We start from the raw sequence: 72,089 nt of genomic DNA, 5'->3' as shown, positions 1-72,089 counted from the left end.
GTATTTTGGCAGTAGGTGACTTACGAAGCCCTACAAATGGAACTTGCCATCTGTGTGATAGCTGAGGATTTCGGGCTTGATTTGTCAAAAAGATATTTAATCTGTATTGATAAGTATAGGTTTATATAGTCATTTTTAACTTTTATGAGTTTAGAGGATATCTCTGTACATGACTTTGCTCTTCATCTTGGTTTTTTGAATTTAGATTACTCCTGGCTCTTAACACAAGTCCAATTGGTGTGGTCTACTCCATCTTGTCTATCTACCTTGTTTGAGACACTTCGATTTGAACTGCTCCATTTCCACTTTAGATTTTCTCATTAGTGTTAAAGTTACCTTTCAGATAACTGAACTTCTTTTGTTTATTTTATCCTTCAGTCTTTCATTCAATAGAAATGTGGGCAGAGATGTTCCATTCACAGTGTTAGGGGATTTAGCTTCATCTTATGCATTCCTTTTCACAATGAGGTGTTTTAAATATTTTATTCCCATTTTAGATATGAGAACACTGAAGCTTAACCTACTGATGGCATTTTCGTGGGATACATGTTGTTGCAAACTTCCTGGACTTTATTCCAATGTTGTATCTTCTGTATTGGATACACAGTGACATGATGTGCTATCAGAAGGCAGAGGGTAAATGCCACATTACCTGGGTCATCAATTAAAAAAAATTTTTTTTTAACATTTGTTCATTTTTGAGAGACAGAGTGTGAGTGGTGGAGGGGCAGAGAGAGAGGGAGGCATAGAATCCGAAGCAGATGCCAGGCTTTGAGATGTCAACGCAGAGCCTGACATGGGGCTCAAACTTGAGGACCACAAGATCATGACCTGAGCTGAAGTCGGATGCTTAACTGACTGAGCCACCCAGGCGCCCCCCCCACCCAGGTCATCAATTTTACTTTAGGTATATTATGGAATAAAAAATAAAATGTTTGAGTTTGTCAAAATAAAATAAGAAACTGAAGAAATTTAAAGTTTGCTGTTAATTATGTAAATTGCTCATATTTTTTTTTTTGCTATAGGGTGTACGTACCAGATAAGAACTTAGGTCAGCCACATTAAAGAGAAATCTGAAATATCAGTGGCTTGTATGAGATAGAGGTGTTATTTATTGGGTAATGAGAAGTCAAGAGTGAGTTAGGGAGTCCAGTGTTGGTGCAGGCTGTCGGGAAGCACCTTCTGCCATGGTGCTCAGCCAGCCTACATGGGTCACAAGATGATTCCTACTCTGTATCATCATTGAATCTATATTCCAGAAATAAAGCAGTGTGGAAAAGACGAAAGGATAACAGACAAGCCAGCCAAGTTTGTCCCATTTTAAATGTCTCATTGGAAGCACCCAACAAAATTTTCTTTCAAATTCGTTGGTGAGAACTGTTTCACATGGGAAATGTTAGCTACAAGGAAGGTTGGGAAAAGTAAGGTTTTTTAGCTGGACAATTGCCACACCCAATAAAATTGGTATTGTGTTAGTAAGGAAGTAAATGAGAAATGGATATTGAGTAGGTAACAGTTGCCCACCCAAGTAATTGAATGTGATGGTTAGAGAAGTTTCCATTATGCCTTGGAGACATGTCTGTTGGTCACCACAGAGGGCCCACCCTAAGAATTGGGCCTCATAGAAATGAAATGAGTTTTAGTTTCAAGTTTTGGGAAGGACTGATTTACAATATATACCATCTGGGTGGCCCTTCGCCTTGCAAAATCTATTGACTGCTACTTCAACTCGCAAGCAAATGATCGATTTAACCCCCTATAAATTAAGCTTAGACTACTCATGTCTGAAATCGCTAGAGATGTTCAAGCTACGAATTCTCCATTTTCTGCTGACCTTGTGAGTGGTCTGTGTCTGCTTCTTGTTGGAGCATTTACACTAAAATTGTTCTAATTTCTGAGAATTTGAATGAAAGAATTCAACTGTTGAGTGGCTTTACCTGGACCATGAAAATACCAAATGCATTTTAGTTAGGAGAACTCTACTGTGGACAAATGGACTCAGAAGAGCCCAAATTGGCTCAGTTATGGTGCTCTGAGGTCAGAGCAGCAGTGCCTCGGAAAGTATTTGTGTTTCCCTTAGAAAATTAAAATCTCCAAACCAAGAGTCCCCAGGTGCTTTTGAATATTCTTATTATTTAATTGCATTGTGGTTGGTGAACCCAGGCCCTGCTGATGAGAGAGAGGATAGCATCTTGTTTTTCAAAAATCTATTATGTTTATGTCAGAATAGAAGGAATCCTTTTCATTATACAAGTCCCAAGATTTGGATGTTCAGCACCAAACTCTGTGATGTGCTTAGACCTGGCGACTTTAGGGGAAAACAAATGTCACTTTTCTTTTTTCTTTTAATTTTTTTTAATGTTTATTTTTGAGAACGAGAAAGAGAGAGAGAAACAGAGCATGAGCAGGGGAGGGGCAGAGAGAGAGGGAGGCACAGAATCTGAAGCAGGCTCCAGTCTCTGAGCTGTCAGCACAGAACCCAACGCGGGGCTCGAACCCAGCAACCGTGAGAACATAACCTGAGCTGAAGTTGGACGCTTAACCTACTGAGCCACTCAGGGACCCCTGAATGTCACTCTTCACAGTGGAGGCGGGATTCGGTTACATTTCCCAGATGAAGCCCCCACTAAAATCTAGTGTTTTCAATTTACCCAAATCCCACCAGAAAACATAGAATTTGAAGGGCACAGGAAATACGTGGAGTCAAAGTAGTTAGACAAAAACCATTATGAGGCTGAAAACTCCATAATTAACAGTGTAATACTTCATGTCTCACAGAAACACAGATAATTAAAATGGACCAACCACTAACAACTCAAAGGAACAAACAAGGCGAAGATGGCCTCACAGTGCCCCCTAGCAAACATTGCAAAATTCCTCTTTGTTATCATAAATCTGGGATAAGCTATTTTGAAGGCACAGTCCAGACGTGTTGTTCCTAATCACTATTGAAAGTTTGAAAATTATGAAGATATATGTTGATGGGCACTTAATACTAAACAAACAAAACATAATAATATTCTTTGATTGTAATCTGCAACTACATACTTATATGACTGCTGTCTTTCTTCCTTCCATCTGTCCTTTCCATTCTTCCTTCCTTTCTTCAGTTTAAAAAAAAAAATTTTCCTTAGCCTGTATTCTTGAATGTGAAGCACAATAAAAGTAAAAGCAAAGCTAATAAGATTTCAAAGCTGTTTTTCTCTCTTCCAGAAATTCACATGTGTTAACTTGGATCATCATTCAATTCTGCTAAGCCAACTCTTTTTATATGGGACTAGCTGAATTTTACAGCCTATTCATCTTACACCTTTTAATTAAATGGCCTCTACCCGGTGCCCGGTCCTTAGTCCACTGTCTTACATAATGTATCTGCTTGCATTTTTCCCTCTGATTAAGAATAAGAAATGGTTATAGGGAGTGGAGTAGAAATATGTGAGGATTGCAACAAGGCAAAGCAATTTCATTTTTCACCTGGATGTGTCCTGAGCTTTTCATTCAGGTCAGCTGAGCTTCTAAATGCCGTGAGTGATTACTAATTCTGCTTGGTTTTCCCAGCAAAGCTGAAGGTAATGAGAGGAAGAGATTTTGTGACAACCACAAGGCGGATAGAAGCATAAAACAATAGTGTTCAATTTTGAGAAAGTCAACAGAAATGTTAAAAATTAGCTAACTCTTCTGGGTGTTCTGGAAAATTGGAGAGTAGAAATAATAGGTAGATGACATGTGATTAAATATTTAATTAAGCTAAATACATATACACCTCTTAATTCTGAATGTGTTCTGTAGAATCGTATTCCACCAAAGTGAAGTAGAGAAACATTTTTAAACAACTCTCTCTTCTGATTATATTTAATTGCTGACTTGATCAGGCTATAACACATCATCCAACATTACTCTCAAATCAAGTCACGTTTCATATCACTATTCCACTTATCAGACCCAGTTTTGCAGATGGGATGATGCTCAGGGTACGAATTTCCCCTGCTTAGTCACCATATTGACTTATTAACATTTCGCCTTCTTGATTAATTTAAATGGCTTTGCAGAGGTTTACCCTTTGGCACTCAGGGACCAACATAATTGCATCATAGGCCACTCTTGTCAATGCTGATGTTCAAGAAGATAGAAACGCGATGATGCTTTTCTGGACAAGGACAACTCTGGAAGAATGGAGGAACATCCCGGATTAGATTTTGAAGCTCAGTGCTTTTTAGTTAAAGGAAACTCCTGAGTGGAGATCTAGCACCTTGTCCCATCAAGTTTTACTCCAGAAGATATTCACACAAATGCACCAATACTCCTGTTTCCAGCAGACTATTCAAAATCACCGGAGGAATTCAAAATCACTAGAAAGTGGTTAAAGAGAGATGCATGAGCAGAAAAGGGATTTAAAAATGTTTCAAAATTAAGAAGTGCTTTAAACTTTTGCATATACATTTGTGAGCGTATTAACTCCAGATATAGAAAGTTACAGCTATGGTCGTCGTGGTGTTTTCTTTCCTACTGGTATGCTTAATTAATCATATGTTTATTTCTCCTACTAGACTGTGACTCTTGCAGGACAGGAACTGAGTCGTAGGCAAATTGTATTGCAAGTAGTGTACTTGCACAATGTAATTGGTACACGATTACTGATTGAATTGGATGGAATTGAATTAACTTAATACTGGTAAATGTCACTATCCAATCAGTCAGCAAGCACTGGAAGCTTGTACTAGGGAAACAAAACACTGCCTGGCCCTGGGACTAGGTATTCTCTAAAAAGAAGGTTGGTTATATGATTTTGATTAAAGCTAATATTGGATTTTTCTAAGCATAGTAATGAGTAGTTAACTGATTCCGCATTTCCCCTCGATCCCAAAGGAAACTGGGTACCTATTATGCAATCTTCAACATTCTAGTGCCTTCCCTTTTCCATAGCATAAAATAAGCTATCCCTACAGAGACCATTTATGAGTGTAGTTTGTTTTAAAAGCACATCTGTCTTGCAAATCAGTATTACAGGTGCTGTATTTTAGAGGGCCATTGACCTCGAAATAGTTCCAGAACACTTGACACTCAGCAACCATTTTCTTCGTGCCATAGCATGTGGTGCACTAAAAAAAAAAATCATAATTGCAAGGTTACAGCATAATCAAACAAACAGGAATGCTAACACAATCAAAATAACTAAATAAAGGCACTTAACGAAAGAATTAAGAAGAAATCTTGCGAGGCAGATGAAGTGGTCCGTGTTGTGATTAAGAGGTGGGTTCAAAGCTGAACTCTGAATCATGAGAGAGGATTTAAATTAGGCTCTTTGTCTACTGATGTGGGGGGGGGCTCACCCCTGTGGCTGCTGCTCTGAGCAATATGCAGAGAAATAGGCTGGAGGGGAACTGAGCAAACCATGTACCACTGAGGGTGAGAACAAAGGGAAAGAAACTAGAAACAATGCAGAAATGCTGTCAGCGTAACTGGTAAAACCTCAAAAGACAGAGCCACTGGACCGATTTAATGGCACAAAGAGAGAGTTTCCTCTGATAACGCATTACCCAAAAGTAAAGAATGCTGTGGAGTGGAACACAGTTCATCCGTAAGCCCTCGGGATCAGAAGCATCAATAGTAATCCTTGGGGTACAGGAAAGTTATGTGAGTCTTGTCATCGTGTCTGCCCCTCTTCATTCCTCCACCGCGCGCGCGCGCGCACACACACACACACACACACACACACACACACACACGCACAGAGTTTATCTCAGGGCTGGTTTGATATTATGAATTACAATACATCAATGTTTGGATTTTAATCACCTTAGTTAGGATTATTCACCAATTTAATTAATATCTCTCAAAAATTCATCAAAATCTGAATAATATGCAACCCCCTGGGCAGATGTCATACATTCAAATCCTGTAAATCCTTTACCCAATTCCTTGTGATAGAACAAACTTCTTCCTTGTTTTTTTTTTTTTTTAAGTCATTTACAGGAAATCAAGGTGTAAATCAGGATCATTTTCTTTTTTTTCTTTTTTTAAATGTTATTTTTAATTTTTGAGAGAGAGAGAGAGAGAAAGAGAGAGCAAGTTGAGGAGGGGCAGAGAGAGAGAGGGACAGAGGATCCAAAGCGGGCTCTGTGCTGCCCAATTCGGGGCTCAAACTCATGAACAGTGAGATCATGACCTGAGCTGAAGTTGAATGCTTAACCAACTGAGCCACCCAAGTGCCCCGTAGGATGATTTTCTTAAGCCCATGCAGCATATTTTGTCTCACAATCTTGAGTGGTATTGATAGCATAAAAAAAAACCCCTACATTCATACTAGTAGATTAAAACATTACAATTGGTAGTAGTTTGTTTATTTCTTTTTAAAATTATTTTTATTTTAAAGTAATGAATGAAATTATTTCAAATCACATATTTTCTTTTTAAAAAATTTAAAAAATGTTTTTATTTATTTTTGAGAGAGAGAGACATAGCACAGTGGCAAAGGGGGAGAGAGAGGGAGACACTGAATCCGAAGCAGGCTCCAGGCTCTGAGCTGCGAGCACAGAGCCCAATGCAAGGCTCGAACCCATGACTATGAGATCGTGAGCCGAAGTCAAACGCTTAACTGGAGCCATCCAGGAACCCCTCATGTCACATATTTTCTACAAGTTTTTTAATATAAATTGCAGTCCCCTCCACTTTTTCTATGTCCCCACCTTGTCCCCTAAAGGTTTTTATTCTTCTGGCTGTTTCTTCTTCTATTTATCTCAATATTCTAAAATAATTGACTTGCATTACCATTTCTTCAATCATCAATTTCAGATATTATCACTTTATTTTTGTTATGGCAATTAAGTCCACCCTGCCTCAGTCACAGACAAGCATGTAGACACACACACACACACACACACACACACACACACACATTCTTCCCTTTCCCTCATTCTCCCAATGTAGTTTAATATTATGTTTTTAGGGGTGCCTGGGTGGCTCAGTTGGTTAAGCATCCGACTGCGGCTCAGGTCATGATCTAACGGTTCATGAGTTCAAGCCCTGCATTAGGCTTCATGCTGACAGTGGGAAGCCTGCTTGGGATTCTCTCTCTCCCTCTCTTTCTGCCCCTCCCCCGCTCACTCTCTCTGTCTCTCTCTCTCAAAAAAAAAAAAAAAAAATTAACGAGGAAGTCAAGGTTTACATTACTTGGTAGGCCTTGATAGTATATACATGATAGCATTTTTTTCTCTTACATTTTGCCTGTGGAATTAATTAATCATTGTCTTTCCTCCCCCTATTTTCCCAGTTTCATTTGGATTCATTACTACATTTTCCAAATATTCCAACAGATCTTTCAAATGCCTATTGGTAAATTTTTCAGTCAACTGAGCAGAATTCCTTTTTTTATTTGGCCTTGATTGTTTTCTGGAAGACCTTCACTCTACAGGTCTCTGTCCCCTGCTCTGGCTTCCTTGGGTCTCCTGTGCTGTTCAGATTCTCCCTTAGCTAGAGTTCATGTCCTTCTCATTTTTCATTTTCTCTCTTGTTTTCATTTGGATTCATTACTACATTTTCCAAATATTCCAACAGATCTTTCAAATGCCTATTGGTAAATTTTTCAGTCAACTGAGCAGAATTCCTTTTTTTATTTGGCCTTGATTGTTTTCTGGAAGACCTTCACTCTACAGGTCTCTGTCCCCTGCTCTGGCTTCCTTGGGTCTCCTGTGCTGTTCAGATTCTCCCTTAGCTAGAGTTCATGTCCTTCTCATTTTTCATTTTTCTCTCTCTCTGATACACATCCCATAGTAGCTTCCTAAGAGGAGGATCTAAAGAGATAAATTTTAAGAACTTGTATACCTGAAAATTAATTTATTTTCACTTCCCATTTTATTGATAATTTGCCTGAGTATAGAATTCTGGATTGAAAATACTTTCCTTCAGAAGTTACTTCCCTATTTTATAACATCCCACATTTTTATTAAGAAATCTGATGGCAGGTGAATTCTATTTTGTTATGTTTGATAATAATTGTTTTTCTCACACCAAAAGCTTCTAGGACTTCCTCTTTTTCTTTACCGTTTTTAGATTTTCTGATAGGTTTAAGTATTTTTTAGTTTTATTTTATTCATTTGCTTGATATCCCGTGGGCTTTTCTAATCTGACGATGTGTGCCTTTTGGTTCTGGAAATTTTCTTGTCGAATTTATTTGCAATTGTTTTCCCTTTTATATATTCTGTTGGCCTTTCTCTAAGCACTAATGGTGAAACTCCTGGGATCATCCTTTTTCTTTTCTCATGTATTCTATTCTTTTCATGTCTTTTTTTTTTTTTTTTTTTTTCAATTTTCTGGGCGATTCCTCTGGCTTCATTTTTTAAGAAATTAATATACATACATTAGTTTGTCTGCCTTGTGTCTATTTATTGTAAGCCCTTTTATTTCTGTTTGTTTGTTCCCTCATTGATATAGCTTCTCCTCTCAGAGGACCTGCACCATGGCACATTTATATTTAGATATAAATATACATTTGGTACTCTTCTCACCTTCGTGTTTGAATGACATCAATGTCAGAGCTGATAGAAGGAGGGGAAAAATAAAACACAAATGTGAAGTGCTAAAAAAGAGCAAGTTAGAGCAGTGTACGTGTTGCTGAGTTATGGGTGTTCAAACTTCCCTCTTTTATGTAGTTATCACTTCTTCACATTCGTAAAAATGGATTTTACTGACAGTTTAAAAGTCAAAACATAGGAATTCATACATAATTCAAAATACATAGGAGTTTGTTACAGAATTCAGTTGCTGAAATAAGAAAAATAAAAAGAACCTAGCTGTCCCACTAATTCTATGACTAGACCATACTAAAACAAATAAAAACAAAAACATCTCCCAATGGCGGGGAAGGCTATTTTCCACGATCTTCTTGGGGACTTGAAAACACTTACGCCTTTGCCATTTCATTCCAATTCTGAGTCTTTTTTTTTTTTCCATTCCCCCCAGAACACTAACCAACAAGCAGACACGAAACACTGAAACAAGGAGGATGAGGTATGATACCGGAACATCAAGCTTAGACTGGAAATCGAAGTGATGGCCGTGTCTTTCTACATGTGTTGGTTTCAAGGTTCGTAGCAAAAGGGTTGCCCCTGAGGGAAAGCCCAGCCATTGACTCCACCTGGTACTCGAGGACCCACCTAGCCATAAATGCGGAGACTCCAAATGCCACACATTTATTTCCTGCAGAGTGAGACCCGTGTTGCAAACCCTGTTTGGAAGTCAGCCAAACCCTGTTGTGAAATTGCCCCGGCACCAGACGTACAGATCCGAGAACTCTGCCATTTCTGATGGCCACCGCAGGGACTCCGCTCGGAGTAAGGTCTCACACATGCTCCTGGTGAAGAGCAGTGAAGGAAGTGGGTTCAGTAATCACTTTTCCAAAGACAGAGGTAGTATTTTAAACTACTCTAAAGTGCATAACCAGATTGAAATTGAGGGGAGGCAAAACAAAACAAACCAATACAAAAAAAAAAAAATCCATTACTCTAATAATTCAGAACCAACTAGGCCACTTCCATTGTTCCCCTTCTCATTTTGGGATGAACATTCTAGCTCTCATCTCTTGTTCTATTATTTTATACCCCCATCTTTTCTTCTTCTCTCCTTTTTTATACTTTTTTTTTCCTTTAAGCTTCTCCTCCTCTTGTTTTCTGTTTATGTCTCCCCCTCCGCTCTGCCTCTCTCTCCTTGATTGATTTCCTTTATGTTTCATTCCATAGCTGCCATAACATTGATATAAGGATCTGAAATGTGTGTTTGTGTTTGTGTGTTACATCTAACTGGGCATTATACTCATGGAATACAAGCTAATATTTTTTTCTTTTTAAAGTGAAAAATTTTGTAATTTAAATTGCTTCTTCCCTCATCCCTTTAAAAACTAAATCCTAATTCACTTAATTACTTTAAAACATCTACATGATGCTCAATTGATTTGCTTAATATATTAGTGGTTAACACAAAGTAACTGTTTTTTACTTCTAAGAGGATTCACAAGATCCTAAGAAAGATGACCAGTTCTTTTTGCTATGAATATCATATAGCACACTTTATTTAATAGGTATAAAAAGGGATTGCTATCCATATATGAAAATTATTGCCCATATTCATCCAGATCTGCCCACTATTTATAAGATGATCTACTGTAACTTCATGGAGAGAAATTTTCTATAGACTTTCCTAATAGATGGACATTTCCCCCCTTAACTTCTTCCTATCAGTGCCATGGAAAACCAGAAGTTGTTTTTTTTTAAGTATTTATTTTTGAGAGAGAGAGAAAGACAGACAGAGACAGAGCATGATCAGGCAGAGAGAGAGGGAGAGAGAATCCCAAGCAGGCTCAGTGCTGTCAGCACAGAGACCGACACGAGGCTTGATCCCATGAACCATGAGATCATGACCTGAGCCAAAATCAAGAGTCAGACGCTTAACTGACTGAGCCATCCAGGCGCCCCAGAAATTTTACTTCATAAACTAGATCAGGGACTTTGCATTTGCTGTTCCCTGTGCATAGGATAGTCTTTGTACTCCTTCACTTCATTGTTCTTTCTCTTCCTTTAGAATTCTGCCTACGAGTCATATCAGGGAAGCTTTCTCCATGCACCTAAATAATAGCAGTCACTATTCCCTCCCTCCCCACTTATGGGACTTCATTGGATTTTCAATTCCAACTTAATTACAGAAGAGATCACTATCTCCTATTATTCTTTACGTCTATTTCACAGTTTTCTTCCAGCAATTTTTTTTCACTCTTGCCAGAATAGTATAGACCAGTACTTCTTAAACCTAGGGATCTTGTTAAAATGAAGATTTTTTTTAAAGTAGGCTCCACGCCCAACATGGGGCTTGAACTCACCACCCTGAGATTATGAGTCACATACTCTACCCACTGAGCCAACCAGGCACTCCTACAATGAAGATTCTAATGTAGTAAGTCTGAGATGGGACTGGGATTTTACATTTTTAATGAATTCCCAGGGAAAGTCAATACTACTAGCCCAGGGGCCACACTTTGAGTAACACGTGTGTAGAAACAGTAACAGGTACATATAAGCCAGTGCCCAATTCTTAGGAATCTGGACAGTGGTAGTAAAAAATTGACACAGAATGTCTGCAAATCATCTTGGGTCTTTCCTACAGAGGGCTTGGTCTCTAGCTAGAAGATGCAGATGCTCAGAGTCTCTGTCCTGGTTTAAGTAAGAGGATCAGAGAAACAGGCTGTATAGAGTATATCCAATACCAGTGTAAATATTCTTGATGTAATGGCAGGAAAAGCCAGAATCATTTATTATTCATCTACGTGTCTACTGTCTCTGGAACAGAAACTTTCACTAAGTAAAAGTTCAATAAATGTTTGTTAAATTAGATAGAATATCAATAAAATTTTTCTGCTCTAGTATTTCTAGTTGCCACCTTGGTTAAATGTAGTAAGAATCCTAGTGACATATGGGCTGATTCTCCAAGAGTACAATTGCTGGAATCAGGCTTCTGCATTCTTTCTGTTCATACAGACAAGAAATGCCTCAACATTTTTGTCAAGTTGAACTTAGCAGCACTTAAATTAAACACTTACTAGTTTTCTTATGTCAGATAGAGCTAAGTTTACTAACATCCTAAATAATAACATGGGTAAATCACAAAAGCTTATCCTATTTTGTGTCTCTCATCATCACAAATTCCTGGTTGTAAAGAACTACTTATTAAAAATCCCACAGCAATCTGTGACTATATTAGCGCTTCTCAATAAAAGGATTCATTAAACAATACATTAACAATGTCACTATTTCCTTAGAATTTTGTAATGATGAAGTGCCCTGAGTTTATTGTGATAGTCTAGATTAAAAGCCCAGCTCTGCCATGTTTTTGCAGTGTTGACCCACTGTAAAATGGCAAGAAATATGTACACTGGTTTCCTGCCCCCCTGCCTGGTACAAAGCTCCTAAAATCTTTGTAATAAGCATGCTAGTAGGATATTTTGTTCTAATATTTAGTCTCTGACCCTGGGTCCTGATACAGAGCTCCTAAATCCCTTGGAGTTTCCTAGGTGATAAGGATGTCTTCTGTTCTAATGAGAGGACTCTTGGTGAGCTCCTGGATGGAAGCTGGTCACCAGAAAGACCAAGCCATGATTAGAAGATTGGAACTTTTAGCCCACCCCCTACTCTCCAGAGATGGGAGAAGAACTAGAAGTCAAGTTAATAATCAATCATGCCTACAGGATGAAAACTCCATAAAAACTCCAAAAGTACAGGGTTCTGAGAGCTTTCAGGCTGGTAAACCAATCTATGTGCCTGGAGGGTGGTGCATCCCAACCTCACAAGGAAGATCTCATGTACTTGGGATCCTTTCAGAGCTCACACTATGTATATCTTCATTGGATTTCATTTGTATCCTTTAACACTATCTTTTAATTATAAATTGGCAGTAATAAATAAACTGTTTTCCTGGGTTCCATGAGCCACTCTAGCAAATTTTTGAAACTGAAGCAGGGGAGGGTTGTAGGAACCTTCAGTTTGTAACCAAGTTGGACAGAGGTTGTGGGTAATCTAGGGACCTACTAGTCATGATTGGCACCTGAAGGGAGGGAGTCTTGTGGGACTGAGCCCTTAACCTGTGGGGTCTACACTAACTCTGGGTAGAGTCACAATTGAATTGAATTATAGAACACCCAGCCAGTGCTGGGGAATTGGTCAGTGTGGGAAAAATCCCGCACATTTGGTGTCAGAAATGTTGGGAGTATGAGTAATGGGAAAACACAGTGAGTTTTCCCTTAGACACCCACCTGTCAAGTGACAATCATCACCGGCCACATTTAGACCCTCATGTCAAGCAAAAATAATCGCACAAAGTCTTTCTAAGAATTAACGGATTCATAAATGTAAAAAATATACCAACTCAGTGCTTGGCACAAGAGTCAGGGTTTTGGTTTTTCCAAAGCACTTGCACATTCCTCATCCTGTTTGAACTTCCCTAAGAGCATTTTGTAGTGTCAGAGTAAAGGAAGGGGCATTATGAGCATCCTATGTTATATAGGAATATACATATATACAAATATACTAAAGCCCTAAAAGGTTAAGTCTAAGAGTGGGAGAACTCTTCTTTGGGAATTATTAGTGTATCATATTGGTGTTTTTTGAAAGAGGTGAGCAATGTTTTGTCATTTTTTTCACAATCTGATTATTTTATTTTTAAATGCCTTTCTAATATGCTCAAATACCTAAGGTCAATAAATAAACTAGCATGCTCCAAAAAGAAATTCCCATTGAGGCAAACATTGCTTGCCAATTTGCTTTCTATCATTATCTATTAACATGTGCTATACCAATGACCTATTGATACATAATATGACAATGGTTAATAAATATTAGTGATTTGATGTCGTTACAAACCTCTGTTTCTCTACTCTCACACACCCATATAAGTAGACTTTATATTCAAATAAATAGAATCTGTTTAATTGTTTTCAAAATTGAAATAATAGTACTTATAATAGTGAGAAAGCTATAATTTATTCCAAACTATTTTGAGAAAATCCAATTTTTGAAATGTTAGTGTGACAGTGATATAAATTAGCTACCCCTCAGTTTTGGAATTTTGGCCCAGAGTTTTTAATCCTGAAACAAATTACAACCACATTCCATAGAACTCTTTGTATATATGGCATTAGAGTATATCAAATAAAAAGAAAAAAAACTATTCTAAAGCAAGAAGCAATAGTCTTATGACTCAAGATATACTTATTGGTAATTTCTGATCAACTATGGCATATTTAATAGTTTGGTCACATGAATGGTGTAGGACTATTTCTGCCTCTGTCTTACAATGGAAAATAAACCAAGTTATTATGCATGCCTCTTTCCTGTTCCTGTATAATGCATCTTCCACATGTATTATGGAGCCCAAACCTGACATGAAAGTTTATGACAGAGCGAGATTGTAAAAATGTATTTTTTTATTTGAGACAATTTTGCTATAAAAGCACATTTCAGTCCTTTAAAATAACAGCCGACAAGATTTACTGTATCAAATGTAAGTTTCACACCTCAGTCAGTGGTAGATTTCAAACAAACCCCAGCAGCTGAGCTGAAATTGGCTTTTAAAATCTTTAAGTTAGTTTGTTCCCAGATGAACATCACTTTTTTTTTTTAACTTGAAAAATCACACTTATCATGCAGTCCACAAATTCTTTGGTTTGCATTTACCCATTTTATTATCCTTTTCTTATTGACAGAGACAGGAGCCAAGTTCGTGTGCTACGTTAATCCAGAAACTAAAAATAAGTAGGCAATATTGTGAATATTAATGCAAGGTGGAAGCTCTCATTGTGTCCCTCCCCAGCCTAGTTTTCATTTGGACCGATTTGTACAAATGTATTTAAAAATCAGAAACCTAAAAACAACCAATTTTCAACTCATTGACCTATAAATGTGCCTTTGATTACAGTGCACTTTTGCTGTAGCAGGAAGAAGAGGAGGGGATGCTGAGACTGTGCATTCCCTGGGGAGGGTGTAGTCACATGCTGACAACGCACGGGGGCCCTTTAATGTCCAGGGTGGAAATTGGAGGACATCTAGCCAGTTTATGAGTCCCGAGAGAGGGGAGAAATGGCTGTCAATAACCATAACACCTCACTCTATGGGGAGCTTGTCTAGTTCTTGGCAAGAATCTCAAGCTTAATGTTTCCTGGATAGCTTTCTCTTCTTCTCTTTGTCTCTTTCACTCTCTTGTTGTCTAAGTAAATAAAAGTAGACTTAAAGTACACTCACCGAGAAAGAGAGAGAGAGAGAGAGACAGAGAGAGAATTAAAGGCAGAAAGTCCCCACAGAGTTGAGTTTAGGTTTGTTTTAGCTATTACGAATATTTGGCCTTAACGTTCACTTGCTTTGTAAGTTTGTCCCTGATAATGACCAGCATTTGTGTAATGCTTTTAGAATTCCCAAAAGCTTTCACATTATATGATATTTGCACAATAAAACATTTTTGAGGCAGAACTGTAACTCCATCATACAGATTGCAAAATGGAGCCTTGAAGAAGTTATTTAAACTAAGTCCCTGAGATAGGAATTAAAATTCACTTTTTCTGACTTCAAGGCCCAATGCTCTTTGTCTATACTAAATTGATATTTTCATCTTTAAAATATGTATTGGGGCACGTGGGTGGCTCAGTCAGTTGAGTGTCCGACTTCTGTTCAGGTTATGATCACACAATTCGTGGGTTTGAGCCCCGCGTCGGGCTCTGTGCTGACACCTCAGAGCCTGGAGCCTGCTTTGGATTCTGTGTCTTCCTTTCCCTCTCTCTGCCCTTCCCCAGCTCACACTCTGTCAATCTCTCTCTCTCAAAAAAATAAACATTAAAAAAATTTTTTTAAATGAATTATCTATTAATTTCTGTATGTTTTCTGTAAAAAAGTTAAAATTTTTTTAATGTTTATTTATTTGCAAGAGAGAGAGAGACAGAGCATGAGTGGGGGAAGGAAAAGAGAGAGGGAGACACAGAATCCGAAGCAGGCTCTAGGTTCTGAGTTGTCAGCACACAGCCAGACGCGGGGCTTGAACTCACAAACTGCAAGATTACGACCTGAGCCGAAGTCAGACATTTAACCAACTGAGCCACCCAGGCGCCCCTGCAAAAAAAGAAGCTTAAAATTGTTTCCTTTGTTTAGCATATTTAAAAAGGTAGATCTATCTATATAGAGGATCCGAGTAATAAAGATACTTGTTATCTCTATTTGTAAAAGCAGACAGGGATGCCTGGGTGGCTCAGTCAGTGAAACGTCTGACTCTTGGTTTCAGCTCAGGTCATGATCTCATGGTTCATAAGTTTGAGCCCTGCGTCAGGCTTTGTGCTGACAGTGCAGAGCCTGCTTGGGTTTCTCTTTCTCCCTCTCTCTCTGTCCCTTCCCTACTCTTTCTCTAAATAAATAAATAGATAGATAAATAAATAAATAAATAAATAAATAACAAATAAATAACTTTAAAAAGGGCAGATAGAATACTAGTGCCAAATGCCCTCTGATCCCCTCTGTTCCTGTGGGAATAGCTCTACGGAAGTGTGAAGGATTGAGATATAGAGGAAGATGTTGACCGTGAGATACTTTCTCATAGGCCTTATCTTCCGTGTGCTTTGGTTTTCATTTTCAGCAAAATGTGGGATTCAAACTGCTGCCGATTATTCCTGAGGACCCAGAGTGAAAACTACCCAAGTGCCCATCAGCAGCAGAATGTATTAATACACTGTGATTTGTACCAGCAAGAAGATAACATAAAGCCATGAAAAAGAACAATCTTCAGCTACATACAACGGTATGAATGAATTTCTTAAACACGACAATAAGCAGAAAAAGACACGAAAGAACGTAGTGTATTATTAAATTTATGTAGAGTACAACACGGTGAAACTAGTCTATAGTCTATAGCTTAAAAGTTGGAGGTTAGAAGCGGTTAACTGTGGAGGGGAATTTGTAACTGATGGGAGAGTAGGTCTTTATCGGGGCGGGGGGAGGCTGGTTACACAGTGGTGCTTAATGAAAATCTTTGAAGCCAAACATGCGTAATATGTGTACTTCCCTGTGCATATAATCTATTTCAAGAAAACCTTTGAAGAAAAAATGCAACTGAATCTTAGGATTGCCCTTGTAGCCATCATGGATATATTGGAGCTATTAACTCTAGGCTTTATCAGGCAGAAGAGCAGTGGAAAAGCATGGGCGTTACATTCAGATGCTTGAGCTGGACGTCTTCATTCGACTATGACACTTATTAGCAGTGTGTCCTAAGGGAAGTTTACTAAGTCTCTGTTGCCCCATTAACATTCCTATGGATTTGCCCCTCTCCCTACTTCATCGTGTTATGTAAGTTCCAAAGGGAAACACTGTAAACTGGGAGACCACAAATAAATGTATGGCATTCTTCTTTTTTTTTTTTTTTTTTTTAGAGTTTATTTTTGAGAGAGAGAGAGAGAGAGAGAGAGAATGCAGGGGAGGGGCAGAGACAGAGAATCCCAAGCAGGCTCGGAGCTGTCATCACACAGTCCAAAGTGGGCTTGACCCCATGAACCGTGAAGTCATGACCCGAGTCAAGATCAAGAGTCGGATGCTTAACTGCCTGAGCCACCCAGGTGCCCCAAATTTATGGCATTATTCTTCAATAGCCCTTAAATATCTGGAGCTTGTGCTATGTCAGCAAAGAAAGTTGGATTCCGCATTAGAAAGATTAAGTGGTATTTTAGTAGAGCCACCAACCCTCCATAGATCAGTGGCTTCACACAATAGATACTATTTCTGACTCACGGGGGGTCCACTTGGTGTTTTCTGGCTTCATGGTCTTCAGGCATCCCATCCTCATCTAGGTCTTTGGGCTCCTCTCCACTTATTTCTGTATTAAAAAAAGACACCATAGAGAAGGTACACCTACTTAACTGCTTTGTTCCCGAAGAGGTATGCATCATTTCCACTCACATTCTTTCAGGGGGAAGTGGCCATATGGCCCCATCAAGTTGCAAACGAGCTAAGGAAAAGTATGAATCTTTATTGGTCCATTAGCCGTGTCAGCCACGTTGCCCTTTCGTCCTCCTCCACAAACCACAAATCAATTTTTGAGGCTCTGTCAGCTGAGCATTTTACACCAAAATTCATAGAAACACAGAGATCATTTGATCTACAAACACATGTAACTCTCTGGAACCTATCTTCCCAGTAGTTGACTTTAAACTCAATCTGAATACCGGGGATTTGCTCACCACTTCTGTAAGATAGCTTACATTCATGAACAAACATTAGTTATGCCTAACTCTCAATACCTGGGTGTCAGCTCATACCAATCTGAATTGAACACACTCTACTCTTTTGATTTTTAAGGTGAGAGACATCTTGGTACAGTAGAAAGCGCCCAGTGTGGATAACTGGGGTCATGACCTACCTTCTAAATTTATAATCAAATGTAAATACTTGAGATGAGAGAAAATTCTGATTTAGGACTTTTTTAACCTTCATAAATTTAATTTACCAAAACTTATTGTTAAATATTGTCCTTTAAAACTTCAGAAATGAAAGCTTTGCTTTTATAATAGAAGGCACACATAAGATATGTGACTTAGCCCAAATCACAAAATGTGAACCAAAATTTAGGGCTCAATATTACCATTCTGCTACTTAGTTCTCATTAAAGTAGGGAAAATGTCATAAAATAAAACTATAATTATATCTGAGTGTAGGCTACTCTAAAGATCAAGTTTAAGAAAAGATTTAATAAATCTAGTGAACTGTTTTACTGCTTAAACTGGTTATCTGCTCTCTGATAGTTGACCCCAGTGGTACCAGGAACTGTAATTCTACCAATAATCAGTGTAAATTGTATTTGTTCCTCATTTTTTCAATCTCTGTTTTGTACTTGCAGACTTAAGATTGCACAACATAATGTGAAAGGTATCACTTTGGGGAGTTTTCATCATATGTAGTCTTTTGCTCCCAGGAAATGGTTATTTCATTTTAATAGTCCTGTTTCTCCCCCCACCCCTCCTTTCTCTCTCTCTCTCATATATATATATATATATATATATATATATATATATATATATATTTAGGTCTTTCATGCCTGAAATGAATTTTCAAGACTCAATGTCTTTATGCTAAGTATTCAGCACTCCAAAAAGTACTGCTTCTGAAAGTGTGTGTGGGCCAGGAATGAAGTGTTCTATTTTTACAATGAGATGCAGATTTCCTATTAAAAAGTAAAGCTTTCATTTCCAATGTTATAAAGGACAGTATTTGAGTTTTGGTGAATTAATTTAGGAAGTTAAAGTAGTCTCATATAAGAATTTTCTCTAGTCTATGTATTTATATTTGATTATAAATTTGAACATTATTTGAACATTGACTCTGGGTATTTGAGTCAAATAAATATTGGTAGCTGATATTTAAGTGATCAATTTTTGTAGCATTGTTTCCAATTAAATTTGGTCTCATACCATCTCAGGTACTGATTTTCAAAATATATTGATATTCTGTTTTCATTTGTCTCTATGTCTTGATAATGCTTTTTTTTTTTAAATCCTTTCTTCCTTAAAGCAAAAAAATAGGATGGACACATAGTAAGAGTGAGGAGATATTTATTTCAGGATAGAAGGAGGAAGAAAGAAGAATTGTTCCTATCTTTCATCCAGCTTTAAATAGCATTTCAAACTATACTTACTGAGTGTGCCATGTGGGGCACTGTGGGCTCGAGGTCTCTACTATTTCCCTGGTACATTGTAGGCTCCATGGTCACAAGTAAAAATAAGTAGGTGGTAAGCTGCATTCCCATCTTCATTAACAACTGTGTAGCTATCAATGAGCACAATGCCTAGCACATAATAGGTGATTAAAAATCAATCAAGTATGAATGGTAGGAATTTTTCTACCTCTTGGCCACTTATGACCTGTAACATTAAGGACCCTTCTCCCAATATTGCAGGCAGGCCAAGTAGGCAATCTCCCTAAGCTCCTTAAATGCCCGACAAAACCACTAATATCCCAAACTATAATTTTGCATCTGAAATTCTTTTATGCTTCATTCACTTAGCTAAAAATATCATTCTTATTAAAGTGCAAAACAAAAAAATATATAAATCCAGGGTCAATAACATTTGAAGTCATTTTTAATTATTTACACATAATGACAAATGAGTATCAGATTTTTTTTTTTTTTTCCAATGGCGTTAGGTTGCAAGAGGGAATCTTTCTGTGGTCTTTGGACATCTGAAGTAGGTTGAGAAAAACAGAAGTCAGTAAGATGAGATTAGATGAGTGAGAAACACCAAGAAAACCTCTGCTTTTCTCACACTGTTGTTGCCTATGGGTGACATAATACTAAAAGCGTAGAGATGAGCGGGTTAGCACCAGCACTTGTGTGTAAAAAATAAGAGCCACCGACGTAAACTACATTTTATTATTGTCTGTGCTCTCGAGGTTATTTACCTGTATTGAACGTGTATGGTGGAAATACCATATAAAATATGCTATCGCACATCTCTTCCCAAGTTGGCCTTTAGTGATGTCACATTGATAACTTGAAATTGGCCATGGTGGGGCATTCATTCCACAGATATTGACAAACACCACAATTGTGACTTCGTTTTCACAGCAAACCAGTTGCTAAACATTTGCCAGCACATCAGTGAGTTGATGCTTTGTCAAGGTCCGGTGAGGGTGATCTGATCCCAAGGTAATGTCAGTTACTGAGGCAGAAGAAGAGGAAAATAGTTACAACTTGAATACAGTACCTGTGGAATAGTAGGAATTAAAAATATGTTGTGTCTATGGAGAGTGGACCATGATATTCTGGAATCACTCCCACCTTTGAAGGGATCATCCCAGTCTGATCAAACAGCATTGGCAGGAATGATCTTTGCAATTGAAGACCAAGTCTCTCCCACTTTTCCTGGTACAGTAGAAAAGCTTCAGATTTTTCTACAAACTAAGGAGAGTTTCCCCGCTATTGGATGATACTGAACATCTCCCAAACTTGGTGATTTGTATCTGGATCCAAAATAAATTTTATAAATTATAGAAAACTCTCAAAATTTATGACATTATTTGAACCCCTTAGTTTTGTGTAATGATTCATACTTGTTATATTATGGGGGAAAATGCCTTATAAGAAAAAACTGGATGTGGTAGTTTCATATCTCAAAGGATGTTGATTACAAAATATATTTGTTTCTAAGTGTCATACAGACCAAATACCTGAAATATTTATATCGTCAGAGAACACGTAGAAGTATGGCTGACACTTTGAGTGGGTATAGCTGATTCTAGAACCTATGTTTCATCCTCTCAATCCCTCTTCCATATTTTAGATATTACTAGGTTAAAAGATGATTTTTAAATGTCACTTTGGGAGGGAACTTTGTGAAGACGGTGGAGTGGGCACACGACCCCTCTCAAGATCTTTCAAATCATGCTGCCTCGGGGCACCTGGGTGCCTCAGTCAAGTAAGTGTCCAACTTAAGCTCAGGTCATGATCTTGCAGTTCGTGGGTTCGAGCCCCGTGTTGGGCTCTGTGCTGAAAGCTCAGAGCCTGGACCCTGATTCAGATCTTCTGTCTCCCTCTCTCTCTGCCCCTCCGCTGCTCATGCTCTGTCTCTGTCAAAATAAATAAATGTTAAAAAAAAAATTTAAAAAATCATGCTAACTCAGAGACATTCTAAAGATGGCTGGGATATTACAGTTGGTCGATGTAGCTATAAACTAGTAAATTCAGGATATTAAAGTTTGGGAATTGGTTGGTACCCACTGATTAGTGAGTGAGTCATGAGAGAAATGTCCTATCCATTGTATCCCAGAATCTAGTCAGGGAAACACAACCATTGCACATGCTAAAATAAAGGGAGTTTAGTGCAGAAAATTGGTTACACAGGTCATGAAAGAACTTTAAGACCAAACAAGGGATGTCGAGGCAATCCAGAGGTTATGAAGAACAGGAAGCTCCTACCGTCTTATGCTGGAGGGCCAGAGGGAGCATGTGATGTTGCAAAAACCCAGGGTTCAGGGTCACCTGGCGGACAGGCTTTTCAGGATCAGGAGCCCCAGAGGTGATAACACCGCTGCTAGAGATGCCACCAGGACAGAGACAAAGGGAGACAGAAAAACACTATGACATCTCTCTTCTTCAGCTCTTGGTCTTACACCAGGGATTCTCGTTACACTTAACCTTGAGCCGGTTAACAGTAGACCCTTGTATATGTAGCTTCCAAGGGTCAGCAGAACAAGAAAAGGAGAAGGAATAGTTCTTAGGGAGAGCAGGCACAGGATGAACAAATCCACAAAATCCAAAATATCTACACCTGTACCTGTATGGATGGATGCATGCACGCATAGGTAGGTAGATTTCATGGATTTCCTCCAAAGTCCACTACTGTTACGTCAGGGAAAAAAGGGAAATTTTCCTTGCCCAGGTATATTATCTGAACAAGCATTTAATTACTTACTGAACTAGAAGTTTACACACTTCTGATTATTGTCACTATTCAATTGTTGTTTAGTTTCCGAAATGAGCACAAGATTGCCCAAATATAGAGAGCATATTACTGATCCAAGAGACTCTTATCTTCCATTATTCTAAAGCTCTCTGTCTATAGTCATACTGTGAGAGGCACTCCAAAGTGGAAAACTGGATTGGTCGGATGGCTAGCCCGCTATTTTCACCATTGCCTTCTTTCAGATGTGCTGAGAAACATGAAATGCCCAGAAGGCAAGAAGGAAGCAAAAGAGTAAGAACGCTCTACAACCGGAATGAATTATGCCAAATAATTGAGAGCCAGATCTCTTTGCAAAATGCTTTTATTAACCCACATTTTATCTTTGCATCTCCTCCTCCCCCCAAAAAAACAGCTTGCTGTAACATGTCAATATTATTATTGCTACCTTCTCCATATTCTTATCTTACCAGCACAAAAATCAGAAAATTCCTAATATTAGCCAGTACTTGGTTTTATCCTTCTGAAAGTTACTTCTGCTTTATGCAGACCCTTTTCTTTTAAGTTTATTTATCTATTTTGAGAGAGAGAGAGAGCACATGCGAGGGCAGGGGAGAGGCAGAGAGAGGGAGAGAGAGAGAATCCCAAACAGGAGCTGGATGCTGGGCTTGAACTCACCAACAGTGCCATCATGGCCCGAGCTGAAATCAAGAGTCATATGATTAAACAACCGAGCCACCCAGGCGTCCCTATGCAGACTCTTTTTATAAAGCTATTCAGAGGGTCCTCTTTGGTGTCATAAACTTAAACTAAGGAAACCACCTTTCCTTCCTTCCTGACACATTATTTCATGAGGAATGCATCCTGTTGCTTACATAGACAAGCAGAATTCTTTCCAAGCAGAAAAACCATCAATTCTGCTTGCTTTTGTGTGCTGTCTATATACTACAAATTTGTCTTCAACTACACAAATTTGTTGTAGAAAACTGGCAACTCAAAAACATAAGCAAACCTTATCGTATTCAAATAACCCGTAAACTATTTAAAAAATATATTGCTTTAATAAGTTAGAGTATAAAAAGAAATACACATTAAAAAGAAAGAAAGAAAGAAAGAAAGAAAAGGGGTGCCTGGGTGGCTCAGTTGGTTAAATGTCGGACTTTGGCTCAGGTCATGATCTCACCGTTCGTGGGTTTAAGCCCCACGTCCGGTTCTGTGCTGACAGCTCAGAGCCTGGAGCCTATTTCAGATTCCATGTCTCCCTCTCTCTCTCTCTGCCCCTCCCCTGCTCATGCTTTGTCTCTCTCTGTCTCAAAAATAAATAAACATTAAAAAAAAAAGAAGTTAGAGTATTAAAAACAAAACAAAACAAAAGATTCAGCACCCTCCCCCACCAGATTCCCTAACTTTTAGCCACACAGACAGAATTCACAGTGAACTCTGGTTTTCGAGTAAAAGACAAGTCAACTTTACAGGTGATCATAGACGACAGTGTTTCTTCTCCATGTGCCTGCTTTGGAGCTGTATTGCTGCTGAGCACGCAAAACTCTCCTCGTGAGTATTTTATGATATATTGGAGCCAGAAATAAGAGACGTTAGTGCTGAAAGGGACGGCCGGTGGGCTCTGATTCAATTCACATACCCTTGCTGCACCAGGCTCTTTAAGATCATCATTGAGTTAGTCTAAGAATTTTGAAGCTGTACAATTCAGAGCAGTACATTACAATATGCCAATATTACTGTTCTCCTGCTCTGACATTCTCCATTGATTGACAGATGAAGGAGAAGGAAGGGCAGTCACCATTAACTGAGAGTAAATGAAACTGGAATATTAAAATTCAGGATTATTTGAGTGACTGAATCGGCTGGCAGAGTGTTCGCCAGTTAAGGGTGGGGAAAGATTAATTCTGCACATGACACCACTCCGTATTTATACAAGTCTACTGGGACAATTGTTTGCCTTGAATTGTTTTCTTCATTCATTTCATTCAGACGGTTGTGTTGACTGATTTTTCTTTTTGATGTATGGAATGACTGTTTGACTGAATTTACCATTTAATTTCCACTAATGCACTGTAAAAACAATACATTAGTCAAATTAGATTGGCAGGTATGAAAAGCTTACCCCAGAACTAGAGAGAAATACAATATTGCTTTCTATAGATTTGTAAGACATATGTTCTGGGTTCAGGGGAATTGTTCCAGCTTTAGCTATTTTGCCACATGCCTTGGTTTTAGTTTCCAAAATGTAGGGCCACTGATCCCATAGGAAACATAAGAACTGGGGTGCCTGGGTGGCTCAGTCGGTTAAGAGTCTGACTCTTGATTTTGACTCAAGTCATGATTTCATCGTCGTGAGATCAAGCCCTCCATCAAGCTCCTCTCTGGGCACGGAACCTGCTTAAGAGTCTCTCCTGTTCTCTCTGCCTCTCACCCACATGCGTGTGCCCTCCTGCCTCTCTCTCTCTCACACACACAAAAGAACTGTGAAGTCCAGATAAAAATAATTTTGTATGAATATGAGAATCACATAACAGAATCAGAAAAAAATGATTATGAGATAAATTTTATAGAGTTTCTTACTTACCAGGACATGTTGCTATGTTAAACTGTTGGGTATTATTCTAGAAGTTTGTCAGGAACAAATACTTCAAGTATATTATAGGAAATTTTATTTTTTAAATATTTATTTATTTATTTTGAGAGAGAGATTGAGCATGAGCATGAGCAGAAGAGGAACAGAGAGAGAGGGAGAGAAAAAAATCCCAAGCAAGCTCTGTACTATCAGCACGGAGCCCAATTCAGGAATTGATCCCACGAACTGGGAGATTATGACCCGAGCTGAAATCAGGAGGTGGGTGCTCAACCGACTGAGGTACCCAGGCACATCCTAGAACATTTTCTTTATTTACAATTTAATTCTTCTAATATTTAGAGTTACTATGACAGGCCATCTCTTCATGTCCCATCCTATAACTTGCTGCTTTTATTGAACATTGGGGAATTGGTGACAAAGGTAGGAAAGAGAGACGATTTTCTAGTACTTGATTGTTCTTCAATAATGCTGAGTTTATAAAGTGTTTTCCTCCATAGTTGACTAATTTATCATGGCAGAGATGGTTAGATACTACTCTTGGACATGAAAAAGATCTTTAGAAGTTTTCTCTATTCCGTTCACCACTCTCTATTCTTGTTCGAAGCAAAATTAATACCTTGCAAAATTAACACAGCAGCTTAATTATAATTTTTAATCTTAAAATTTTTAATCTGTGAAAATGGGAAATTTTTGGTAGGAAAAAGCTATGGAAGATGAGAGAAAACAATCGTAGAATTCAGAAGACAACAAAACAGATTTTTTAAAATGATGGGTAAGGACTTTTGTTTCCAATTATATCAGCTTACCCTGGAAAATAACCAACAAGAAAAGCTAGAATAATTATAAACCACATTTGACTGTGGGCATTAGAAAGCTACTGCGGTAGCCAAGACCTAGAAAAGTAAACTAGAGAAAGAAACTAAAGTAAGAATAATGTTCTGTACATGCTTTTCTAGTCCAGGCATTTTGAAAGTATTGATGAAGAACAAGAATCTGAATATAATATTGTATGTCAACTATACTTCAATTAAAAATAAATAGATTTTAAAAATAACCAAACACCAGAAGAGTCTTAAAAGCCTAACTGAATGTAGCTCTTAAGAAGCAGAAAGCCACTAGATCTCAGGGCAATATCATCAGACTAGGAGACCAAAGTAGGAATTTGGGGTTAACAAGGCAGCAAGAATTTTAAGCACCAAGATCCCAGAGAAAAAAGAGGTTCAGAAAATCGGGCTCCATGTTCAGTAACAGTTTTTCCTTTAGGTATTTTTTGACTTAGGTAGACAAGACAAGACACTGAGAAGGTAAACAAAAGCTAACTGAAGTCAAAGCAAAGATTTATCAGGTTCATCACACTGGAGAGATAAAATTGAGGTACAGAACCCACCAAGAAACAGTGGACCAGTGGAAAACTAACGATATGAGTTGGGACCATTGAAAGTTTGTGAGTGTGTGTGTGTGTGTGTGTGTGTGTGTGTGTGTGTCTTAGTACAGTTGATGAAACAGATCTAAACTGAAGTTTATAAAAAAAGAAAATGAGTTTATTGAGTGATTAAGGTGATCTGCCCCTCAGCTTCCCACCTGAAAACAGGAAATTCTCTCCAGAGGAAAATAACATCATCCAGATTTTCTACAATATTTCATATCCCAGGTCTGGTATTCATTGGAAAGTCACCAAGACCACCAAGGAAAGAATAAGAATTAAAAATAACAACAATATCTATTATAGCCAAATTATGGAAACAGCCCAAATTTCCATCGACTGATGAATGGAAAAAGAAGATGTGGTGTGTGTGTATACACACACACACACACACACACACACACACACACACAAAGACACAGCAATATCACCCATTTGGAACGGTATGAATGGAACTAGAGTATGTTATGCTAAGTGAAATAAGTCAATCAGAGAAAGATAAATATTATATGATTCCTCTCGTGTGGAATTTAAAAAACAAAATAAATGATCATAAGGGGGAAAAAAAAAGAGAGAGGCAAACCAAGAAACAGACCCTTAACTATAGAGAACCAACTAATGGTTACCAGAGAGGTGGTGGGTGAAGGGATGTGTTAAACAGGAAGTTCAAGAAAATAGATGGCAAGGTGGTGCATTTACAAGACGAGAAACTATGATATGTGTGAAGTTAAAATGAAAAAATTAAAAAATGTATTTACTAAAGTTAAAACTCAGTAACAGTGTGGACACGGATGAAGAGAAACTAGTGAAATGAAGATACAGTAGTAAAAATAGTAAGACTGAAGCAGGAAAACTAAAAAAAACAAAAAGTACAGAAGACAGCATTTGAGACATATGGGGCCTAGTCAACATTTTTTATCATATGTTTAATTGGAGTCAAATAAAAAAGAAGAGAGAGATTGGGGAGAAAGTAATATTTTAGAAATAACAGCTGAAAGTTTTCTAAAACAAAAAAAGAATATTTCAAGCCAGAAATTCAACAAGCACTGAAAAATGGAATCGAGAGTAAATACGAAGAAAATCATTCCTAGGACCATCACGGTATAATTCATAAATAGCAAAGAGAAATAGAAAAAAAGTAGCCAGAGGGAAAAAAGAGATAATACTTTCAAAGGAACAACAGTAACATTAAGGTTACAGCCTATTTCTAAACAAAAATGATGGATACTAGGAAATAATGGAATAATATTTTTAAGTACCAAAGGAAAGTAACTACCAGTCTAGAATTCTAGAGACAGAGAAATGTTGTTTGGAAGAAAAGACGAAATAAAGAAATTTTCTGACGAGCAAAACCTAAATACCCAAAGGACAAAGTTTATTGAAACAAAGACAATTGCCAATTCCATGTCACTTACAAAAGACAAGAATCGTTATAAGGAAAGCGAAAGATTGAAAGCTGACAGATGGAAACATTATGTCATGAAAATAAAAAATAAAATTGAAGAAGGTATTTTGATGTCAAAGTAGACTTGAAAGCAAAGAGTATCACTAGGGATAAGGCAGGATGATGAAATCAACTATTAATTTACAAGGAGCATATTATAAATCTAAACTTCAGTACAATATATGAAGTAGGAAACTCTAAATTACTGTAGTAGTAACATAGAACAAAATAAATCAGTAAATGACAGAGAATGTGAATATCATTATTAAAAGACTTGGCCTAAAATTTACATAAAGCAACACATAAACACAGGAAACACATATTAAATTAATATACAATTTTTTGGGGGGTACAACATGGCACATTTATAAAATTGGCCTTATGCTGGTTATAAAGCAAGCTTCAATGCATGTCAAAGGTTGAATGTATTAAAAGCATTTTTTCAAAGAAAGAACCCAATGAGTAATTAAAAAATACATTAACTAATATTTTTTAAATATTTGGATGTTAAAAACACATCTAATCAGTACACAAGTGGAGGATAAAGTCACAATGGAATTAGAATTTTATTAAATGAATGATAATAAAAATATTTCATATCAAAACCTGTGGGTTGTAAATAAAGCTGTGGTTACAGAAAAATTTAAGTATTAAAATTTATATTAGGAGAAAAGAAGAGCTGTAAATTAGCAAATATACATCAAAGTATTTTCAAAAATAGTAACAAATTAAATCCAAAATTTTAGAAAAAGGAAATACATACAGACCAAAACTTAACAGAAAGGAGGATAAACATGTAATAGAGAATATTAAAAAGCTAATGATTTTTTTAAAAGATAAATACGGTTGAAAAATCTCTAACAATACAAATTTTAAAAAATGAGAACATTATTACAGTTCCTATAGAAATTAAAAATATAAAAAGGATATTACACAGTTTCAAATTAATCAATTTGATAATTAAAAATTTTCAAATCACTGGAGGAGCTCCTAGATGGTTGTCAGTTAAGCATCTGACTTTGGCTTGGTTATGATCTCACGGTTGTTGAGTTTGAGCCCTGCATTGGGCTCTATGCTGACAGCTCAGAGCCTGGAGCCTGCCTCAGATTCTGTGTCTCCCTCTCTCTCTGCCTCTCCCCTGCTTGTGCTCTTTCTCTCTCAAGTTAAATATTAAAAAAATTTAAAACTTTCAAATCACTTGAATAAAATTATACACCTAAAAGATGTGAAATATATAAGGGATAATTTTAAGTCTATTCATGAATTTGGATTTGTAATTTAAAATGTCTTTAGGGGCGCCTGGGTGGCTCAGTCAGTTAAGCATCTGACTTTGGCTCAGGGCACGATCTCCTGATTTGTGAGTTCCAGTCCCACATCAGGCTCTGTGCTGACAGCTCAGAGCCTGGAGCCTGTTTCAGATTCTGTGTCTTCCTCTCTCTCTCTGTCCCTCCCTTGCTCATGCTCTCTCTCTCTCAAAAATAAATAGACATTAAAAAATTAATAAAATAAAATAAAATAAAATAAAATAAAATAAAATAAAATGTTTTTAAAAAATGAGGTGGCTGGGTGGTTCAGTCCATTAAGCGTCCCACTTCAGCTCAGGTCATGATCTCACTGTCCCTGAATTTGAGCCACTCATCAGGGTCCATGCTGACAGCTCAGAGCCTGCTTCGGATTCTGTGTCTCCTTTGTCTCTGCACCTCCCCTGCTTGCACTAGGTCTCTCTCTCTTTCAAAAATAAATAAACATTAAAAAATAAAATAAAATTAAATTAAATTAAAATAAAATAAAATATCTTAAAAAAATAACCTTTCCAGAACCATTTGTATTCACCAATAAATTCTTCCAAATATTTAAAAAAGAAAAAAAAAACAATCTTAGAAAAGTTCTTCCAGAGAAGTGAAGAGGGGATATTTTTCCAACTCTTCTTATTAAGCTAGCATAAACTTGATATCATAAATTGACAATAAAATTAAGTGAAAGAAAACACATAAAAACAATAAAATGTCTAAGCAAAATAAGATTTGTTTCTGAAATAAATAAGAATGATTTAACATTAAAAATTCTATCAATAAAATTCAACACACTGACAAATAAAATTATCTCAATAAATGCAGAGAATGTTTGATAATTGGATAAAATTCAACATTAGAATATTATCTAAAAATCTCAGAGAAAACTAGAAAAGTAAGAAAACTTTCTTAAGCTAATAAAGAGCATCTACATACAAATCTTATAGCAAAACTTTTAAGCCTTTAAAATAATAAAGGCTTCACTCCAAGATAAGAAATAATAAAATGATGACCACTCTCCCACCTTCTATTATGTGGGAGAAATAGATGGGCAGTACAATAAAAAAAAGGGGGGAAAAGGCATAATAATTGGGGGAGAACTTTTTTTTTAATATGAAAGTTATTGTCAAATTGGTTTCCATACAACACCCAGTGCTCATCCCCACAGGTGCCCTCCTCAATACCCATCACCCGCCCTCCCCTCCCTCCCACCCCCCATCAACCCTCAGTTTGTTCTCAGTTTTTTAAGAGTCTCTTATGCTTTGGCTCTCTCCCTCTCTAACCTCTTTTTTTTTCTTCTTCTTCTTCTTCTGGGGGAGAACTTTTTATTACTTATCAATGTCAAAAAATACATAGAAAATTCTCCCAAATTTACAGATGAACTGATAGATTATATAAGATAATTTTGCAAGTATACAGGATAAAAGGCCAATATAGAAAATTAATTGTAGGGCTCTATACCAGAAACAAGCAATTAGAAAATAAAAATATGTAAAGATATTAGTTTAATAGAATCCCAAATTATCTAATACTTATAAACAAATCTCTAAGTATCATGAACAATACTCAAAGAAGTATCGACTGTTGCTGAAGGAAGTTAAAGAAAATCTAAATAAATGGAACTGATATTGAGAGAAGTTAAAGAAAATCTAAGTAAGTGGAAGTATGCATTCTTGTTCTGGGATGGGAATGCTACATAGTTTGAAGATGTCAATTCTCTACAAATTGTTCATAGATTCAATGTAATCCCAGACAGAATTCTAACCAGGTTTTACTGTGGGTAGTGGTAATTAACTAACGGTGGTAAAGATGCCAAAATGTTTATGGAAATGTAAAGGGTCAAAAATACACATGGCAATCTTGAAGAAGGTTTTCAAAGTTAAAGGACTTGTAGTTCTAGGTAGTAACACTATCAAACTACTGTGATTAAGGCCGTGAAGTTTGGGTATACCAACAGACAAGTAAATCAGTGAAACAATACAGACAGCTGGGTAACACGTTAAATGCATGTTGTTATTTGACTCATGACAGGTGGCACTCAGTGCGGTGTGGAGAAGGCTATGTTTGCAATGTGGGACGCTAGGGGAGATCGTATGTCCACATGGAAAAATAGTGAATCTTGATGCTTGATACATAAAAATCAGTCTAGAAAGCTATGGATCTAAATGTGAGCTGTACGGTAATAAAGCCTCTAGAAGATAACTTATGACCTTAGGTTAGCATCTATTGCACTGTACCTAGTGGTGGGGGCCGGACAGACCTAAGAGCCGCAGGAGGCCAGCAACAGGCAAAGACAGAGTTTGGGTTTCCAAGTGAGGTCCGCAGAGACCACAGTGAACATGAAGACCAGGAGCAGTCTCCAAGGAAGAGCTTTTAGTATGTACAGAAATGGAAAAATTAAAGTGTATTTGAGAGCTGGCACTGTAATTCCTCTTACGGCTGACTTAGGTTGCTGGGCAAAGATAAGACGTGCTTGGTGTACAAGGTGAACATCTTCATTAAATCCCAGCGGCGTCTTGGTACCGAGACCACGTAATGAAGTAGAACCTGGAATCCATGTGGGTAATCCAGGGAAGAGGAGGATGAGAAACAGAGACAGGAGGGAAGGGAAATAGTGCAGATGGGTGCTGCTGCAGCCCAAAGGCTGCATTGGCCCCCTACCTCCAAATCTTAAATAAAAGCCACTGCATTCCTAAGTCTTCTAGGTGTGTGGAATTGCCCTTTAGAGCCTGAAAATGGGGTCATGTCTCCTGTCGGGATTACTACAGCGCAGAATAGAAGCAGAATGTTTGCAAGTGCTTCCCCACCTGACCTGGGAGTGGCGGGGAGCAGGAGGAGGCCTTGAGTCTGCCAGCCCCTCAATGGGCAGAGGCAGGACAGGAAGGCTGGATTCTTGAGCAGGCTGAAGTTCTGGGAGGCCTTTCAGGAGTTAAGTCCCATTGTGAATATTATACTTTCAATGATCCCTTTTTCCTCACTGCCCAGCCTTCCCCCCACTGCCCCTGGGACTCCAAGGGGTTAAATGAGCACTCTGTGACTTGTATTTGGTACTCCAAAAACTTGACTTGTCCTTCAGGACTTTGGGGAAAAGTCTGCCATACATCTACCAGTTTCTGGTTTGTTTTGTTTTGTTTTTAATTTTATTATTATTATTATTTTTGTGGAGGGAAGGGCAGAGAGAGAGAGGGGCAGAGAGAATCTTAAGCAGGCTCCAAGCCCAGTGTGGAGCCAGACCTGGGCTTATTTCACGATGGAGAGATTATAACCTGAGCCAAAAAATCAAGTCAGATGCTTAACAGACTGAGGTCACCCAGGCACCCTGGCTTCTGTTTTTTGATCTGTTGGCTCCAGGCTAGTCTACTCAAACTGCCTTTTCCATTTCTGCCAAGAATCCACTCGCAACCCCTTCCCAGGACCATCCAAATCCTTTTCTGGGACAGTAAGAGGAGAAGGAGAATTAATGAAGGTCATTTTTATGTCTAGAAGGAAAGTTGATCACATGACCCCACAGTATTCATCTCCTCCAGTGTTCAGGGTTTTTTCCTAGCTTAATCATGGGTACTAGTGCAGCCTCAGTCCCGACTCAAAGAGGTTCTAGAACATGGTCCTTACCTCGGCATGAAGTCTCTCTCGATTCTCCACTTTCTCTCCTTGCCTATTATCTTGAGCCCCTGACTCACAGGCTTTCTGGACCTGTAAGGAAAATACACACTTCACAGAACCAAACATATTGAAATGACGTCTTACGAAGATATTGAAACAACCAAAAAAGCATACATGAGGATTGTTTCTCCTGAGGACTCAATTATCTGGAGGGCCTATAGCAAACTTTGATTGATAAATCTAACTTTGCTTTCCTTGGCAATAGTTGATCACACCGTGATGAAAACAAGTCAGAGAATGGAAAAATAATATTCGGATTTCAACAAAATAGTGAAAATTCAGAGACTGTCTTTGACTTTCGCAAGGGGAGAAAAGATTTCACATTTTGATTGTGTATGGCAGGAATCCCTTTTCAAACCAGGGCAGTCTGTATGATGCACTTAAAAATCAACCTTTTCAAATACAGCTGCAACCCCCACAAGATTTCTTGATTTCTCTGGAGTCAGATAAAGCACCACATATCAGAGTGGTGCCCTGTATGTGAAAGTGATAAAGATAATTTGGAAGCACAGCAGTGGCTCAAAATATGGATCTGGCAGATGTTCATGGAAATGTTTTCTACTATTAAATTCATTGCGTAAAATTTAAATGTCCAAATTCAGGCACGTAGTTCCCACCAGCCATCAGGAGCTTTGACCCTATTAACAGCTGAGTGTGTATTGTTAAATCCTACTTTGGCATTTCCAGAAGCTATTGGGTTTCTTTAATGCCTGTTACTATTTCCTTTGTGTCTTTCGGCTTTTCTTTACAAACATAGTTACATGACCTTGGGGAACTTATATTATGTCCTCGGGTCTCGGGCGCCTTCTTTGTGAAGTGTCTAGGTATATCTTTAGTATTGCCCAATAGGATTTCCTGTGATAATGAAAATGCACTCTATATGTACTGTCTAATGCAGCATCCATGAGCCACAGGTGGCTAATAAACACGTTTGAGATACAGCTAATGCCACTGAGGAGGTGAATTTTTAATTTTATTTTAAAATCCATTTAACTATAAGTAACCCTATGTGGCTAGCATCCACTTCATTTGACAGTGCAGATCTAGTCATTTTGGGGGCTACTGTCCCCTCTAAAACTCTCCCATTCATTAACTCAAATATTTTTGCCCTTTGACAAGCAGAAAGTAATTTAATGCTTTGCTTGAAATTATTTTTCAAGAACTTTCTCAGTTTGGGAACATTATATTCTTAACATTTTCTTTGCTTTATGAAACTTTAATAATATTGGAGTTTCTTGCCCTTGGTACCACCTCTGTGATTATAGGAAGTACCGTGGATGAACAAGGATCATTGAAGAGATCATCAAGAGAAGCCTCCCTCTGGATTTCATTTCATTAGGAGGGTGTTCAGAATGCCCAAATGCTAAATTGCTTAGAATAAAACCCACACCTTTCTGGTGCTATGTTGTTTTCTACATGTAGCTAGAAAAATGTTGGTAGTTATGTCTTAAAAAATAATCTTTAAAATCGGCACATCTATTTTTGAAGCTGATTTGGCTGTTCAAGGCTTGCATAGCACTTCACCATCTCACTAATATTTCACTTAGTAAACAAATGCAGTTGCCATGATTGCTCTAGGTTACATGTTCTTTGAAGTTAGGAAATATTTATATCACAGACTCTATACATAGCACAATCTCCATTGCTAATTCAGATCATACTTTAAGATATAAGAGAAAATTTAACAGTTATTATGGTGGCCATAAACATCTAGCAAACCAACCGGAAAACAAACGCACGTCTTTTTTCTTTCTCTTTCCTTTTTGGAAGCCAAGAAAAAAAGAGAAATACCTAGTGCAAAACCATCTTTCTAATAATTACTGTTGTATTTAAAATATACATTTGCTAAATTTATTTTAAAATATCTTCTTATAGTAGAATTTCAGGTTGTACCTGAAGGATTATATTGGAGGTGAAAATAATCATGTGGTCTGACTAGCCTGAATCACGTATTCAAAGTGATTGGAAAGAGTGATAGAGTTTTAGAAATTCACCTCTGATGTTGTCCACTGGACCAACTGAGTCACAGTAGAAACTACTGCTTTATTGGAGGCAGTCAGCAGCCTGGACCATTACTCTAGTACAATTATACATGCAGAAATATACACAGACCAGCATGCATTCACCAACATATAGGAATTCTTCATTTAGCTGCGTTTTTAGGCAATGAGGTATTGTACATTAGAAGATGTTTTTAAAACTACAAATTTAAGAAAAGGTATTTTAAACATCACTTTCAGGAATTTTTTTTTCTAAAATTAAGAAATGCGTACATTGGCATATTGAATGTTTCCTTGATAACTCAGGGTCATCGTGCAATCAATGTTTGTGTTGATGATGCAGATGGAAACTAGACAGGTGTGCTTATTAAAACTGCAGATGGCATAACGCTGGCAGGTGTAACTGATGGAAGAGTAAAGAGAAATCCAAAAATGAAAACAAAAAATGATAAAAAGCAATCAGTAGGGGCGACCGAGTGGCTCAGTTGGTTAAGCGTCCAACTTTGGCTCAGGTTGTGGGGTCACAGTTGGTGAGTTTGAGCCCCGCATGGGGCTGTCTGCTGTCAGCCCCGGAGCCCGCTTCAGATCCTCTGTCCCTCCCCCCTCTTCCCCTGCCCCCCCCCCCAGGGGGAGGGGAAATAAATGAACATTAGAAAAGCAATCAGTAAATGTAAAATTCTGAAATTTCTGTATTTAGTTTCAGAGACTCCACGGATACAAGTGAGGGATCCCAGAATCACTGGCTGCCTTTCTGGCTTGCTTGCTCTTTTTCCCCTTTTTTCTTCTACGTCAGATTGTTCCAGAAGTTCACAGGTGCTTGCAAGACCAACTCTACTACCTGCTTAGTCTCACACAAATTTTACAATATGTCCATGAGATAGTGTGGAGGTAAAATACAATGCATCACTCTGAGATCTGTTGTTAAAATAAAATTAGAAACCAACCTGTAAACATATAGAAAGTAGGCGTCAGACACTAATTTCCTAGGAATGTCTCTGCATGTCTACTGGGTAAATCTTATTTCCCAAGATCACTTTTTCTTTTTTTTTTTAAACATTTAGTTTTGAGAGAGAGAGAGAGCACAAGCAGAGGGGAGCAGAGAGAAAGGGGGTCAGAGGATCCAAAGCGAAGTCTGTGCTGACAGCTGCAGGACTCAAACTTACAAACTGTGAGATCATGACCTGAGCTGAAGTTGGACACTCAACCGACTGAGCTGCCCAGGTGCCCCTCCCAAGATCACTTTTTATTGGTACCTGATTCCAAGTTATTTCACTCCCACCTCAACCACTAACATATATTCGTACTTTTTGTGATCCTAGTTATTCATTTATTAAATAATTAACCATCAGACTGTTAGGATTAAGTAAAGAGTAAAACAAAAATATTGGAATCCCTTAGGGGAGTTAAGCAGCTTTGCCAATAAACAGAGGGCATGGATTTAAAGAAACTGCACCCACTGAACTTGCCCTTGTCCTCACTCTTTCCCAAGAAGTATCTGAGATAAACCTAAATTCAGAATTAGTCAGACCGGCTTCCTCAGGCTGACTGGAATTCATTGCTCATGCCCCTGGGGTCAGTGGCACTTTCCAAAGACGGGGTGGTCTTCTCTGCCCACTGCAGAGACCCGGGGCCCCACTGGACCCACTGTCTGCCTGCAATCCCACACTAAAGGCCAGATGCCAGACTTCCTAGAACATTAGTGGCCTACATTTCAGTTTCTGAACTGCTCAGATTGAGTCTTTGAGGACTCTCTCAGCTTGAACCCTGACCCTCAACCCCTTTCCCTGACCTGGACAGTCCTCCTTCCTACTTTAGGCGTTGGTTGCATGGGCAGTAAAATAATATATTTGTCCTTAGTTCTAAATCATTTCTAAAGCTCTAAAGTGCAATGGCTCCTGGAAAGTATTGCTTTTTGCTTGTTTCAATTTTAGAGAGGATTAAACCACAGTTACTCTAAAAGATAGTAAGTTACATTGATGAGTAAAGTATGCTTTTAGAGTTAGATTTACAGAGAAGGAAGATGGCTTAGTACGTTTTAAAACACTAATAATCCATTCTCATGGGATGGGAGGAAGGGGAAGAGAGTTAATAAAATACTAAATGATTCTGACAAATTCAATTAGCTGAGCAGTAGCTGATTAGTCAATATTTGAATAAGCCACACACACATGCACTCTACATTTTACTTTAGTTTTCTAAGCGATCCCAGTGAACTGAGTCCTAGTAACTCTCCGTTCAACAATTCAGTTTTCAAAAACAGTTACTGTTTCTGGAAGAAGAAATATTGCCTGTCAGTCCTAATTGATGTTTAGCTATCAAGTACATTTGAAACAAATTTATTACTTTGCCTGATCTCAGTTTAATACATTCCAAAGGGCGGGGGGGGGGGATGCACAAGAATTTATAGAGTCTCAGTTCTCCACACTAAAGTGTGCGATAAATTACAACATTATTTGGCCATGAAATTAACAAGCCATAGAAACCGCACCATTAGCAAGGTATACAGTGGTAAACAGCAGGCGATGATCATGATATAAAACAAAACAGACCGTGTGTGTGGGTGTAGCTGCCAATAAAGCCATAATTAAATACATTCATATGCATCTTTAGCAGGGAAGCTCTTTGAGGGCAATTGCTTTGAATTCTACATGCCTGTCAGGATATTATGGCCCAGTGCTATGGCCTTTATTCAAAGATGCTGAGAAAGTGTTACCATGGGTAAACTCAGACCTTTTCTCAACAGAGAAGTTGATCGACATGCATTCTGGACAGCAAAATTCCATGGACCTCTCACACTGCTTCCAGTCATCCTACAGTTAAGTGCCATTTCAACAAATCAGGGTGAAATATGGCAGGTTAAGAGGAATTAGAAAGGAAAGGAAGGAAGCAAAAGGAGGGAGGAGAGGAAGGAGGAAGCAAAAAGTGTGTATGCAGTACTTCAACGTTTACGTAAAGAATGGACCCCAAACTAACCTGAATACCCTAAACTATCAGCACATGCCATAGAAACTTAAATGCACACAGTAAGCTAAACTTACAGTCTTTGTTTTTTTTTCACTTTATTGCATACACACATCCATCTTAAATAATCTCTATATTTTTATCCAATAAGGTAGCGTTGTTTTGCAAGGCTGTCTGTATTCTATCAGAGGGCGTGTAAAGGGGAGATGACTCAACTTGAACAGAAGAATTAGTTCTCAGGTGAATAACTGCTTCTTATAGGTGGTGACCCTTTGCATTTTCCAGAAATATTTGCAAAAAACTCAAAACTGGAGAGGTACTTAGACGGCTGCCCTCAGAAGTTTTATATTAACAAAGTTTCTGTAGGAAGAATATCCTCCTGGATTATCCACACAATAATGACGAACAGGCCAATTTATGCTGAGAAAATTATACAAAAACCATGTCACCTCCATTATATTGATAGTCCTCTGGCTTCAATCTTGGACTTCTTGGAAAAGGTAAATACTGAGCCAAGAATAGACACAGGCAATGCCAGAGGCTCTGATAGACCGATAGATGCCCTCAGACAGAACCATCCAGCCAGGCTACGGTTCTGCTTAAAAACATCCCCAAATGAGTGGATCTCAAAAACCATACACCGAGCAAATGAAATCCAGATACAAGAGAGCACCTACTGTATTATTCAATTACTATGAAATTTGAGACTAGGCAAAATTAATCTATAATGACAGAAAAGAAATCAGTGATTGCCTGGCGTGGGAGGTAGGGAGATGTTTGCAAAAGGCTAGGAGGAGAACTTCTAGGCTATTAGAATTGTTCTCTGTCTTACAGGGGGTAGTGGTTATATACATGTGTCCATAGGTTAAAACTCACTGAACTTTTGATTAAAATATATGTATTTTATTGTATGTAAATGACAACTCAGTAAGTTTGATTAAAACCAAAACCAAAACCAAAACAACACAAAACAAAAATCTCTCAAGACCTCAAAGAAAAAATGCTATTTTCTCCAAGGTATGAGACTGGAAATGAGACACTGGTCCTTTCTGTTTTCAGATATCCCTAGGATTATTTAGAGTATTTTATTTTATTTTATTTTATTTTGCTTATTATTTTTTTTTTCTTAGAGAGAGAGTGAGAGCAGGGGAGGAACAGAGAGAGAGGAGAGAGAGAATCTCAAGCAGGCTCTGAATTCAGCACAGAGCCCCACGCAGGGCTGGATCTCACCACCATGAGACCATGACCTGAGCCAAAATCAAGAGTTGGACACTTAACCAGCTGAGCCACCCAGGCGCCCCTCTAGAATATTTTAAAGAGCTAGAATTCCCTAACAAAAGACTTACCACCATTTACCTTGATTTTTTCTCTGCCTCTTCTCCCAACACAGTGAAGTCAAGGTTAGGGAAGAAAAGCCAACTTTTCCATCATCACATACCCTTAACAAAGCTATCATTTATAGATAAATTTTGGCTACAGTTTTAAAAATCTAGCCTCTTGAGATTTACAAATCTTACCAGTTAAGCTACTGTCTCCACCAGAATTTGGAAAAAATCATTTTGAAAATGAATAGCTGAGATTTGACATTTTTGGTTGCTGTGGTTCTTTCTAACCCTGCAGGAGAAATGATAGGTGTGAACCTGAGTAGGAATGAGAGACACATACCTAAAGTAAAAACATTACCTTGTTGCATTTGCGTGATTACAACTTATACAAGCCCCCTGTAAACAAAAGCCTATTGTCAGAATCGAAAGAATACGATCTCAGCGAAAGCCAGGATATTTGTCTCCTGGTTTTGTGAATTTTATTTTTCACCCTTGAGTCTCCATGCCCAGAACAGTGGTTGGCAAGAAAGAGTGATGAAAAATGCTTGTTGAATGACTAAGTTAATAAGTTCTGGTGGTCGGTATACATTTCAAACTGTCATTGTGCTGTGCTTTCTATAGCAGAGCTTAGAAGGGACTCCTCAAGGTATTTGCAGTCAAGGATCATCGTGATCAATCTATCCTTCCTCTGAAATGGTCCTACAACTCCAACTGGGTTGTTTTCCCTAACTTCGGGGTCATTTCCATAGAAAAGCCATTACTTTCAGCGGATTGCAATACAAACACATCATGGATATGCTTCATGATGATCTTCTTAATTGTATATCAATTGATTCCTCATGCCTCCTCACCTTAATTTACACCCGGCTTTTCACGAATGGCCTCACGTTCCCTCCTCACTCAGCTGCGGGCTTCTTCTCCAACCACCATTTCACCCTGACACCAAAGGAAGAATCAACACCTTCTTGCTCTTTATGATATGTCCAGGTCATCATCATATCAGGACTGCCCTGAAAAGTAGCCAAACAATTGTTACATCAGAGTCATCAGAGCCATCTGACAGCTCCGGTTTGCAGCTCTAAAAATTAACTAAGGTATAGCATCTGTCAAAAAATATGTCTGTTTAAACCAATGGTAGCACAGCAGAGTCTGAAGTCATTTATGACAATCCGTGTGGGAAGCACCCCCCATCCCGGCACATGCAATGCCACACAACACTCTTGCCTGGTCACGTAAGCAAGCAAGAAAGCGCAGCCGTGGATGCTTGCCTTTGTGGAAGAAATACTTAGCTTTAAGAAGTCTTGAAATTCATACATTTTTCTCGAATGAAATTCCCCATTAATTACTTTCTCTACAAAAAGCAATTATCATTGGAATTGATATAAGCAATTAAGAAGATGCTACCCCATGTTCCTCCTGCCTGTTGACTTTTCCCTTCTTCTTTATTCCATGTGGCTATCTAAAACACCAGAAATATGTAAGTCTTTGTATTTTTTACCGAGTCGTGTGTGTGTATGTGTGTGTGTGTCCACATGATGAAAACATTACTAAAATATAATAGACTCTTAGGAGGCCCAGCCTACTTGAAGTCCTGGAAATTATGAGAGCACTAATATTCATGGACAACTTTACATTGACATTTGCCCCCCAAATTTTCTTGATCTTATTATAGGCAGGAATTGTTTCAAATTTTCTACAGTGATCGTGTGTTAGTTTTATAATTTCATAATAAATATGTTAAAAGTAAACCATACAATCTCTTGTTACCCATAGTGGTTTAACCGTTCCTTTCCTTGTCCTCAGCAGACGTTGTGTCATATATTAGTACACAAGCAAAGACGTTTAACCCAGCAGTGCTTTCTAGTGACAAGAGCTATCCTGGGTCGTCTCTATCCAAGGATGGACTATAAAACCACACTATATGACTCCAAGTAGTCCAAAGTTGCAAAACACTTACCTACCAGAACTCAAAAAGATCATGCGAACTTGCATAGAAAACAAACCTATATCAGTTTATAACTAAACCACGGTATAACCCACTACACGTAATATACTGTCTGTAATGTCCTGAGCCTCTTCCATCCTTCGGTAGCCGGAAATTGTGACAAAATAATACTTTTCACTTTGGGGAGTCACACCATCTCTCATACCAGCCACCCCGTTACTTTCTTAGAGGGAACAGGAAATTAACCTGAATGTCATGCAAAAACAAACAAAAAAAAGTGTTACTGATGTAAAATCTTTGTTTAAAAACAATAACTTCTATAGCAGAGGGAACTTTACCATTGCAGGCTTTAGGTAACCTCTTTATTTCTCAGATTTCATGCTAAATTATAAAATGCCATATTGTGTCTGAAGCTATTTTTTTTCAGGAGTCCACTTTAACTCAGAGCAAATATTTTGGCCCCAAAATTCTAAGCCTTTCTGACTATACCTGCAAGATCCTGGGGACATTGTTAGAACCACCAGAGGACTGGCCAAATTACCAATGTACCGGACAGCTTATAAATTGTAAGTTATACAGAATATGGTATTATTTTTTGCTAAGCAATTCCTGTGAGGCCTTTGGAATGTCAATATAAAGTCCTGTGATGGGGGTGCCTGAGTGGCTCAATTGGCTAAGCGTCCAGCTTCAACTCAGGTCATGATCTCACGGTTGGTGGGTTCGAGCCCCACGTTGGGCTCTGTGCTGACAGCACAGAGCCTGGAACCTGCTTCAGATTCTGTGTCTTCCTCTCTCTCTGCCCCTCCCCTGCTCACTCTCTGTCTCTCAAAATTGAATAAATGTTTAAAATTTTTAAAAAATGTCTTATTAAAAAAAAGTCCTATGATGTAGAATCTTTACCCATAAGATGGGGAACAATGCCAATCCACAGCACAAATACTTTCATAATCTGATGCTGAAATCCACCAGCAAATAGAATCTGAAATCACATACATCCACTCATTTAGACACTCCACAAATACTCATTTTTTCTTTAACAAATATTCTTTTTAAAAATCTCCCAGTAAGGTGCGCCTGGGTGGCTCAGTTGGTTAAGTTTCTGACTTCAGCTCAGGTCATGATCCCATGGTTTGTGGGTTCGAGCCCTGCATTGGGCTCTGGGCTGACAGCTCGGAGCCTGGAGCCTGCTTCAGATTCTGTGTCTTCCTCTCTCTCTGCCCTCCCCTGCTCACACTCTGTCTCTCTCTCTCTCTCTCTCTCTCTCTCTCAAAAACAAGTAAACATTAAAAAAAAAAATCTGCCAATAAGTGCTGGGCAGTAAGAGTACAATGCTGAAGCAGACATCCTCCATTCGAGGCTTCCTAGAACTTACAACCCAGAGAAATGCCTTCGTTGTAAACCATTAGGACCCGTAAGTTCCAGCCAACCCTGTTATCATCAGCAGGTGACCAAGTGATACAGTTTGCTTCCTGAACATTCTTTGTACTTTGTTTTCAAGATTACTTTTCTTCAAGGGACATAATCCAATGGTCAATATCTCCCAGTTAGTAAAGCTTGGAGAAAATTTACTTGGTGAACAATTTCTTGTGGCCTCGCTCTTTTGCCATATTCTCCTCCATGCTCTTGAACTAAGGAGACCTTGATTAAAGTCACTTGCTCTAATCCTATTATTTTAAAATATGGCTTCCCCAGCTTTGAGGATTTCTACTGGACCAATACGGTGGCAAAGCAGCACTGAAGCAGAAGCAGGTAAATTTCAAAATGACAGCTCTAAAAATATCCACTCTCCTTTTGTTCTCCTTCCATCCCTTTGCTCTGAACACCTCTGCCCTGACGCATTGCCTTTACCCTTCCGTGATTACTGCTTCGAAAGGTTTTCTAAGAGCAGGGAGTATTTATGGTTTCATTTGTTCCTGAGTCCTTGGTGGAAAAGGATTGTTCCTGATTCTTACTAATTCCACACTCACATTGTTAGCACGAAAATCGTATTATTTCTTTTATATTCTCCTTGGCTTCATATTTCTTCTGTTTCCTTTTTCTAGGCCAACATGGAAAGAATATTTTTAAAGAAACAATATTCTTTTCCCGTTGCCCTTCTGAGTTTCATGTTCATACCTCTGATCTCATTTCCAACCCCTATTAAGGGATGCATCGCAAAAATATAAGAAAATTCTTTGTGCTTTTCCTGTAGCAGCCAATTATTCTAATTTGTTCTGTCTCTAAAGAACGGAATGCGAAATCAACACAAAGGCTGATTATATGATCTGTTCCAAGGGAAAGATCTGAATCGTCTACTTACTAATGAAGCTCTGTATGAACTATTAAGGGTTGACAGAAGCAATCACCAGGAATTTTCATCCTTTAAATTAGTGTTTTCCACCAGATGCACGCCTTTCATTTTGGAGAATCTATTCTTTAAGTTCAGGATACACAGCTGGACAAAAGAAAAGGAAAAAAAAAAGTAACGAACACAACGTTTTTTAAGTAATAACACAGTATATAGCTATCATCCCTCCCTGAGGAATTCAGCCTACTTTATGGACACAATTTAGTACAAACTCATAAGAAAGCTAACAAAACTCAAAATCACTTCACAATAGCCTAGAGAAGTAAAGGTCAAAAATGATTATTGCCAAGCCCAGGAGACAGAAGCACCTACCCAAAAGAGCACAGGACAGGAAAATCAGGATGCCTGTGTTCTAATTTCCGTTATTCCTGTAAAGCATTATTGTGATCTGAGTGCACTCAGCCTGCCCCACTTTTTCCAAGTATAAAAACCTACATCATTCCTTCAGTAGACTGAAATACCAGATCTGAAAAGTTGTAGACAACAAATTACTGATTCAAAATCAGATCTTTATGAAGTCTCCATTCCATTAGCCTTTCCCACTCTTAATTTTTCAGTTCCTTTTCTGTCCACTCTTGGCCAATGCTCAAAGCCTGATTCCACAAGTACTGTAATGAAATAGTCATGACACAGGAAGTCTCCATATTCCAATGCCCACTGGAATGAAGCCTCTAAGTAATTTTCCAGATAATTTAGGCAATAAAAAACACCTTTGTCATACATGCAAAGATAAAAGTTACTTGTGTAATAAATGTTGAAACAAAATTTCCTGGCCAAGTACATTGGTTCAAATATAGACACTAATTTGAGTTTTACTCCTGTGCTAAAGCCCAGTGGCAGGTCTCATACTGTTGTCTGAAGGCATATTTCAGGGCCTAGAGACAATTTTATCCTATAAAACGTGGTATTATTAGTAGTATCAGAAGACAGGGTGTGACTGGCTAGACACAGATGTAGACCTCAGGCTGTACAATACCAAGGACAAATTACGTGAAACAAGGTATTATTGTAGTCCATGGAACATGTCATCAGGATAGAATCGGAAAGAGGTTCATTATCAAGTATGTGAAGCCAGAGCCAGTGAGGAATAAATAGTAAATGGTTAGAATAGGCAGGGTCTGAGGACCACACTCAGGAGGCATTGTGGGTTGGACACACCTGGAAAGAAATATTCCTGCCTCCACAGTTCAGTGTTCCCCAAGTTGGCCCACAGTGCCAACCTTTAAGAGATCTTTGGCCTGAAGATGGCATGAGGTTAATAATGTGACCCAATGTGGATGAATTATTCTCTTCAGTGTAGTCAGAAATCAAATGGCATCTTACAACAGTCAGCAAATCTTTTCTGGAAAACGTCGGATAGTAAATATCTTAAATTTTGTGGGCCATACACCTCTGCCCCAACTATACAACTCTGTTGTTGTGGCAAAGAAACAGCAATATTCAATACATTAATGAATGAGTGTGGCTGTGTTCAAGTAAAGTTTTATTTACAGTACCAGGATTCAGGCAGGAGTTGATCATTGGGCCATAGTTTGCTGACCCCAGTTATGGATTAGTGTTCATGAAAGACCATGGTTGAATGAGGCATAAGACTCTAATTCCAGTTCTCATGGTACCACTTTCTCCTTGGATGAACTTGGGCTCATCATTTTATCTGTATGGGCCTCTATATAAGTCTAGGTTCTCCATAGAAACAGAAGCAGCATGTATAGATATGCATCTATATAATGAGATTTACTTTAAAGAATTGGTTCACACAATTGTGGAGGCCTGGTAAACCCCAAACCTACAGAGTAGAAAGTCTGGAGATCCTGAAAGAGTTGCACTTCAGGTCCAAAGGCAGTCTGCTTGCAGAATTCTTTCTTGATAGGAGAAGGTAAGTCTTTGGCCTCCTAAGGGTTTCAACTGATTTGATGAGGCCCACCCCCATTATGGAGGGTAATCTACTCAAACTCCACCAATTTAAATGTTAATCTCATCTAAAAGCACCTTCACAAAAACATCCAGAATAAAATTTTACCAAATATCTGGGTGTGATGGCCCAACCAAATTAACACATAAAATTAACCATCTCAGCCATAGTTTCCTCATCATGTAGCAAAATATGTTATTTATTTGGACTATTTTGATCCCTTCCAGAGATAATATTCTACCTTTAATTTTGTACAGGATGGACAGCAGAGGAAAAGAGCCGATTTTCCCACTTAGATGACAGCTAAAAAATAAAATTCTGTTTTCGTCTTTTTCCACTAGCAAGAATGCCAAAAATACAATCTTACTGTATCTGCTTTAGCAAAAATGTGATAGCTCTGGAACTGGCCTATACTCCTAATGGGTCCCATGGAATGTCTAGGTTCATCAGTAGGAGTCTTGGTTTGCTAGGAATAGAAGCAGAAAAGTATGCTGGGTAAAAATATGCCCAAGGATTTAAGTTCATGCTATTGGGAACTGGAGAAAAGAATGGACATCTAAAGATGCTCTGAGCCAACACTAATCTCACAGCATAAGGATGTAATATATGGAGCCAAACTACTGTAAATCTACCCACCCCAAATTGGCACAAATCAAACATATTGGCAAAGGAAGAGCATTAGTCATGATAAACAAATTCTCTTTTGGAGATGATCTCTCAAATGATTTGATTCAGTGTAGACCAGCTTTGGCTTCAGGAACCACAAGACAGACCTTCTCATTCCCAGGTCCTTTCCCAAATATCCATATAAGTAGGAATTTGGCATCACTAGTTTTTTTCTACACTCACGTGATTATAGCGTGCAACCAGGGATGAGAACTACCATTGTAGCCAATTCTAGACACATAATAGAGATGTAGAGAGAATTTAAATTGAACTTGGGTTAAGCAGTAAAACAAGGTCTGACTCTACTGGCTGGAGCTAGACAAGGACTGGATTTAACAGGATGAAAAGATAAAGAATACCCTGGAGGAAATCAGATGCTTTACACATCTACTTATCTAATGGCCATTTAGATAATTCAAATAATCTCAAAGCATCTGGACCCTGAAACTCCTCATATATACTATTTTATTTCTATAATATCACTTGATATCTTGCATTCCATTGTATATATAGGAATATAAGGCTAGGAAAACTCTGTCATTTTCTCAAAACCATTTACTAAGGGTGTGGTAGGCAGAGTAATGGCCCCTAAAGATGTCCTCATCGTAATCTCCAGAACCTATGAATATGTTACCTTATACAGAATATGTTACCTTACCTTATAAAAAAAAAACTTCACAGTGATTAAAGTTATAGGCTTTGAGATCGATTTTCCTGGATTGTTTCATGGAACAAATTTAAATGCGTGAGTCCTTAAAGTAGAGAATCAGTCCCAGCTATAGTGAGTGAGTGAGTGAGTAAAGAGAGAGACAGGGAAAAAGACAGAGAGAGAGGAGGGAGATAGGTCGTAATAGGACCAAGGTCAGAGGGATGTAACATTGCTGGCTTTGAAATGGATAAAGGGGACCCTGGGCAAAGGATTGCAAGTGGCCTCTAGAAGCTGGTAAAGTCTAGCAAACAGATTCACCCCTAGAGCTTCTAGAAGGAAATGCAGTCCCGCCAACACCTTTACTTTAGCCTGTGTCAGACTTGTAAGATAATACATTTATGTTGTTTTGAATCACTAATTTGTAGTAATTTGTATGACAGCAATAGAAAACAAGTACAAAGTTCCTACAGGAGTCAGTAGTAATATATATTTGGATCTAAGCATTTCTAAAATGGAATCTAGTCTTATGACTGATAGTGCAGCAGCAGCAGCTTTAATAGGATCCCACCCCACTTCTGGGGTAATAGCAGCTTTTTTTAACAGAGTTTTTTTTTTAAATTTATTTATTTTGGGGGGGGGGCAGGGGAGAGAGTGCAGAAGGGGTAGAGAGAGAGAATCCCAAGCAGGCTACACACTGTCAGCACAGAACCCTATGCGGGGCTTCAACTCACGAATCATGAGATCATGACCTGAGCTGAAACTGAGAGTCAGACACTTAACAAACTGAGACACCCAGTTGCCCCAAAAGTGGCTTAATAGAAAGCAGTGACAGTGGTGGGTCAGAGAGTGACCTGATCTACTGGAGCACTAGTGTAGCCTGAATAGGGACCCATCCTCCTGCTCCACATGAACCCAAACTAGTAAACCTAATCTGCTGGCATCTGCTATGCCAACAGGCCCAACATTCTACCCTCCACCCACTAACACAAAGTGACCTAAGCTTAGTGTTTTCTGAAACTCATACCCAATGGCACTGGGAAGTCCAAATAGCACCTGCTGGGATTAAAGTTCTGACAACAGAAAGGAAATAATAACAGAAGAAGACTGGAAACTTTAGGGAAAAAAAAGAGGAACAATGGAATGGGTAAAAATAGGGATAAATATAATAGACTATCCCTCACCTCATGGGTTTTTTAAGTCTTATTTGACGATTAAAGCAAAAAGTAGGACTACATCTGATGTGGTTCTCAATGTATACAGAAGAAATATCAACGATTATACTTAAAAACTGGGGAAGTTCAAGAGACCTAAATAGAAGTAGAATTTTGAAACTTTGCTTGACATAATAAAATACTGATTCCAGTAGGCTGTGATAATTACATATGCATACTGTAATCTCAAGAGAAACCACTAAGAAAAGTGCAAAACAATATACTCAATGGATCATAAGTAAATTAAAATGGGATGTCCAAGTGACCCACAAAAGGCAAGAAAAGAGAAACAAAGGAGTGAGAAACAAAGGTAACAAAAACAAAAACAAAAAACAGCAGACCTAATCTTTAATATAGCAATGTTATATTAAATGTAAATGATCTAACTACTGATTGGAGAAGTGAACTTAAGGAAAAGCAAGCATAACCCAACTATATACTGTCTACAATAAATTTACTTCAAACATGGTATTGGTAGTTTGAAAGTAAAAGGATAAAAAAGATATATCATATGAACATTAATCAAAAAAGGCAGGAATGACTATATTAATAACATATAAGGTAGACTTCAGAGCAAAGGAAATTATTAGGAACAAAGAGGGACATTACATAAGGATAATAGGATTGAGTGATATTACATACGTATGTACCAGACAAGAACTTTAAATACACAAAGTGAACACTGAAAGAGCTAAAAGTGAAAATAGAAAATATCCATAATTATTATTTGAGCCTTCAACACAGCAACTGATAGAACTACTAGACAGAAGATAAGCAGGGATATAGAAGAACTGAACAGCACCATAACTCCACAGGATCTAATTGACTTTTGTAAGAGAGCAGAACACATATTTCTTTCAAGTGTTCATGACACATTCACCCATAGACCATATACTAGATCATAAAACATACATTAGTAAACTTAAAAGAATTGAAATCATACACAATATGTTCTCTAACCCAAATGGAATCAAATTAGAAATCAATAACGGAAAGAAAACAGGAAAATCTCAAATACGTGGGAACTAAGCAGCACACTCCCAAGTGATTCATGGGTCAAAAAGGAAGCCTCAAGGAATTTTTGTTAAAGCATAGGCTAAAAGAAAATGAAAATATAACATCAAAACTTATGGAAGGAAGCTAAAAAGCAATACTTAAAGGAAATTTATAACACTAAATTAGAAAAAAAGTTATTTCAAAGCAATATTTTCATTTTCTACATTAAGATATTAGAAAAAAGAGAAAAATGAAATCAGAGCAAGCAGAAAGAAGGAAATAATAAAGATACAAGAAGAAGTCAATGAAATAGAAAACAGGAAAATAATAGGAAAAAAATCAATGAAACAAAAATGTTTCTTTAAAAAAAGTCTAATCAATAAAAATCTAGTAAGACTGACAAAGATAAAAAGAAACATGCATTATAAATATCAGAAAGGTAATGAGGAATATTATGACATATCCTGTAAGATAATAAGGGATGAATTAGAATGAACAAGTCTGCACTATAAATTCAAAACATAATAGAAAATGAACCAATGCTTCTTATTTTAAAAAATGTTTGTTTATTTTTAAGAGAGCACAAGTGGGGGATGGGCAGAGACAGAAAGAGACCCAGAATCCAAAGCAGGCTCCAGGCTCTGGATAGAGTCCAACGGGAGCCTCAAACTCAAGAACCATGAGATCATGACCTAAGCCAAAGTCGGCTACTTAACCCACTGAGCCACCCAAGTACCCCTGAACCAATGCTTCTAAACCAAACTCTCAAAACTCAGCCAAGATGAAATTGATAATCTATATATTTCTACAAGCATTAAAAACACTGGACTTTTCATTTCAAAACTCCAAAAGACATATTCAGGCTTATATGATTTCAATTTTACCAAAGATTTTAAGAATTAACACCATTTTTACACAATTTTTATAAGAAATGTAAGTAGAGGAAATGCTTCTTAATTCATTTTATGAGGTCAATATAACTTTGATACCAAAACCAGACAAAGATAGTATACTAAGAAGAAAACTACAGACCAATATTTCTCATGAATTTAGCTGTAAAAATCCTCAACCAAATATTAACAAATTAAATCCAGAAATGTATAAAAGAATAACATGCCATGCCCAAGTGGGCTTTATCCAGTTATGAAAAGTTGGTTAAATATTTGAAAATCAAACATTGTAACTAACCATATCAATAGCCTAAAGAAAAAAATTCATATGATCATATCCATTTATGCAGAAAAAGGATTTGACAAAATCCAATACCATTCATGCATCTTAAAAAAAATAAAGAAAAAAAAACTAAGCAAGCTAGAAATAGAGAGGTAACTTACTCAAACTCATGAAGATGATCTACAAACAGCCTACATGTCGCATTATACTTAATTGTGAAAGATTGGATGCTTTCTCCATATGATCAGGGATAAGGTAATGATGTCTGCTCTCACTACTCTTACTATGCAACACATTACTGAAGGTTCCAGCCAGAAGAATAAAGTAAAACTAAACAAATATATTAATTTAAAAGTTAAAAAATGTTTAAATTTTATTTAAAAGACAAAAGGTATAGATATTGAATAAAGAGAAATAAAACTGTCTCTATCTGCAAATGACATAATTTTCTAAATGGGGAAATTTCCAAGGAATCAACAAAATGCTCTAGAAATAATGTTAGTCAATGTTGTAGGGTACAAGATCAACACAAAAATCAACTGTATTTCCACATACTAACAACAAACATGTGGAAGACTAAGAAAAATGCAGTGCCATTTACAGTCTATCTAAATGAAATTAAATATTTAGATAGAAGCCTAATAAATCATTTATAGAATCTGTATGCTAAAAATTATAAAATGCTGATGAAGGAAATCAATTAAGTCCCAAACAAATGGAAAGACATACCTTATTCATGGACTAGAAGACAAGACATAGTAAAGATATCAATTATCCCTAATAGGCTTAACACAATTACTATTTAAACCCTCAAGCCTTTTGTAGACATAGGGGAGGTTATTCTAAAATTTACGTGGAAAGCAAGAGGCCTGAGAATAGCTAAATTAATTTTGTCAAAGAATAATAAAATGGGAGGAATTAATCTACATGATTTCAAGATTTGGCAGCATTGGTGTAGGGATAGACACATAGATCAATGGAACAGAACAGACAACGTAGAAATAGACCCACAGAAATATATTCAACTTATTTTTGACAACCGTGCAAAAACAATTCAATGAAGAAAGAATAGACTTTTAAACAAATGGTACTGAGACAATTGGACATCCACAGGCCATCTGATATCAGACAAACAGCTTGGATCTATAATGTATAAAGAACTCTTAACACTCAACTTGAAAAAGAATCAAACTAGAAAATGGGCAAAAGACATGAATAGACATTTCATGGAAGAAAATACACAGATGGCAAATAAGCACATGAAAAGATATTCAATATCATTAGCCATTAAGGAAATGCAAATTAAAATCATAATGTGATATCACTTCATGCCTATGAAAACTGCTAAAATATGAAAATAGTGACAATAAGGTACTTGTTTTTTCTCTGACTTATTTCACTTAGCATAATACCCTGTAGGTTCATCCATTTTGCTGCAAATGGCAAGATTTCATTCTTTTTTAAGGCTGAGTAATATTCTGGTGTGTGTGTGTGTGTGTGTGTGTGTGTGTGTGTGTGTGGACACATCTTCCTTCTACACCAATCTATCATGGATTTCTAAGTTCCTTCCATATCTTGGCTATTGTAAATAATGCCGCAATGAACATAAGGGTGAACACATATTTTCGAATTAGTGTTCTCTTTTTCTTCAGATAGATACCTAGAAGTGGAATTGCTAGATCATGTGGTAGTTCTTTTTTTAATTTTTTGAGCAACGTGTATATTGTTTCCCATAGTGACTGCACCACTCTGCATTCCCACCAACAGTACACAAAGTTTCCCTCTACAATGCATCCTTGCCACACTTATTTCTTATCTTTTGTTTTGTTTTGTTTGATAATAGCCAATCTGACAGGTGTAGGGTGATATGCCATTGAAGATTTGCATTTCACTGAGAGTGATGTTGAGCATCTTTTCATGTACCTATTGGCCACCTGTATATCCTCTTTGGGAAAATGTCTATTTAGGTTCTCTGCCCATTTTTTTAATGTTTATTTATTTTGAGAGAAAGAGAGAGCAGGAGTGGGGGAAGGGCATAGAAAAAGGGAGACAGGCTCACGTCAGAGCAGAGCCTGATGTGGGGCTCGCACTCATGAACTGTGAGATCATGACTTGAGCTGAAATCAAGGGTCAGAGGCTTAACCGACTGAGCCACTCAGGCATCCCTGCCCATTTTTTAATTAGGCTGTATTTTTTTTAAGTTTTATTTATTTCTTTTGGAGTGGAGAGGGAGACCAAGAAAGAGGGAGAGAGATAATCCCAAGCAGGCTTCGTGCTGTCAGTGCAGAGCCTTGTGGCCTCAAACTTATGAACCATGAGATCATGACCTGAGTCGCAATCAAGAAATGGACACTTAACCGACTGAGCCACCCAGGTGCCCCTGTGTTTGTTTGTTTGTGTGTTTGTTTGTGTGTTTTAATATTGAGTTGCATGAGCTCTTTCTATACTTTGGATGTTAACCCTTTATCAAATATGCCATTTGTGAATATCGTCTCCCATTCAGTAGGTCGCCTTTCCATTTTGTTGATGATTTACTTTCCTGTGAAGAATCTTTTTAGTTTATGTAGTTCCAGTTATTTATTTTCGCTTTTGTTTTCCTTGCCTGAGGTACACAGATCCAAAAATATATTGCTAAGACCAATGTCAAAGAGCTTACCACGTATTTTCTTCTCATCCATGTAATTTTAAAATTTGACAGTACATTTAAGAAATTCTAACAGGCTGAGAAATACCTTTGAGAGGACAGAAAAATAAAACAAATCCATAATGTTCATGCATTGTTTGCCCCTGGGGTAGATTGCCATAATGGGGAGATATTTGAGCCTTCCCCCAAGTCATTAAATAAAACTTCTAGCAAGCAGTCCCTGGTCCTCTTCAAAGGAGGTTGAGGGAAGGATCTTTAATCATAATAATCCTGGGGGAGGAAAAAAAAACCTCAGAAATAAGACATCTGCTTCTGTGCCTTATTGTTTTTCCAGGATAACGGTGATTGCTTTAGCAGCTTCTATTGCCATATGTGTACAATAAGTAAATGAACATAAAATTGAATGAACACATAAAAGAAGGATAAACTCACCCAGCTTAACAAATCCACTCTCTCACCTGCTGTGCCCTGAAACATGAAAAAAAAAAAAAAAAAGCAATCATTGGATCATAAGGATTAGTAAAATAACAGTCTCTGTTAACAACATTGACAGGAGGTGTAAGGGTAATTTGTCTGACGTGGGAACTAACAGTCTAGCTACTAGTCTAATTTTTAATACTGCCCTCTTCCACCCCTTTTCTTCTAATCATGGAGTAAAAATAATCTATAGATCTGTCTTAGAAGAAATGAAAAGTATCCAAACAAACTCGTGTTTTTTTTATTTTGTTCTGTTTTTGCTCTCTGTCCAGCTGGAAATGAAATACATGACTGGGTTTCCTTCATCATTCACATAGTCTGCGTGACAAACATTATGGTTATGAATTTCAATACAGCAAGATCAGAAAATTTTAAATTGTCTTTCAAACCCCCAATAATTAAACCAAGATTGTATATAATGCTAAAACCTCAGAGACTCTTTTTGACCTTTAAAAAGCTCTGAAAACATTAGCTAATTTTTTCTCATCACATTTCTCATACCTCATAACAGGCTGTGTTTTTAAATGTTTATTTATTTATTTTGAGAGAGAAAGAGCGTGTGTGAGTAGGGGAGGGGCAGAGAGTGAGGGAAAGGGAGAATCCTACACAAGCTCCGTGCTGTTAGCCCAGAGCCCCACACAGGGCACCAACCCATAAACCATGAGATCATTACCTGAGCTGAAATCAAGTCAGATACTTAACTGATTGAGCCACCCAGGCACCCCACAACTGGGTATTATTAAAAGGTATTTGTCAATGATTAAATATTTGTTAATTCTCACTGCTACAGCAAAATCATACTATTGATGAAGGAAGTCTTATTTTGAATTTAGCAAAACAAGTAGTAGTAGATTTTTGTATGCTAACTTATGGTAACAATTAAATTTGAAAAAGGTTACAAAAATGCTCATTTGAAGGGGTACATGCACCCCAATGTTTATAGCAGTGATATCAACAATAGCCAAGTTATGAAAAGAGCCCAAATGTCCATTGACTGATGAATGGATAAAGGTTTGATACAATTGAATATTACTCGACCATCAAAAAGAATGAAATCTTGCCATTTGCAATAACTTTCATGAACTAGAATGTATTGTGCTAAGTGAAATAAGTCAGTCATAGAAAAGTGAATATCACATGATTTCACTCATGTGGAATTTAAGAAACAAAACAGATGAACACAGAGGAAGGGAAGGACAAATAAGATAAAAACAGAGAGGGAAGCAAACCATAAAAGACTCTTAAATACAGAAAATAAACTGAGGGTTGTTGGAGGCTGTTGGGGGGGGGATGGGTTAAATGGGTGATGGGTATTAAGGAGGGTACTTGTTGGGATGAACACTGGGTGTTATATGTAAGTGATGAATCACTAAATTCTACTCCTGAAACCATTATTAGAATATATGTTAACTAACTTGGATTTAAATAAAATAAATCTCTTGTAGGCAACATTTATTTATTTAAATAAAATAAATCTCTTGGTTTTTTTATCCATTCTGACACCTTGTGTCTTTTGATTGAGGCATTTAGTCCATTTACATTCAGAGTGATTATTGAAGGATATGAATTTAGTGCCATTGTATTATCTGTAGATTTCATGTTTGCGGTGATGTCTCTGGTCCTTTGTAGTCTTTGCTGCTTTCCACTCGCAGAGTCCTCCTTAGAATCTCTTGCAGGGCTGGCTTAGTGGTCATGAACTCCTTCAGTTTGTGTCTGGGAAAGTCTTTATTCCTCCTTCTTTCTGAATGACAGCCTTGCTGGATAAAGGATTCTTACCTGCATGTTTTGTTTTGTTTTTTCCTATTCAGCACATTGAATATTTTCTGCCACTCCCTTCTGGTCTGCCAAGTTTCAGTGGACAGGTCTGCTACTACCCTTATGTGTCTACCCTTGTAGGTTAAGGACTGTTTGTCCCTAGCTGCCTTCAGAATTCTCTCTTTATCTTAGTATTTTGCCAGTTTCACTATGATACCTAGTGGTGTTGACCTATTTTTGTTGATTTTGAAGGGCGTTCTCTGTGCCTCTTAGGCTTGGATGCCTGTTTCCTTCTCCAGATTAGGAAAGTTCTCAGCTATAATTAGTTCAAATAAACCTTCTGCCCCTTTCTTGTGCTCTTCATCTTCTGGAACTCCTATGGTATGGATATTGGGTTTTTTTCATGGAATCACTTAGCTCTCTAATTCTCCCCTTGTGATCAAGTAATTTCCTTTCCCTCTTCTTTTTTCCAGCTTCATCATTTTCCATTGTTTTATCCTCTATCTCACCTATTCTCTCTTCTGCCTTTTCCACCCCCACAGTCACTGTATCTAGTTATTTTGCCTCTAATTTATAGTATTTCTTAATTCATCGTGACTACTTCTTAGGTCTTTGATCTCTGCCGTAATAGATTCTCTACTGTCTTCTACGCTTTTCTCAAGCCCAGCTATTAGTCTTCTGACTGTTATTCTAAGTTCTTGTTCAGATATATTGTTTATATATGTTTTGAGCAATTCTCTGGCTGTCATTTATTCCTGAATTTTCTTTTGGGGGAAAACTCTTCCATTTCATCATTTTGGCTAAGTTTCTGTCTTTTGTGTGTTTTAATTGCTTGTTATGTGTCCTGTACCTGTGAGTACTACTATATTAAAAAGTAGTACTGTCCAGGATGTGGCACTTCATGAAGTGTTTTTGGAGTGTGTTGAGTGAACCTGTTGTTGCATATTTGGCTGCTCCATCCCACTGGCCAGTCCTCTGCAGAGTTCCTCCTTGCTTGTGGTGGTGGTGTTTGGACCTTCCACCTGGTGTGCTTTGATTTGTTTCTTGAAGTGACTCTGGGAAAAAAGGAAAGAGGTGGGGGAAGCCTGATCCCATAAAAAGAGTAAAATGAAAGGGAAGAAAAGAAGACCAATCAAAGAATCAAAAAACTGTAAGGCTAAATCCAGAGAAAAAGAAAGGAAAATACAGAGGAAAAAGAGATACAAAAAATGTAAAAAGAATAAATTAAAAACGCCTGATGAAACAAATGAACAGAGATTTTATATATATATATATATAATATATATATAAAATCTCTGTTCAAATATATATAATATATATATATATATATATATATATATATATATATATAAATCTCTGTTCATTTGTGTGTGTGTGTGTGTGTGTGTGTGTATATATATATATATATATATATATATATATAATAAGATTGACCAAAACAAATCAGAAATGATGAGCCTGATTCACAAAGAAACGAAACAAAGAAGAGGGTAAAGAGAAAAATAAAAGAGAAGAGAAAAGAAGAGAAGAGAACAGAAGAGAAGAAAAGAGAGGGGAGGGGAGGGGAGGGGAGGAAAATGGGAGGGAAAGGAAGGGAAGGGAAGGGAGGGGAAAGGAAGGGAAGGGAAGGGAAGGGAAGGGGAGGGGAGGGGAGGGAAGGGAAGAGAAGGGGAGGGAAGGGGAGGGAAGGGGAGGGAAGGGGAGGGAAGGGAAGGGAAGGGGAGGGAAGGGAAGGGGAGGGGAGGGGAGGGGAGGGGAGGGGAGGGAAAGAGAGGGAAGGGAAGGGAAGGGAAAGTCAAACAGACAATCAAAACAAAACAAAACAAAACAAAACAAAACAGTTGTCTGTTGGTGCTTGGGACCCATGGCTGTGCTGGTCTGGAGGAGAGGCCCTCTGGTTCTGTCAGTGTGGTAGATAAGCCGTTGCCAGGCACCGAAGGGTGGGGTTTGGTTTAAGTGGGTCCCACCTCCATTGGTGGCCACAGTGCTGCTCCCTGAAGCCCCACCATGTTGGTGATGGGAAGAAAAATGGCAACACTCCAATCTCTCCTCCTCAGACTGGGTGTCTCAAACCATGTTGTTCAGGCAGCCCTCCCAGAGTAGTGTGGGTGGTAGGCTTGCCCTGCTCCATGGTCTCCTCCACCTCCTAGGGTGCTGCTGGGATTTAAAACCTGATGTCTTACAGGGCCCTGAACCAAGCACAGACCCTGTTCTGGTGTAGCTTCACTCAGCCCTGCCAATGAAAAGGCCTTTGGCTGGTGCCTACATGGTCTTTTCTCCTTGGGGAGGCAATAAACCCTCTTACCACAGTACTCGAGGAAGGAGACCATTCTATCCCAGGGCACCCCTGACATCCCTGTCATGTCTGCTCCTTCCTCCCCAGGAGTGAGTACATGGCTGGCTCCCGGCTTTACTCCAGAGAAAGTCACCACTTTGGGAACCTCCAAGTTTCAGCTCCTAAGGCTGTTTGCAAATTGGAAACTGACACTCTCTGTAATTCTCATTACCCAGCCCATAGTCTGGAGAGGTTTTCCTTTTGTGCAAACTTGATACTGAAGCCTTCCTGCTTTCTCTCCCTTTTGTCTCTGTACAGAAAGGGTTCCCTCCCCTCTGTGCCTCTGCCAGTTTATCTCCTCGATTTCACATACACACAACTCGATCCTGCCAAGCTGTCTCCCTCCAACTGTGGAGATCCTTCTGCCACTCCACAGATGGATTTCCTGGGTGTTCAAGTGGTCTGATCTCAATTTAGACGTGTTTGAGGGACAAGGAAAATCCTGGTCCCCCTACTTCTCTGCCATCCTAACTCCTCCCCTTGGATTTAAATAAAATTTAAAAAAATGTTCCTCAACCTGTAAATAAATAAAATAAGAAAAATAAATAAGTTTCATATTTTTGTGGTCATTCCAAAATGTAATTAATGTCTTCAGTATCCTCAGCAATTAGCTTCTTATGTGTTTTGTTCTAACAAGGTGGCTACAAGCAGAGACCATGAATCCAAACAAACCAAGTTTACATTCATGACTACCACCTACTACCTGTGTAGTGTTAAGCAAGTTACTTAACCTGTCTAGACCTTGGTTTCCTCTTTTATAAAATAATGCTCATAAAAAATCACCAGCCTCACATATATGTTACTAGATTAAATGAAAGCATGAATTTAAATAGGGTCAGTCATACAGTAAATAACCAAAAAGTGTTACCTGATTATTACATATTTCTCAGTGGATTTTTTGTTTTGGCAATTTTTTGTTCCCTTTAATATCTTTCTTCTTCAGTTACCTAAGTCCCCCATTCAGCTATTTCCTCTTATTTTCATATTAAAAATCTATCCGCTATCCATTTCTAATGACATACCACTCCTTCTTTTTTAAAACTTTTTCAAATGTTTAAAAAAAATTTTTTTTGGGGGGGGGGAGACAGAGACAGAGAGCGAGTGTGTGGGAGAAGGGGAGGGGCAGAGAGAGAGGATCCCAAGCAGGCTCTATGCTGTCAGTGCAGAGCCTGGTGTGGGGCTTGATCCCATAACTGTGAGATCATGACCTAAGCCAAAATCAAGAGTTAGATGCTTAACCAACTGAGGCACCCAAGTGCCCTAACTTAGCATTCCTTTGATAACCCTTCTCTCAACCACTACATATATGAGACAGATTTACTTAGAAGTTAAATGAAGCTTAAGCTTCAGGTTCCACACTTCTATGGGTGCTTTTTAGGGCCTACGAAAAACCACCAAAAATAGTTCATGTAATCCAATGTTTTTGCCAAGTTTTTGAAGGTGAGATAGTTGAACTTCAGTCAGATAAGATCACTGTCTCTTTCTTTTCCAATTTTCCCTCCATTGTATTCCCTTCTGATCCCATTCTATTTTATTCTATTAGAATGGCCGTGGGATTTTGAGGGATCTAGTTAAGGGGAAGCTTGAGTTGAGGTTATTAGGTAATTTCAAATACTACTATGTATAATTGACTATTTACTGTCCAATTATAAGAATGACTTCCAGGAATACTTTTACTCCCTATTGTATTAACTAGCAATATAATGCAGAGGCACAAGGACAAAGGCAATTTTATAATATGGCCATGTCCTTAATGTACAGTGCTGTAAGCATGTTACTTTGGAAAAGAAAAAGAGTTGAAAAGTATAAAGCCAGAAGCTGTTCTGTGAAAAAATGTCTCCAGTCATCAGACATATAAAATATAAGTAAAAGTTTGAGTTCTTACCAATGCTTAGTCAAAACAGCCATTTTCTCATGTCAGAAATACATTTGATTGATAATGGAGTGTGCTGTATTTATATATAATGAAAATTGTGTGAAAGAGTGTTTACCAGAATTTCTATAATGCACAAACCTGTCTTGAAGTCAGTAATGCATTTATAATAGTCACATTTATGCATATGTAATCTGTGGAGGTTTGCTTAAATTTATCAATTGATAAAATTAATGTCATATCATTAATAATAAATTGTAAAACTAAAATAAATTTTTCTAACCTATTAGCAACTAAAAACAAATTTTAATCAACTACATTAAAATAATACTCTGTATGTAAAATATGTAGTTCGTTTCTTAGTATGTACATAAAATACATACATTGTCACATAAGGAAGCAATTAAAGAGCATGTAGTTAAAAGTGTAGGAAAAGTTTTATAAAGGCGTATCATGCAGTAATTATTTTTATGGATTTTGTAATATCTGTCATATTTGACATCAATTTTCAATATTTAATTTGAAGAACTTCCACTCCAAGGTAGGATGAAATATTTTGAAGCAAGAGTCCAACCAAGAAAAACAAAGCCAAATAAAATGACTAGCATTCAATCAAAAAGTTCTAGATACCAAGACATAGAATCATACAACTAAAATCTTAGGGAAAAAGACAATAGAAAAAGATTTGTACAAGATATTTGTGCTGTCAGTCAGAGCCCTGGGTTTGTACTTTGCATGTAAGCTTTGCCTCAGGCTCAGAGAACTGGAACAAGAGACATTATGAACTAAAAGTAACAGCAGTTGCCATTACTAGGCATTTACTCTGGGCCAGACATGGGTTAGTCTGTGGGGTGCAGGATGAAAATGACATGGTTATTTACTTTGAGAATTCATAATCTAATGAGACAGACACAGATATAAATCGATCACAAAACTGCCTTACTACTGAACATGACTAGAACCTCCAAATCCATTAGCATTGATTTACAAAAGATAAAAATTTTCACTAATTATGACATGTAAGTGCACTGGTAATTTTTTTCCTTCATATCTCCTCCTGTGAATCCCAATTATTTTCTCATACTCCACTTTGGACAGCCAAAAATACATTACTGATAATTTGAGAGGCTTCTCAGCTGTGAAGCTATTATGTCATCAATAATCTAAGCCAAGACATTGGCCAGAGAATGGTATATAAACATCAGATTTTGTGGCATTTACTGAATAGGGGAGAGGGGAGACCTCAGTGCCCTGTGTACTATTCTGCATTTTTATTAAACTTTTCCACTGCTTTTAGTGAACCAAAGCAGATCTGGCAATTTTGCTCTCTGCTAATGTGGTCCCTGACCTACAGTGTTTAAGTCATTAATCTGTAAAGTGCTTTAGAATACAGGGAATATGGAAATGTTTGATTTTACATACAGCCTCTTATACCCTGGGTTTCCCCCAAGCATTTTGCAGACCAATTAATTAAATTAAATTACAATTAGTAATACAATTGTATTGTATTAGGCATACAATTGTATTGTATTGTATTAGGCATACAATTAGTTTGCAAGCAAATAGAAAGTGTAGCACATGTTTAGTAGTTTACATAAAGGTCAGGTTTATTTCTGGGAAGAAAATATTAGATTCATGTATTTAATAAATATTTATTATCAAATATTTGTTGAAATCACACCGTATTCTAGGCACTGTTGTAGGCACTAAAAAATTATGGATACCTCCTAAAAAGGAAACAAAGTTTACTTCAAGTGGCTTCAAGAGGCAGAAAAGACATGTCTACCTACGAAAATCATTGCTACTCTACGTAAGCAAGTTGCTCAATATTTCTCCATTACAGACATAAAAGAAAGATATGCAACTTCTTTTTCTCCTTCCTGTATGATTTAGGGTAGAGATTGTCTTATAAAAAGACAAGAAAAAAGACATCTTCCTAGAATGCTGGTCAATAAATATATCGTGTTTAAGTTGACCCTGAATGAATTGACTAATAATAAACTGCTTACTTAAAATCCATAGCCAATTTGGTTGTGGCAAATCATAATCCCAAAATACTTGAAAATATTCAGCATATGTTGTTTTCTAGACAAAGTACTGCTTGCCAGATAAGTATAAAGGTAAGTCATACCTGTTCCTGCCCTCAAAGTTGCTCTGCGTCTAATGGAGGTGGGAGACATTAAAAAATAAATGATTATAGTGTAATGCTGCCTAAAAGATGCATCGATAGCACACAGGAAAAATTATACTAATCCATGCAGAAGGAGAAAGGAAGGTTATAGGTAAGTACTATTTGACACACATCAGAGAAAAAGGAAAATTAATCAGAGAGACAGTGAAAAGGTTTGTGTGGTCTGTTAATGAATTTGGATTATTTTCTTTAGAAAAAGTTATCAGAATCCTATCTATCTATCTATCTATCTATCTATCTATCTATCATCTATCATCTATCTACCTATCTTTATTGTCTCTGATAGTTTTTACCAAAAGATAAACATACTCTGCTTTTCTACTGGCATGTTTGAGATCCACATTATTAGCTACTTAGTGGATTTCATCACCTGGATATTTCAGGCTCCTGAGACTCACCATGTCCCATATATGTGTGTGTGTTCCATATGTGTGTTCCATATATGAATTCTGGTTGAAAGAACTGGGAATTATATGGAATAAGAGAAAGGGCTGAAAACAGCAAGTTCAATTGCTTGAATTGCATCATACTTACGGATAAAGCCCTAGTCAAGGCAGTGACAATATCAGTAGTGATGGGAGTGAGGAGAAATGGTCATATTCTAGACACGTTTTGTCAGGGAATGTCTAACATCTAATGTCTGATCGCATATGGGAGATGGATAGAAGGAGAGGGTAAAGTCAAAGTTAACTCCAGAGGTTCTACTGGAGAACCTACTCCAGTAGAATCTACTGGATTCTCGCCCAGAATAGGGAACTCAGAGGCGAAGTCATGGTCAGAGGAAAAGATAATTAGTGAGAAAGCAACAAACTCCCAGTCTCTTCATCTCCTTACCCCAGCTTCACTTTTTGGATATACTTAGCAACATTTCTTTCAAAATAGAGGTATTAATCTGATTGGTCAAATTAAATAACATAGTTCAAAACATTTTTCAGCGAGTAGTTCCATCACAATTTGAAAGGTCATGCTCAGGGCGCCTGGGTAGCTCTGTCGGTTAAGCGTCCAACTTCGGCTCAGGTCATGACCTCGCAGTTTGTGAGTTCGAGCCCCACATCGGGCTCTCTGCTGTCAGCACAGAGCCTGCTTCAGAAACTCTGTCCCCCTCTCTCTGCCCCTCCCCGACTCACGGGCAAGTGTGGGCCTATGCGTTCTCTCTCTCTCTCTCTCAAAAATACATAAACATTAAAAAAAAATAAAAGGTCATGCTCACAATCTCCCTCTTCATGCACTTCTGAATGCATCATCGTTCTTCTAAAGTTTCCACTGCATTCAGGGGACCAGAGATGATGTTGGCCTACGATGGAGAGGATGGCATTAGATGGTGCCAGCACCACTCAGAACTCTGGTGTAAGGTCCACCCGAACCCTGCTTTACAGAGAGCTCTGCATGGAATCCTGGGAGTATGCTCAGCCATAATAATGTGGTTTTGCTTTTTCTTCCTTGCTTGAGCCTGCCCTGGTTACTCTGACAAACTTTTCAGGCATTCCTGGGGCCCCTCGTTAACTTTAATTCCATTTCATGTCATCCAGATTCCCAACAAAAATTACTGCCCATAACGAAAGAGTTTTGAAACGCGAGGCGTTTTAAGTGCCTGAAATATCCAGGTAATGGCATCCAATAGATAGCTGGTAATTTGGATCTCAAATAAGCCAACAGGATAGCAGAGTAAGTCCATTTACTGAAATTCTCCTACTAGACATACATGCAAATTCTGGATTAGTTTTTAAAAATTTACAAGCACATAGCTGAAATTGGAAGAAAGAAAAGGATATTTCCAGATTTCAGAAACTAAGAGAGAAATTAAGGCCAGAGAGAGAAGGGCAGGCTGATGTCTGCACATTTTATATGCATGTAGGGGCCGGTGTTGGAGCTCTGACCTCACCTTGAGGCCAGAAAGCTAGACTCAGGAGCCCGTACAGATACCCTAAATAAATGTTATAGGGAGCTTCTTAGTCCATTCAAAGGACTGGGGGAGTGGTGAGGAAGACAGACATTTGTCAAAGGCCTTCAGGTAGAGAAAACATCAACACCTCCTCCGAAAAATAGGCCTGTGATTCCCAGAACTGAGATGTTCAGGTGGTCACTTACCTATATTCCCTGTATGAATCAGAAACTGCAAGGTAAGTAATTAATAGAAATCCTGGTGCAGGCTAGCTATTGAAATAAATTCTAGGACCTCATCAAAAACTACATTAAAATCACTCCAAAGGGAAATTTTAACAAACCAGAGCAAATAGTATCCCAACCGAAAAGAAATAATAAATCGGGGGAAGTTGCTTTAGTTATTTAAATAGTATTCAATGTTTTTTTCACATCCGTGCCATTTTGAAGAATTCTTAAAACATGCAAAGAATTCATTTACATCCTACATATCCCACCATCTAGAGCAAAATTCACTTGAGAACGTCGCCAGTGGAAATCAGAAAGCATTACAGAGAAAGCAAAAGGTGTTTACTATAAAAATTTGAAAGTAAGAAAAATAATGTCTAATTTTTTTTTGAGGAAGTATGTGTGAAGTGGGGAGAAAGGGGGCAAAGGGAGAGAGAGTGAGAGAGAGAAGCCCAAGCAGGCTCCATGCCCAGTGGGGTGCCTGAGTTGGTGTTTGATCCCACGACACTGTGATCATGACGTGAGCGGAAATCCAGAGTTGGATGCTCAACAGACTGAGCGAGAACCCAGGCGCCCCGATGATGTCTAGTTTTTAATTACCAAGTATTTTGGTTAAAACTTTTGGAACCCGTTAATGGAGAAAACATGTGCAGAAAATTAAGATTTAAATATTTAGTGATTTATAAATCTCTTATCTATAAAATCTTTATGAATCTTTCTTTTAAATAAGATCCCTGAGGGGTATAAAGGGTCTAGTGATAGAGTTGAATAGGCTTGAAAGAATTGCAATTGTTTAACATTTTTATTTGGTTATCAAGACCCTTCAGGGGGATCTTGATTTTCACCGAATACCCACAAACAGAGGGCCATTTTGCTGAAAGTCCTGGTTCTCTTTTGACTTGTTCTTTGTGTGTTTGTTTTTATTTTGTGTCTTTTATTTTTGCACATTAGGTGACACTTTATGTGGCCTACTGCATACCCCCTCATTGGTGCATTCGCTCATTCAAACAATGTTTATAAGCTGAGATACTTTGGTTAACAATATATAATGTTTAGATGAATGAATAGGCTTATGGTCGTAGTTAGTGTAAGTACTGACAAGAATCACAAAAGGTATGATTCCAGCCCCATAGAAACTTATAATAGTGTTGAGAATATAAAATATGCTGATGAAATAGCTAATTTATAATATGGGACTATCTCTACATTCAAAAATGGGTTATAATAGGGGTGCTGAGTGGCTCAATTGGTTGAGTATTGGACTCTTGATTTTGGCTCAAGTCATGATCCCAGGGTCATGGGATCAAGCCCTGAATTGGGCTCTGGGCTAAACATAGAGACTGCTTAAGATTCTCTCTCTCCCTCTCTCTATGCTCCTCTCCCTAGCTCACATGCGCTCTCTCTCTCTCTCTCTCAAAATATGAAAACAAAACACAACAAACTAAAAAATGTGTTTTTATAGATAATGAGGACTTAAGGAAGACAAAGAAGGGACACTTTGTTGTAGGCTGAATATATCAACAAATATTGTATATATGAGATGTGAATTGAGATCCATCTTAAAGAAAGAAGAGGACTTAATTAGATATATGAATAGGGACAAAAAGTTCATGGTAGTAGCATGTGCATAGTTGGTATAGCCAATATTTGTGTGTTTTGTTACTGACATTATTCAAAGATAACCCAAATGTAACTTTGCTTCCATGAGTCCATTCTCAATATTTAAACAAAATGGTGAGATAGTTCAGTAGAACTCATGAATAAATCAGTTTAAAGAAGAGATTGTGAAGGAAATGGAGAAGGAAAACTTGCATCCTACATGACCCAACAAAACTTATTTATGTGTTTAATTTTCTTCCTCCAGGAATTTCCTCTTCTCTCTGCCCATATCTTTTCTCCCCAACCCCCCAGCCACCCTCCAATAGCCGTCTTTCCAAATCTTTCCAGATCTCTCCATCTTAGTTTTATCGCACCACAATTTAAACATCTCATGGGGTCTCTGATGTGCAACCCCACAACTTATTCCACAAACAAAAACAAAGGAGAGGTCATGAGTAGTGATTATAAACAGTATGGGGTGGACAGAAGTGACTTAAAATTCCATTTTTTTTCCTATTAGATAATAGAACATCAATACAGGAGAATTTGGGAAACTCGAAAATCCAGAAAGAATTCATTGATTATTATTTTCTTGTTATTTATAAAACAGAATGTAAGAAGAAGGCTAAACACTCACAGAATGACTTTTCCAAGAGTTGCTTTCAGAACACCTTGTACAGACAGCTTCGCTATTGAGGTGTTTGATAACCACATCTTTTCTTCTTTCCTGTTTTCTTTCTTTGCAGACACATACACTAGCACCAGTCTTTCAAATAATAAGAAATTTCCCACAGGTCCTTTGCCAGGCAAGGTTAAGCTCTAACAACCCAAATAGATTTTTGGATAAGATGGCTGGTTGAAGGCACAGGAAGAGCTGGGTTTCTCTTTTCCAACAGGCACGTAAAGGGTAATGGGGGAAGTGACTAAAAAAGTCACTCTCCGTGTGGAGCCAAGGTTAAGATTGAGACTTTAGAGGCCAGAAGAGCAGAGTAAGTACAACAATCCACATGTTTTCAAGAGCAGCCCTTTGTGTCTGAAGGATTGATTTTCCCACGATTTTTTTCAGGAACCCAACTCGCGTCTTTATTCATTGACCCGAGAGAATACAATGTGACAGAGAAGGCTTAGATTTCCTCAGTCCCAAGTCAGGTATTCCCTCCTTGCTGTCTACTCAAGTTAAAAAGAGAATTTTACAAGAGGAAACCGAATACAACCAAGTGTACTTTCGTTTCAACACTTTACCTGAATGTTTTGTTTTCAATTCTCCCCTGAAGTGCCTTCATTAATAGATTCTGAAGAACATTTCATTAAGTTGAAAGATTCATTCACTATATGAATTTACTATAATTTGGAAAAGCCAAATCATTTAGCCAAATTGTTTCTGTATTGCCAAAGCAGCGTATGCTGAACTAAATGATACCAGGCATTTTTTTGGCTCTACTACTGACTCAGCTGGGAGGTGGAACAGGAATACCTACCCACTCGTTCAGGGAAGAGTCACTTAGCCTCGGTAGCTGCCCCAGTCCCTTCTCTAAAATAATGCAAGCCACCATTTGTTCTGAGACTGACAAATATCCAGACTCGAGAAATAGGCTTGAAACTTTCAGAGGCATGGAAACGCTCTGTTATGGGAGTTGGAAACCAAATGCTCCCTGCTTTAAATCCACTCAAATGTTTTCATTTCTTTTGTTGTTGTTGTTCCTCTTGTCACTCCATATCTTTTTTTTTTCTCCTCCCTTGGCCTGCAATTGTGTCATTTCTTATGCCTTGCTTTTCTAGCAACCTGCGTTTTTCCTCATTTCTTGTTTCAATTTACGGGTGCATATTGCCCTGCATAATGTTTCTTGCCTTTTCCTTTATTTTTCTCAGAGATAGACGCAAAAATAGTGTATTAGGAAATATTATAATTTTCTCCAGGCTAAGAGTCTGCAACTATTTTTTTTTTAACCTTTAGACGCATTTTAAGAGAATCGGGATATAGACATGCACATATTACAATTCCTTGGTTGGAAGTAGTAAAAATATGGTGCTGGATTAAGCAAGAAAGGAATTTATTGGAGAGATATTGGGAATTTTCTGGTAGCCAAGGATAGTATATGATGTCTACAAAAACTCACTTAAGATCACAAGACACACATATGTTGAAAGTTAAAGTATGGGATAAACTATCCCATGCAAATAGTAACCAGAACTGATCTGCAGTGGTTACGCTAATATCACACAAAATAACTTTAAATCAAAGACTGTTGCAAGAAGCACAGGCCATTATATATTGATGACAAGTTCAATTCATCAAGAAGATATAGCAACTGTAAACATATATGTATGAAACAACCCTCAAACATATGAAACAAACATTGACAGAATTGAAGCGACAAATAGATAGTTCTATAGTAGTAGTCAGAAACTTCAATACCTTGCTTTCAATAATAGCTAAAACATCTAGACAGATGATCAGCAGACATGTAGGGGGCTTGAAAAACACATTAAACCAACAAAACCTAACAGACATTTATAGACCACTCTGTTCAACAACAGACTACACATGCTTCCCAAGTACACATGGAACCTTCTCCAGGATAGACTATATGTTGGACCCCAACACATGTATCAATACACTTTTAAGAAATTGAAATCATAGGGGTGCCAGGGTGGCTCAGTTGGTTGAGCCTCCCACTTCGGCTCAGGTCATGATCTCACAGTCTGTGAGTTCGAGCCCCGCATCGGGCTCTGTGCTGACAGCTCAGAGCCTGGAGCTTGCTTCAGATTCTGTGTCTCCCTCTCTCTCTGCCCCTCCCCTGCTCATGCTCTGTCTCTGTCTCTAAATAAATAAATAAATAAAAACATTAAAAAAAAATAAATTGAAATCATACAAAGCATCTTCTATAACCACTGTGGAATGAAGAAAGAAATCAGTAACAGAACCATTGGTAGCCATTTCCCATGATGCTTTGCCACACATGATACCGAGCAATGCTGGGAAAAACATAATTTGCCACTTAAACAAGCGGGAAAGGGGAGCTATCACACCTAAGTCATTGATACAGAGTGTGTTACTTTTCCTATGGGACAGGGCTGCGGAGGGATATGGCAGGGCCAATTAATTCATAAGTATCATCTATTCATTAGGGTGTGAGGTTTTTGGTGAAACTTTGGGCAGTTTGTGATTCTGCCTGATGGAAAGATTCCCTTAAGGTGTTGAGTGGAGCCAGCATGAAAGACACATTTAAAAGGGTCATACGGTGGTCGACTTGGCAGTAACCTTCCTCTCGTGCCAGTGTTTAGGCTGGGGTATTTCCCTGGGGTGTATGCAAACATAGGTTCCAGGTCACAGAGTTTAGTCTGTTTTGTTTTGCTCATACATCCCTCAGCATTTTACATGGGTTTTGTATCCTTCTGCCATTTACTTTATTCTTCATTATCACAATGAGACAACTTGGTTTTCCCCTTCGGATGTTGAAAAGTGGATATCAATACCTCTCGAGTTTTACATATCACGGATCAGTTTTCCATGTCAGGGTCAGGGACACCAACTACTTCCAATGACTTTGAGATGTAATTTGAATACGTGATTAACAAGACATTCAATGTTGAAGTGTGGGTCGGGCTCATTATGCCTGCTCTAGAAGGTTTCAAGCTGCAAAGATTTAAAAATCTTTACCTTTGAATCACTTTTCTGTGCTTTCCCTTGGTGTCAGACTGTTAATGTGCAGTCTGGCACCTGCAAATAATGTGGCTTTTGTAACCAATTATGTTTATCATGTTTCATACACAGAGAATCTTAAAGTCAAAATAGTGATCCTCCTGAAGTGAATGACTACACTTCCTTCTGTTCATAGGTCCCTAGTCCTTTCTTCATGTTTTACCCACATTTCTCTTGGTCCTGTTTACATTAAATATTTTTGCAATTATGTCAGATTGTGTGTATTCCAGTAAGCTACCACAGTGCTTTGTGAAATATGGTAGCGTTTTGGTGCATGTAAATAAAATGCATATGTAATTTGTTTACATGCACTGTTTATGTTTTCTGCACTGAAGTTATTCCTCCCTTTGCCTATAGGGATTTAATTGAAAATATCAAAAAGGCAACATCTTCAATTCTGAAATTTTATTATGGGTCAGGTATATGATTTGTAAACTTTTAAAAAAAATGTTTATTTATTTTTGAGAGAGAAAGAACACAAGCAGGGATGGGGCAGAGGGGGGGGGAGACAGAGGATCCTGAGTGGGCTCTGTGCTGACAGCAGAGAGCCTGATATGGGGCTCGAACTCACAAACCGCTAGATCACAACTGGAGCTGAAGTCAGACACTCAAACAACTGAGCCACCCAAGCGCCTCTACAATTTGTAAGTTAATCCTACAAAGTCCTAGAAGTGAGGAACTATCTTTTACATTTAATTTTTTATTGTAAACAGCAGAGTAGCAAACATAAATAGGTGCCTAATGAAAATTCGTATTCTAATTTGGAATTCTCATAAATACCTGTTTTTCCTTCTAATCTAACAATAATAAGGCCATTTGATTATTTTCCATTTAATGCTTCTATCTCAGAACACTGAAGTATTCGTTGTGAACAAAAAGGAGAAAAAATTGGATTTTGCTTTTTTTTGATGGAGGTTGGGATCATAAAGAAAAATGAAAAATCAAATACCTATTGAAGAACCTATAATTTTCTATACATTGCATACTGTTATTTCAGTAACTGATTTAAAATTCCTAAAAAGATGCTGTGATATGTTATTAGGCCCATTTGACATACTGAAGTAAGGGAATTTCAGGCAGGTATAAAAGTTGCCCGAGGTTCCCCAGCTAATAAGTGGCAGAAGTGAGAATTAAGCCCAGATATATCTATCTCTAAAGCTTTCGTCTTCTCTTCCCATCATCCACTTTTAATAGCTAATGCTCTCCTGCTTTTGAATATGATTAAGATTTCCAAAGAGCCTGTCAATATTGCTTTTTAATCAGATAGAAAAATTACTGTTGATTCTCTAAAGACGTATATATTTCCCAGTGACCGTAGCTGTTCAAATGAAATTTCCAGACACTGGTAATCGTATGGATGGAGACCAAGAATCAGAATTCAGGGATGTCTCTGGCAGTCAGTAAAGACCAGTTGGGTTCATTGATGATATTCATACTGTCATTCCCTCTGGACTAAATTAATCTTGTTAATTACGGTACTGCCCATCCCTGTTTGTTCCTTCCACCTCCTTCCATCACTCTCCCTTATCTTTCCCTGTATTATTATTATTATTATCATTATTATTATTATTATTGACTATTTTTGGTGACTTAAGCTCAGTGATTAGTATTCAACAGTACCAATCACAAAAGCAGAGACTTCTAGATCACAGAAAGAAAATAAAATAAAGAGGAAAGGTATAGGTTATAAGTAAATGAATGCGCACACACACATACATATAATACACTGTTTGTGGCATTTCTCCAAAATCTATTCGGTATCTGTGCATTTACTGCATGTTAGAAGTAAGGCTAGAAATGAGCATAATATTCTGTTTACAAGATACAGAAAATAAACCCAAATATGGAAATCAATAGCAATGAGAATAACAAAGAAAGACTATAACAAGGAATTTAGATGTTATTTTTTCTAGCTGTGATGCCAAATATTGAATTTTCAACTTAAGACGAGGAGGCCGTAAAGAGATGCGTTAGTTTGTTAGGGCTTCCATGACCAAGTACCACAGACCGAGTGGGTTAAACAACAGAAATTTAGTTTTCACTGTTTTGTAGACTAGAACAGTGTCTGAGATAAGGTGTCAGCAGAGTTGAGTTCTTCTGAGGTCTCTCTCCTGGGCTTAGAGATGGCTGTCTTTTCCTGTGTCTTCACATGGTATTCTCTGTGTGTGTGTCTTTGTTCTAATATTCTCTTCTTTAAGGACAATAACCTTACTGGATGAGAGCCCACCCATATGACCTCATTTTACTTTAGTTACTTCTTTAAAGACCCTATCTTCAAATACAGTCCTTTCATGAGGCACTGGGTGTTAGGACTTCCACATCTGAATTTGTAGGGACACAATTCAGCCAACAACAGAAAAGTAATTTAAACAAATATATAACCACCTTCCCAGTGAGTTGCTTAAAGATACGAATTTATTCAAGAACACCAACAACGACAATAAGGATTTACATAACAATGTATATTATACAAATGATATTAAATTAATCATAACATCCTGTGAGGTGGGCGTTAAACGAGACTGAGCAACATTGTACAACTTTCCAAATCCAGAATTCAAACCAAGTGTTTCCCAATTCCAAACTCATTCTACATCTTACCATAAGAAACAATATCCAATTCCCAAGGGATCCGCTCATTAACTATTCTATGTTATATATTCATTTTAATTTTTTGAAATGAATTTTGAGTCTTCATTTTCCTTAGTTTCAGAAATTATATGGGGATAGAATGGAGTTGGATATTGTTAGTGAAATTCCTACATGGGGAAGGAAATTATTGAATCCAGAAACTTCAGTCATGTTTCCCTGCAGAAACATTCTTGTTCTTGTCATTCTTCTGGTTAACTAATCTTTCCCAAAGCAATACAAGAATCAGTTTCAAGAAGCCCAATGCTGGGGCCCCTGAGTGGCTCAGTCAGTTAAGTGTCTGACTCTTGGTTTCGGTTTGGGTGATGAGTTCAAGCCCTACATTGGGCTTTGTGCTGACAGGGTGGAGCCTGCTTGGGATTCTCTCTCTCCCTTTCTCTCTGCTCCTCCCCCGTTTGCTCTCTCTGTCTCTGTCTTAAAAATAAATAAATACACTTTAAAAAATTTTTAAAGAAGCCCTCTGTTTTTTAAACTTTCACCAGTGGACTCTGCAGGGTCTTCTAATGGAATCTAAGAGACTTCTTAGTTTCATATTCTAATCCATTTCTTTCTTTCTTTTGTTTATTATGTTTATTATGTTTATTTATTTATTTATTTAGAAAGAGACAGAGTGTGAGCAAAGGAGGGGAAGAAAGAGAGGGAGACACAGAATCCAAAGCAGGCTCCAAGATATCAGCACAGAGCCCGATATGGGGCTTGAACCCACAAGCCATGACATCATAACCTGAGCTGAAGTCGGATGCTTAACCAACGGAGCCACTCAGGTGCCCCTTAGTTTCACATTCTAAACAATTTACAACCAGAAATTCCAATTGTTCTTTGTGAGGAAATCAAGTGAAAATTATACCTGGTAATTTGGGATAGTTTCTTCAGGACCCAGGCAAAACCCAAGCATATAGTAATATCATTGTTAGTTGCATCTTTGAAAATGATGAATAAAGTATCGAAGAGGTATATAAATTGGAAGAAATTATAATCAGAGAAAAACATAGATCAAAAATATTTAATTAACAGTCAACTATATATGAATTTAGCTTTGGTTAATTTCCCTTCTCATAGACACCTCCCAATTCATCTCCACAAAGAAACCAGAAAAATCATCTCCCAACACAAGATTTATCATGTTCCTTTAATTAAAAACCTGTAGTCACTTCTACATTTACTCTGCCAAATTTTGCCACGAGAGA

The 72,089-nt window shown here is 37.8% G+C and overlaps 1 long non-coding RNA gene across 1 annotated transcript; it reads right to left on the bottom strand.

The window, feature by feature from the left end:
• Positions 1-32,329: 32,329 nt before the first annotated feature.
• On the bottom strand, positions 32,330-46,311 carry LOC144614068 (uncharacterized). Its single transcript, XR_013551600.2, has 3 exons — positions 46,197-46,311; positions 42,913-43,047; positions 32,330-32,412 (listed from the first exon to the last, which is right to left on the bottom strand). It is a non-coding gene; the product is annotated as an uncharacterized LOC144614068 (long non-coding RNA).
• Positions 46,312-72,089: the final 25,778 nt, after the last annotated feature.

This window comes from Panthera onca, chromosome D4 (assembly GCF_046562875.1).
Source record: "Panthera onca isolate mPanOnc1 chromosome D4, mPanOnc1 haplotype 2, whole genome shotgun sequence".
Classification (NCBI taxonomy): domain Eukaryota; kingdom Metazoa; phylum Chordata; class Mammalia; order Carnivora; family Felidae; genus Panthera; species Panthera onca.
The sequence above is the reverse complement of the archived record's forward strand: the minus strand, read 5'-3'. Positions and strand labels throughout refer to the sequence as shown.